Source organism: Esox lucius, chromosome 20, assembly GCF_011004845.1.
Source record: "Esox lucius isolate fEsoLuc1 chromosome 20, fEsoLuc1.pri, whole genome shotgun sequence".
In the NCBI taxonomy this organism is placed as follows: Eukaryota; Metazoa; Chordata; class Actinopteri; order Esociformes; family Esocidae; genus Esox; species Esox lucius.
In genome coordinates this window covers 34004938-34065885 of record NC_047588.1, presented here as the reverse complement: position 1 = coordinate 34065885, position 60948 = coordinate 34004938, and the positions used below count along the sequence as shown (strand labels likewise).

General features: G+C 42.1%; 7 protein-coding genes across 16 annotated transcripts; all 7 read left to right on the top strand.

Annotated features, from left to right (window-relative positions):
• Nucleotides 1–1213: 1213 nt before the first annotated feature.
• Nucleotides 1214–9070, top strand: rbm24b (RNA binding motif protein 24b). 3 transcript variants are annotated; one of them, XM_013139206.3, is made up of 4 exons: nucleotides 1214–1289; nucleotides 2805–2994; nucleotides 3273–3327; nucleotides 8661–9070. In XM_013139206.3, the coding sequence occupies exons 2-4, from the start codon at nucleotides 2811–2813 to the stop codon at nucleotides 9013–9015; spliced, it is 594 nt and encodes a 197-aa protein (XP_012994660.1). In that variant the 5' UTR covers nucleotides 1214–1289; nucleotides 2805–2810; the 3' UTR covers nucleotides 9016–9070. The 3 variants fall into 3 exon arrangements, with proteins under 3 accessions (XP_012994660.1, XP_012994659.1, XP_010882760.1); XM_013139205.3 differs by lacking the exon at nucleotides 1214–1289 and adding an exon at nucleotides 1468–2304; XM_010884458.5 differs by lacking the exon at nucleotides 1214–1289 and adding an exon at nucleotides 1478–2304 and having other exon boundaries at nucleotides 2805–2928.
• A 3017-nt stretch (nucleotides 9071–12087) lies between these two features.
• On the top strand, nucleotides 12088–20649 carry grinab (glutamate receptor, ionotropic, N-methyl D-aspartate-associated protein 1b (glutamate binding)). Of its 4 annotated transcripts, none has more exons than XM_010884463.5 (7): nucleotides 12088–12379; nucleotides 16858–17160; nucleotides 17331–17440; nucleotides 17669–17869; nucleotides 18123–18251; nucleotides 18520–18663; nucleotides 20002–20649. In XM_010884463.5, exons 2-7 carry the CDS (start codon nucleotides 16866–16868, stop codon nucleotides 20149–20151), a joined length of 1029 nt encoding a protein of 342 aa, XP_010882765.1. In that variant the 5' UTR covers nucleotides 12088–12379; nucleotides 16858–16865; the 3' UTR covers nucleotides 20152–20649. The 4 variants fall into 4 exon arrangements, with proteins under 4 accessions (XP_010882765.1, XP_010882763.1, XP_010882762.1 ...); XM_010884461.5 differs by having other exon boundaries at nucleotides 16854–17160; XM_010884460.5 differs by having other exon boundaries at nucleotides 12089–12383.
• Nucleotides 20650–27461: 6812 nt separating this feature from the next.
• On the top strand, nucleotides 27462–31620 carry LOC105018779 (speriolin-like protein). The gene is made up of 4 exons (XM_034289120.1): nucleotides 27462–27561; nucleotides 27813–27937; nucleotides 30903–31108; nucleotides 31356–31620. Exons 1-4 carry the CDS (start codon nucleotides 27543–27545, stop codon nucleotides 31480–31482), a joined length of 477 nt encoding a protein of 158 aa, XP_034145011.1. The 5' UTR covers nucleotides 27462–27542; the 3' UTR covers nucleotides 31483–31620.
• A 1470-nt stretch (nucleotides 31621–33090) lies between these two features.
• Nucleotides 33091–38844, top strand: smpd5 (sphingomyelin phosphodiesterase 5). Of its 3 annotated transcripts, none has more exons than XM_010884465.4 (8): nucleotides 33091–33389; nucleotides 34398–35687; nucleotides 36030–36105; nucleotides 36505–36645; nucleotides 36790–36879; nucleotides 37245–37308; nucleotides 37420–37579; nucleotides 38092–38844. In XM_010884465.4, exons 2-8 carry the CDS (start codon nucleotides 34506–34508, stop codon nucleotides 38203–38205), a joined length of 1827 nt encoding a protein of 608 aa, XP_010882767.1. In that variant the 5' UTR covers nucleotides 33091–33389; nucleotides 34398–34505; the 3' UTR covers nucleotides 38206–38844. The 3 variants fall into 3 exon arrangements, with proteins under 3 accessions (XP_010882767.1, XP_010882766.1, XP_034144554.1); XM_010884464.4 differs by having other exon boundaries at nucleotides 34395–35687; XM_034288663.1 differs by lacking the exon at nucleotides 33091–33389 and adding an exon at nucleotides 33488–33754 and having other exon boundaries at nucleotides 34395–35687.
• A 298-nt stretch (nucleotides 38845–39142) lies between these two features.
• On the top strand, nucleotides 39143–42431 carry malsu1 (mitochondrial assembly of ribosomal large subunit 1). The gene is given in 4 exon segments (NM_001303993.1): nucleotides 39143–39509; nucleotides 39857–40035; nucleotides 40577–40658; nucleotides 42095–42431. Coding segments are annotated over 4 exon segments (735 nt in total). The 5' UTR covers nucleotides 39143–39196; the 3' UTR covers nucleotides 42256–42431.
• A 693-nt stretch (nucleotides 42432–43124) lies between these two features.
• LOC105018772 (serine/threonine-protein kinase 31) lies at nucleotides 43125–55967 on the top strand. Of its 3 annotated transcripts, XM_010884469.3 has the most exons (25): nucleotides 43125–43142; nucleotides 44067–44153; nucleotides 44239–44285; nucleotides 44411–44509; nucleotides 44800–44871; nucleotides 45028–45186; nucleotides 46357–46640; nucleotides 47232–47394; nucleotides 47951–48076; nucleotides 49171–49271; nucleotides 49537–49693; nucleotides 50189–50314; nucleotides 50498–50680; nucleotides 50979–51101; nucleotides 51395–51514; nucleotides 51738–51869; nucleotides 52152–52253; nucleotides 52360–52440; nucleotides 52783–52908; nucleotides 53401–53532; nucleotides 53670–53756; nucleotides 54372–54521; nucleotides 54678–54809; nucleotides 55078–55149; nucleotides 55329–55967. In XM_010884469.3, the coding sequence occupies exons 2-25, from the start codon at nucleotides 44123–44125 to the stop codon at nucleotides 55428–55430; spliced, it is 2907 nt and encodes a 968-aa protein (XP_010882771.2). In that variant the 5' UTR covers nucleotides 43125–43142; nucleotides 44067–44122; the 3' UTR covers nucleotides 55431–55967. The 3 variants fall into 3 exon arrangements, with proteins under 3 accessions (XP_010882771.2, XP_019896359.2, XP_019896360.2); XM_020040800.2 differs by lacking the exon at nucleotides 43125–43142 and having other exon boundaries at nucleotides 43555–44153; nucleotides 55333–55967; XM_020040801.2 differs by lacking the exon at nucleotides 43125–43142 and having other exon boundaries at nucleotides 43556–44153; nucleotides 47232–47319.
• A 3375-nt stretch (nucleotides 55968–59342) lies between these two features.
• Nucleotides 59343–60707, top strand: LOC105018774 (pro-neuropeptide Y). The gene is made up of 4 exons (XM_010884471.4): nucleotides 59343–59390; nucleotides 59664–59845; nucleotides 60082–60171; nucleotides 60403–60707. Exons 2-4 carry the CDS (start codon nucleotides 59682–59684, stop codon nucleotides 60428–60430), a joined length of 282 nt encoding a protein of 93 aa, XP_010882773.1. The 5' UTR covers nucleotides 59343–59390; nucleotides 59664–59681; the 3' UTR covers nucleotides 60431–60707.
• Nucleotides 60708–60948: the final 241 nt, after the last annotated feature.

The window sequence follows — 60948 nt, the reverse complement described above, 5'->3', positions numbered from 1 at the left end:
TTCTTATTGTGAGGGTGTTAGGAAATCTAACAGCTTTAATCTAACAGCTTTTGTACAAAAAGGGAATTGTAATAATTTCCATAATATCATTATGTTATTTATAACTTGAGTGTGACAATATCTAGAAAACCGGCCCTGGGCCTTTAAACAGGACAATAAAACAAACCAAAAAGGTAAAGGAACAAGTACATCAAACCTCTTTCCATGATTACTTTTGTCACCAAAACAAAGCTTGAACAAGTTGGCCTGTTATTTATAGAATAATAAACATCATATTTGAAGTTCCTATGACAATCATTGAAAAATATATTGAAGAAATACCAAATTAAATCTGTTTCCCTTGATTTATTGATTATTAATAAATCCATAATTACTTTGTTCACCAAAACAAAGCTTGAATCAGTAGGCCATCTATTTCGAGAATAATTTGGCTTACGTTTGAAGAAATGCAGAATTAAACATGCTTCCATTGATTTATTGATTAGAGATAAATCAATAAAGATCTTTTTGACAATATGAAATGCGGTATAGTATTTAGCATGTGGATTGATGTTGATGAGATTCCATAATGATACTATATTCGTCTTCTGACATTTTGGCAATTACCTGGTTTAGTCTTTTACTATAGCCCCTAAATGCGGGAGCCTGAAGGGAGGAAGGAATGTGAATATCTGTTGAATCTCGAATATAAAACTGAGTGCACCTCGGTAGCATTACGTCCAAGTGAAAACACTACACTTAGGTAAAGATTCTCGTGACTTCCAATGCCATATTTTCTTCCTCATGTGTATAATAAACAATAAAGAAGATACTTCTTACTTACTGGACATGTTTCACCTAGTTACCTCATATGGACTTCTCCAAATACTCATCTCCAATATAGCCTGTCGTTTGACAAAAAACACTGATACACTGACAGTGCTTTACATTTCCTTCTTCCAATCTCACACTTAAGTCGTTCAGCAGACACTTCCAAACAGACGTTTAAGAGCTCACAGATAGTGATAGCATGCCATATTTATATTAATCTTGCAACGTAATCTGTAGGTTGCTGATCTGAATCGCAGAGATAACAGTGAGGAGATGAATTTGCAAGAAATACATTTCCATTACCAGCCCCAAATTATTAATTGGTTAAGTTATTAAAAGAGTGAATTTAGATGTAATATAACAGTTGTCCATCCCAAACCTCGATCACTGTTCCACGTGATTAAAATTGTCAAAGGCCTGCTGATTAGTTGACAGTCATTGAGGTGTGCCGGTTTAAAATCGTGACATGAAACTTCAAGGTAGGAACACCCGAGGAGAGATCTGTTCAAACTCTGCCTTATAACATACCAATAATTTCAGCAATATTACAGAGTCGGTAGGGAGCAGAGGCTGACGTTGATTTATAGTGGTGAGAGACTAGGACCTTGTTATTATGGAAGTCGGTCAGCTGTCCATGTTGACCCCATAACGTGGTGTGACGCAACAGGTGTGTTTTGGATGTCACGGTCAGGCCAAGCGGTGTCTGTTTCACACCGGCACCGCCATGTACATCTGCAATGGGCAAATGTCTGACACGGAAAAAATAGAGGACGGCATGTTCGAATTTCTTAGATAGCATTAGTGTAGCGTGGGCTATACGCTGGCAACTTGCGGCGGTGTGCACAGTGGTAGCGATACGCGCAAATTGTAATTTCCAATTGCATCATTCACGTCACAAATATAGTGTCACGAAATTGAAATAATTAAACCGTATCCACTCAAGAAGTCACTTTATGGGTATCGTGATAATGCGTCGCCATATGGAGGTCAACTGTTGGCTTGAGATTAATATGAAGACATAAAACGCGCAGAAAGTGAAGTAATCATTGAGGGTTTGTATCACCACATGGCCAGTGGGAGGAAACTGAAATGTTCACCGCTTGGCAAATTGGGTGGAGCTAAAATAGACAGCGATATACATCTCCAAAGTTCAGCTGAAGAGGGTTTAGTAGCCGTGTCAAACTGAAGTTGGGAACGATTGGAAAGCCGCGGCTATCAAACAAGTGTCATTTCAGTTACAACGAAATAACCAGTACTGTACTAAGGTCTGTGACATTGTACGTTCTACACAAAAGTTGTTGCCTACCGCCTATAGAAAGAATGATGATGCATTCGTCTCAGAAGGATACCACCTACACAAAGATTTTTGTAGGCGGTCTTCCTTATCACACCACTGACTCCAGTCTCAGGAAATACTTTGAAGTGTTCGGTGATATAGATGAGGCTGTTGTTATAACGGACCGACAAACGGGCAAATCCAGAGGTTATGGATTCGTAAGTATTTTGTATGTACTTTTGCATGACATCGTGATTGTTTGGTTGTATTTTGTTATATTAATGCATATATAGGTATTGTTTGCTTTGTAAATGTTTCCAGCACCAACATCCCTTAGATGTTGTTGTCTGCCTGTGCGTCTGAAGTGTAGCATGTTCAGTCAGACCATTTTGATGGCATTCTGGTAAAGCTCAGCTTATGTTGCTCAGAGAAGGTAGACTGTAATGAACCCCAAATCAGGGTCATTTAGCACTCCAACTCTAAGTTTCTTCATACACATGGCTCATGCAGATGTGTAAAGCTTTAGAATCAAGTTTGTCAGCAAGTTACTAGATTTTAGCAGCCCTAACCTGAGACTGCAGCTCCAGGCCAGGTGATCGTACTCGTCCCAGCTCAAGAGTAAAAACTGATCCTAGATCAGCACTCCGACTGAGAGACTCTTTAAAGAAGAACACGTCGGGTCCTGAAAACTGAGACTTGTCTCCCCCGATCCCTACAGGTCACGATGGCGGACCGGGCATCCGCGGACCGAGCCTGCAAGGACCCTAACCCTATCATTGACGGCAGGAAAGCCAATGTGAACCTGGCCTATCTGGGGGCCAAGCCCAGGGTCATGCAGCCAGGTGAGGGGCTGTACGCGCTGGCGGAGGGCTGCGCCACCCGTTTATTTCACAGCTTGGACGACCAAGGTGGTGTACAAATCAGTGACCGGCAGCTAAAACCAGAAAACTAAGCGCCTGTTTAGCGTGTGCTCACTATGTGGAAAGGTTGACGTGTAGTATGTAATTGTGTCTAGCATTTGTTTTCACTCCTGACGAGTTACGTAATTGTTAGGTTGTTTAGTTTCAATGGAAGCACTGATCAGTGTTTCTATGATGTATTTATGATGTGTAGGATTCAAGCTGCACATGAGGAAATAACTGTTGGCTTTGTTAGTTTTTTTTAAAACGTCTTGTTCTTATTGCAGGTTTCTCGTTTGGTGTTCCTCAAATCCACCCGGCGTTCATCCAAAGGCCCTATGGGTATGTCGTAGTAATGAGTCTACATGTTATGTTGGAAGTATATTCAAATGGTTTAGCAACCTCTTTTACAGGGTTAAGAATATTAAACCAGGGTGTCAAACTTTTGCAAAATCTTCAGATTTTCTGTGCACCCTGGTACAGATATTTCCAGATTTAAGAAATTATGGAAGTCACAGATGTTACTTCCATAGTGCAAGAATATCATACTGGAATAAAACAATTTTTTTCTTTGTAGCTGCTCATTTTGAATGATATATCGATGTACCTTTCATTCTAAGCCACGCAACATTATTTAAAAAAACAAAACCAGTGATGGCTGTAAAACGTTAAATGTTTTTCTTCTCCAGAGTTGGAATCCCAGTGATTTATTCACTATTGACGGTGGAGGTGTGACTGTGTCCTGTTTGGTGTGCATCTCTGCTTGGCATTATTCGAATCTAAAGCGTGATTCTGATTCTAAACGTGATGTCACCAGTTGTCAATGTTGTCTATTTCTCTCTGATCTGACAGGCTGGCTTACGCTTAAGATACAGTATCTGATGAAGGGACATGATGGTTTGAGGAAGGAATAGCTGAGTCTGCATTGGGCAGATCACTAAAGTCTTACCTGATAAACTCTGACACACACAAACAAGCTGAAATGGTGATTAGATGCATGGAAGTTGGTTTTCTTTTTTGATTTTCCGGTTTTCAATAGTCTATAGATTGGTGTGTGTACGCCTTTGTTTCAGTATGAAATGATTTTCAGCTTAACTGTGTGCTTCTCTTCATTTGCCGTGGGGATGTTGGGGAGTTTAAGGAGGTTTTGTGCAGATTGTGGGCATTTGGATAGGGAGTTGTAACACTTTGTCATGGGGTGTTTATTCTGATCTGTTTTGGTTTTTATTTTAAACCATTGATTGTGCTGTAGCCTGTGTTTTCTTTATTTTCCTGTTTCACGTTAACAACATTTTTCATGTTTTGTTGTTGATGGGGTTTATCACCAATGTTGGTGTGTGACTTTTCGTTGTCATTCCAAACCCTTCCCCGCAACAAAAAAACTCTTGGCTTGCATGTTGGAGTTTCTTTCCTACCTTTTGTTTTCCATACTCATGGCGTTGTTGTTGATTCTTTGTTTTTTCAAACTAACCCAACCTTTGCTCAAATCTTTAGACATAAGTCAATCTTTTTTTTCTAATTTCTCAGCGAAAGGGTAGAACTCTGAACCCCTGAACCACTCTAGAGGTGTTCATAGAGCAGAGAAATCTAGATGGCGAGATGGGAAGGGAGGATGAAAACGGAGACTGGACATGGAGAGGGGTGCCACTTCTGTGGTGTACAATACCTGAGACCGTATCGGGTGTTTATTTGTAATGGAGCCCCTGTACAGGGAAGTGAGATGACTGAGACACGCACGCACACACACACACACACACACACAGAATAATATATATTGGGTACTAGCCTAGTCCAAAAACCTTCCCTAAACATTGGTGCCTGGCGAAGTCTTTTATAGAGAAATGAATCAAGAGGAGTGGGAAGATGCTGTAAATCAGTGTTGTCTTCCAGTGTGTCTTAGCAGTCAATAAAACTCGGGCCACGTTTAAACGGTTTGTGTGAAAATGGCCAGGGGATAAAACCTCATCAAAATATGTTGGGTCAACATGACAATTCTGTGGGTAGAGCGCACAAAACTGGGGGGGGTGTTGTAAATTATCCTATGAAGCAACCCTCTGCAAAATGTGTCTGACCCCGAAACACAGCAAGGACAGGCATGTGGAGAGGGTTCCTGTAAAGGAAGATCCAATAAAAAATGTTTGCCACTGGTGGCCAGAGGTCCCTTCAAACTGTTTTATATGATAACACATTCTCCTGAACTCCCAGAGGAAGCGCTGACAATCGTGCGATTTTGGACATATGGCTACTTGAGTGTAGTGGGGTTTTGGATCAACTTGGTTCAAGTTCACCAATGTCCCTTAACCGACAGTATGTTTGGTTTTGAATGTCAAATGTTTTGTTCCAGTCTTTACTGTCGAGTTAAGATGGCTTTTGTTGTGCCAGTTACTTCTGACTTGTCGTTGGCACGTGGACTGAAGCAGAACAAAGGTTCTAATCCTGACCACGTAGAAAACTGATACATACAGCTACAGTAGTAAACATCAAGTGTTAACCGGGGCCAGGCTGATGGACTACTGGTCAGAGAGCAGCTGTTCAGTGTTCCACACTCCTTCTCAAATTCAGTTGGAAAATGAGTCTCTATGCGGTGCTGTTAATAATGTATGGCGTGTAACCGGGACCCCACGGGCTCGCCTGCCGGCAGACAACAGGTGGGCCGAGACGTGCCAGGAGGCCCAAGGGGCCCTTTGAGCCTCCGTTCTGGGGTGGGGGGGGGGGGATTACCCATGTGTGGACTTTCGGCGTTACACAAAATGGCGTCCCGTCCGCCTCCAACCGGACGGAAAGTTCTGTGTCGTCCGGACCGGTGTCAGAACCGCACCAGGAGAGGAGTAATAGGAGTAGGAGCTGTGTCTGTCCACTCTGATCTACGGCCTCTCCGTTTGGGTCAGACCGTTTGACCCTGTTACAGCCAGACAAAGGCCGCTACCTCACTAGTGAGACTTCTGAATGTTGATTTGTGAGGGGGATTTTAAATTGCGAGATGTGTTAACAGTTTAGCTGATACAGAAGACGTGCTGTGTCTACGATGGGGGGGGGGGTGGTGGATGGAGTGGTGAGTCAGAAGTTGTTCAGACGGGAGTAACACGCCACAGTTGACGAGTGTCATGCCATGTGCTGCTGAAGGAGAGAGAGGAGCTCAACTTGTCCTTTAGGGATGACAAGGGGAGCAATAAATAGCATGCCTCCAGCCTGTGCGTGCGTGCGTGCGTGCGTGCGTGCGTGCGTGCGTGTGTGTGTGTGTGTGTGTGTGAAGGGACTTTTATGGACACTAACAACTGCTGCTCTGCATGTCTGCTGGAGGTGACTGACGCTCAGTTTGTAAATAGGTTGAAATCTGCACAGATACTCAGGCTTGGATCTTCCCATTTATACCCTCTCTCTCTCAGTCTTGCTCTTCCAATAATACACATACTGTACTGGTCTGTTTTAGTGGGTATAAAAATCATCACCCTCTTTTAAAATGTCCACCTTTTGTTATCTTCTAGCCTGAAATGGAAACACACAAAATCTAATGTTTTCCTGCTTTCTTTGCACACAGTAACCCACAATATCCAAGTGATTTAAAAAAAAAAACAATATTAAAACATTAAAATACCCTGATTTGGATGATTGAGCCCCCCCACTTAGAATTGCAATTGTAAACATTCTGAGGTATAACCAACCACCAGATCACAAATCAAGCTAATTGGCATCCATCTGTGATCAGTTGTAGTGACTTTGATTAGTTCAGAAACATTTGTTTTTATATAGGACTCTACTGCTTAGTAGAGCATTTCAAAGCAAATAATCCACAATGGAAGGAAAGGTATATTCAAAAGATCTGAGATAAAGTAGCCTCACACAGCCGCAAGATCCCGCAAGATTACATTAAAACACTACAGTGTTTAACGCTACGGGGTGGGATTCAAACTGTTTGGGCACGGGGGCTTTTCCATTGGTTGTTTAGAAAGGTTAAGCTTGAATGCAATTGGATCAACTAATCAAACCAATAATGCACATAGTATTGGTAGTATCAAAGTGCAACAAACAGTACTTTACACTAAGCAACAGCAAACAAAGAGATTAGTAAGGTTAGCTGATTAATATGTATGAACACAATTATTGCCGTCTTTGTCACGAACGGTTGTGCATTAAAGGCAACTTTATGAGTACCAAGAAAATGTTAGGAAAAACAGCAAATGAAAACAATGTTAACAAAATACTAATAGTATTTTGGGCTGAACGCAAAACGATATGTCTGGCAAAATCCCAATACATATTTTCACCAAAAGAATACCATGTCAATAATAAAGCATGGTGGTGCCCGCATTCTGTTGTGGGAGTGTTTCTCTTCAGCAGGGACTAGAGCACTTGTCAGGATAGAAGGGAAAGTGGACAGTGCAAACTCCCAACATATTCTTGAGGAGAACCTGGAGCCCTCTGCCAGGAAGTTAAAAATGGGAAGATTGTTCACGTTTCAACATGACAATGACCCAAAGCACTCTGCCAAAGCATCTGTACAGTGGCTGAAGGACAAGAAGGTGAATGTCCTTGAGTGGCATAGTCAGAGCCCTGAACTAAATCCTAAATAAATTTGACTGAGCTTGAATAATTCTGCAAGGAAGAATGGGCAAATATTGCACTTTCTAGGTGTCCAAAGTTAGTGGAGAAATTCAAAGTGACTCAGCTGTAATTTAAGCAAAAGATGGTTGTGTGTTGTTGGAGTGACTGTATGTTCACTGGTGTAAGTATTAACTCAGGGGGTGAGTCTTTTTTTTGGGGGGGGGAGGGTGAATTAGATATTGTGGGTTACTTTGTGTAAATATAGCCGATTGTATGTGTTTTAATTTCAGGCTGTAAGGCAATAAAAGGTGAACATTCTAAAAGTGGGTGGGGACTTCTTACCTACTGTAAATACAGGAAATAGATTTGGATTGGCTAGTTTGATTTGTTTGAATGGTACACCATTACTTCTTTGAGTGAAAGTGAAAAACTTTCCTAGCCACAATAATGTTTCTTAAAGCCTTTTTCAGTGTTGTCTTGGGGCATTGTAATGACATCGTGTACAACAACTTTCTATAATATTAGTGAACACAATTGTGTAATTAATACATTTTTCTTCTGTAAAGCTTTTTCATGTTTATTTTCTCTGTGTTTGAGGCATGTGGTCTGTCTGTGTGTGTGTGTGTTGTTGGAGTGATTGTATGTTCACTTGTGTAAGTTGTTACAGTGGTTTCTTAATGTGGTGTTGGGCGATTGCCTGGCATTGTGGGAAAAGATATTCAGGAGGCTGGCTCGGGGCTGACCTGTCTCCTCTAATGCCTTATTAAATAATTACCATTACCATGCTTTTTTTGCCTTTAGGCAGAGCTGCACTTGTTTTTTCTTTGGGTGTTTCTGCTTTTTTCTGTATTTTAAGAGTACCTCCGTTGAGTGGTTTTGCTGTGTTAGTGAAATGAGGACTGGGTTGACCTTATCCTTTGGGTTCCTGAGTGTAGTTTCAGGGTGCATCCCAAATGGTGCCCTGTTTGCCATTTTAGCGTGCTACTTTTGACCACGGCACTTTTCACCAGATCCCCATGTCAAAAGTAGCAAGCCAAACAGGTAAGCGGGGGGGGGGCGCCGTTCGGGACAGAGCCTAGCACGGAGCCAATCTGTATGTCCGCTTGCTGACCTCTGACCTCTGTGTGCTGCAGGATCCCAGCTCACTACGTCTACCCCCAAGCCTTCATGCAGCCCAGCACCATGGTCATCCCCCACAGCATGCAGTCCCCTGCGGCCGCCTCCGCCGCCTCCTCCCCGTACCTCGACTACACCGGAGCGGCCTACGCCCAGTACTCCGCCGCGGCCACTGCCGCTGCGGCCGCCGCGGCCTACGAGCAGTACCCATACGCGGCCTCCCCGGCCCCGGCAGGCTACATGGCAGCGGCGGGGTATGGCTACGCCGTGCAACAGCCCCTAGCCGCGGCGGCTACCCCGGGAGCAGCTGCTGCCGCCGCGGCGTTCGCTCAATACCAGCCTCAGCAGCTCCAGACTGACCGCATGCAGTAACGGACCGACCACTGGGTGCTACTGAGCTTTGGTAACGGGAGAGGGGGAGGGTTAAAGGGGGAAGGGCGGTGGGTGGGTGGGGGGGGTGGGGGTTGCGTTCACCCCAGGACACTGCAAGGGGAGAAGGCTCGTGTGAGGGTGGCGGGGCGGGGGGGTGGGGGGGGGGGGGGTATTGCTTTATAGCCTCCAGTGCTTCTACCAAAAGAGCGTGAAGGGGGTCACAATTAGGGACGATATTTACTGTATTATTCAAATACTTGTGATTGTCATTAGTAATGTATTGTTTTTCTGTTGTCGTTATATCAAAAATATTTAATATTTATTCATCCAGACAAAGCTAGTATTATTATTTAAGGTCTAATTTAGCCAACCATTGCATATAAGTTAATAATTTAAAGACTATTTAATGTGTAGTAAGTTATAATTGTGATTTTGTACAACCTTCACAAGTGCCCTCAAGTCTAATTGAGTACTTTTCCCTCAAATTTCTCAATTATCCAGATGGTCAAACCATAATATGCAAAGTTAACTTCTCACATTGTTTTTGTTTGTTTTGGGATCTGTATGTAATTATGTCAAAAGATGTTATGTAAAATGTCTTCTAAAAAAAACTACTGTACTTAAACTACTATATTACTAATGTTACTTTTGTATGTACCTACTAAAGAGTATGATCAGAGGCATGATGTAACAATGCTGCTCTGCTTAACCATTGGATCAGATCTGATCTGAAGGCCAGAAGACAACAGCCACTGCTTGGGATGAGGTTTGAGTTTGTAAAGCTTTCCCTTTTTTTTTTTTCTATTAAAGCTGCTAATCTCTCTTGACAAGTTTGTTGGAGCACCAGGGGTGTATTCATTTCACCAAATAAAAGGTTTCAGCTGCAAACGTTTTGTCAAAGAGTGGCTGATTTTGACCACTCAAAGAGAAACTGTTTGACAATGTTTTGCAACCAAATTGTAGTTTGTTCAGTTTGATGGAATGAATACACCCCAGCTTTCACAAACAAGAGAAAAAGGAACATGGCAGAATGTGTAGCTTTTAGATTCTGTGGGTTTTTTCTCAATGTGCCTTAAAGTTATGGTATTTACAAAGTATTTATGAAGATTTGTTTAGGAAATACAGTTTTGCACCCATTTCGTATCAGGGAAATAGAATGATACCTCATGGGTGTTAATTTTATGTAATGTAGAATTTTCACTGTAACTATTCAAATTATAATAAATGTTTTTGGTAGCTACCATAATTTGGATTTAATAAGACAACATGTAATGGCATTATAACTATACCTTCCTTTTCTTTACAACCTATTTTTTCTATTTTGTAGAAATAAGGTGTTTGGACAATGGAGAAATGAGTAATACAATCTAATTTATATTCTAAATTATCTAGTTTGGCTCTGAATTTTCATAGCTTATTTTATTAACTTTTTTTAGACTCTTATGTTGGGAACTTTTTATACTTGAACTGTTTCATTTACAGAGTTTTTTTAACTCACACTGTACCTTTTTAAGAGTACTTTTTAATTTCACCAAGAATAAAATATCAACTCTTTCTAAGATGCCAGTACAATATTCTAGTTTACTGGCCTTAATGTATTGTATGGTTCTACAAAATGCAATTATTCATTTACTTAGATGAAATTAAATAAATGTGACCTTGTTTGATTTGTATTGTAGTCATTATATCACTGCACATTAAACAACAGTCAGAAAACTACATGTACTGTAACTCAACCAAGTTTTCCCTTTTGTCTTTCAACTTCAATCAATACATTATTCTCTGTGTAGAAGCAACCTGGTATGGCCTTTCACCACTATAGGTGATATCATGGAGTAGCAGCATATGCAAACTGTGACTTTCAACCGTAATGTGACCTTCATAGGTCCAATGAGTTTGGACACATGGTGAGGACAGGTGGGAAAATATGTTTACTTCCAAAGAATGTAACAGCTGTAGGAGTCTGCTTTTAACCATCAGCCAATCTCTGACTAGGCTACTTCTGTCACCACAGAACAATGGTTGACTGTTGACTTACCAAAATACCTTTCTGTTCCAGAATGTTCTCTCTATGTCTACATATATATATCTCTAAAATGTAATGAAGGTGAAACGTTTTCCTGAATTCACAATTTTAATGTGTTTTTGCTGGTATTATTGTCCGTAGTGTTTTGCCTACATTGCCATGGTGTTTCTGATGCCACTGGTTTCCTGAGATATAAATGAAGAGAGAACCAAACGAATCAGAAACATGGTACAGACAGCTGACCAGTACTAAACATACCACCTGAAAATAACTTGGTTCATCCTTTACACTTTAGCTCTCTGAACAAAATAAGCATTCTGGATCCCGTAGGTTATATTTTCCGCCTCTGTTGTTACATTATGAAATGAAGTGGATCCCCTCGGACACATGGACCTGCTAAGTCCTCAGAATAGTAAGTAGGTGAACTCTATCTCCTAGCTTGTGTCCCAACTGGGCTCAAATTCCTTATGTAGAGCCCCATGGATCCTGCTCAAAAAGTAGTGTACTACCTCTCAGGAAATATGGTGCCATTTTGGATACAGGCTGATTTCTCAACACTTCTCAAAAGAGTCCTTGGTCTTCCATCTTAAAGCCAGAAGTCCTGACAGCTTAAGGTCTCAATGCAACGGAGTATTTAATCAAAACATATCAGCTTTCCAATGTTAAAAATGGCTACAATGCTAATTTCAGGATGATAAAGATCAAGCTTCAGGTTGAATTTACACATCTACATAGTTATAAAGAATGTACAGAATGTAATGTATATTCAGAGTCCTGTAAGTGTGTGTTCCAGGTCTGTGTAGCCTAAATGTTCCCGAAAATATAAAATACAGTGTTAGAAATTGGGTTTTATGTTTGGGCATTACCAGTTAGTTCATGTTAAGGCATTAAGAGCTAGGGTAAGTTTAGTCATACAGGTTTGGTTATCAAGGGTGAGGATAGGGTTAGTTTAGAGCTAGGGAAAAAAGAAAACAAACGTGTGTGTTCAGATGCTGGCATCTAGTGGACATTTGGCCTAAGTACACATTTTGAACAGTAACTGATTCGGGGACGCTTATTATATGCTATAACAGCTTGTGAACGACGTCTTTATTCTAATTAATATTGAACTTAATTAAAATAGATCTTATGTATCGGTAATTTGTGGAATTTGTATTTAACCAAATGGCATGCAGACAGTTCGTAAAGAAATGCCACGGGTTTTTGGGTGTGCTCAGCCGCGCAGGACTACTTGAACTTTTTTTCCTGAACGGAGTATTCAAGTCCAGCAGTGTCGTCGGACTGTACCGTAGTTTTCAACGGCTTTTGTAAACCCTGGGCACACTTTTTATTCACGGAGTGGGTGAGTTTTTTTTAATGTAAAATGTTATAGTTCCGAGGTAGACTATGTAGCTAATTGAGGTAGATGGTCAAATCTTATTTCAAAACAACCTGTTATTTACAACATCAAAACAAAATGGCGTAGTTTATTGGCGTCTACAGAGTTCTTAGCTGATCAATAGTCTACAGACGTAATTTCATAGCCATTTGACTTATTGAAAGACCGGTATAGTGTTGTCGGAGATATTGTAAGATATTTTATTCCCAGTGTGAATTGTCGTTTACATTTTAAGTAATAGCAAAATGTAACTTAAATTACTCAAAAGAACTTCCCTCTTCCCTCCAGTTTCAATTTAACCTACGATCACGTAGGTTTGGGATCTGTATGTAATTATGTCAAAAGATGTTATGTAAAATGTCTTCTAAAAAACTATTTTCTATTTATTTCGAAGTCATCTTATACACAAGGGCAGATTTTTCTATCAAATATTAAGTGACCATGGATCAAGTCCATTCGTTGCTGGGCTAGTCCCTGGGATTTCTCATGCGAAAATACACATGACTATACTCACTGAAAGCCGGCTATTCGGCGAAGTAGCCCATCGAACAAGTAATTAGGACAAGGAGAAAAGTTATTACTCTTTTTACCAATCTTTCTTTTTTACAATTTTACAATTCATTCATTTAGCAGAATCCCCAGCGATATTCCGTCATTATTTTATATTGTCAGCAATTTGATAACGATTCAGAGATCAATCGGTTAGGGCCATTATTTGATGAGAGACTTGGAGATTGCTTATTGTTGTCTTGTATATGGATCCGTGGCTAAAGCTATTAACATCAGAAATAATATGAATTTAGTAAAAAAGAGTTGAAAACTACAAAAGAAGAGAAGCAGGTAGATACAGATAAATGAACACTTTCACATAGAAGAGCGGTTGCCACTTGCATAAAGAATGAAAGGTTTTAAAACAGAGCATCCTACTCTGACAGCCAAAGATTATGTTGGGCGTAAGAAAGACATCAACTGAGGCATTATCTTTTAGAAATAAAGAGGAAAGTAGCTACATATGTACTCAAAGATCTTGTGTTTGTAGGAAAAATAACACATGTTTTAAACAAGACCATATCTTGATCTAAATCTCATTGGGGGAAAGAATAGAGCAGTGGAAAAGATAAAAAATAAAAGTGGACCAGTACATTTTATGCCAAACGGAATCCAGAGAAGAAGAGGTGGTAGCAGGGTTTAGGATGCACGTTAACCCACTCGTTTTGATAGCCAACTATAATCAAGGATATGTGTATTTCAGTATGCTAGTGGATGTTTTGAAAACTGCCACATCCTTTTAATCAGCTTTGGTTTTTGTCTGAACAGAATATGTATTATATATAAAAAATACAATTCAAAACATTAGCCTTTTTAATTCATAAAATGTCTAAAGATGCCAGTAATTTTGACAAACAATTGGCCCATCTCTTAAGCATGCTAATCTTGACCAGCAGAGATTGTAGGATCATGCTCTTCACATTTGGTGCCAGTTTCGCAGACACAGATTAAGTGGACGGTTCGACCTAAGACACACCAGGCGAAGCTTGCGAGGACGGGTGGAAGCGATATTTGCAGCTACGTGACACACTCCGATGAGCCAAAACATTATTACCACTCACAGGTGAAGCGAATGACGTCATCTCCTAACAAGGGCACATGTCAAGATCTGGGTAGATTATATGGTTAAGCGAACAGTTCTTATAGTCAACCTGTTGGATGCAGGAGAAATGGGCAGGAGTAAAGATCTACATGACTTTGACAAGGGCCAAATAGTTATTGCCAGACAACTGGGTCAGGGCATCTCTGAAATGGCAAGGCTTGTGCGGTGTACTCACCACTCCTGGTCAGCAGTGGTGAGTACATACCAACATTGGTCCGAAGAGGGAAAAACCAGTCACAGCAGGGCTTAACGTAATTTTTTTGGGGGTTTGAAACTTACTGGCACCAACCATTTTTTAACTGTCCCTCCTTACAAGTTGTAATTAATCAGTGTTACAATATATATCCAAATACTTTTTATAACTTAACATGTTTAATTCTTTATGAAATGCATGCTGGATATACAAAACATAAAAAGAAAAAAACACATTCCTAATTATAAAATGTATAATAAGATAAGTCACCAAAACATTCGATTTTCAACCAAACATCTACCTTATTCATCCCTGGGGAACAAGGCGATGGCTGGTCAGTCTTGGTGACTATGTGTGCGGTAGTGAGAAGTCGTGCGATCACAGAAAAGGTTAATGCTGGTTACGGGAGGAATGGGTCACAACACAGTGCATGGCACCCTGCTGTGTAATGGGGCCGCGTAGCCGTAGACCGGTCAGGGTGCCCATGGTGACTCCACCGTCGAAAGCACCGACAATGGGCACACTGGCGTCGGAACCGGACCTTGGAGCCGTGGATGAAGGTCACCTGGTCCTATGAGTCCCGTTTCCTTTAACATCACGTGGACCGTGTACTTGTCCGCCTTTTACCTGGGTGAAGCGATGGCACCAGGATGCACTCGGACGGAGTGTGATGCCCTGGGCCATGTTCTTCTGGGAAACCCTGGGTCTGGGCATTCATATGGACGTGCCACCTACCTTAATATTGTTGATGTCAATTTTACACCACCTCATGGAGCTTTTCAATTTTATACCCCTTTCTGAGCTTGAATTGGCCCCCTGTAACCACTGCCCCCATGTGCCCCCGGTAACCACAGTCTATTTTGGTAAACAGTCAGAATTTGTTTTCATCTGTAGAGTTTTAATCTCTCTCATTGCGACAAGTAGGACAAAGCCTGCTTGTGGTTTCCACTGCTCTTTCCCAGTCCCCTCTGATATGCAGCTTATCTTACATTTTACATTTGTTTTAAATTAGTAATGTAGCACAAGCTCACATCCAGTAACTTAGGTCGTAATGTAAAACGGCCAGGTGGAGCAACCACACAAATCAGTAGTAGTATATTGTACTCAGTAAAGTTTCTATAAGCAAAATAAAGGGGGGAAATAACAGTAGAGTTTGGAAGCATTAGCAAAAGGGAGGGCATTCCAGATGGATAGCTCAAATCTACTGCAGGGCGTTAGCCAAAATACTGTTAGCTTTGCAGACTGAATTATGGACGAGAACAGCTATTTTGTTCAAGCGTGGCTATACTCAAGGGTAGTGTTGTCGGAATACCAGGATTTTTACTTCAGTACTAGGTTTAGTATCACAATACTTGGTACCATCATGGAATGCAATACCTAAACTGTACCAAAGTGATTCCACAATACAAGGTGTGTTGGCCAACGACACAGAGAGACCAGATCTGTTCTGTTCCGAAATTGGAGTTCAATTTCATCACGTTTGAACACTGCACAAAAAACATATCAATTATAAATCATACAATCAATTAGACTTTTTTTTTGTAGAGAATGTATATAAATATACCATCATAACAACATAATGAAACCACCCCCACTAGATCACATGCATCTAACCCAAAATCCAGATCTCCCTGGTACTCACCCAGTACCCTCCCAGATCCTGTTATACACACACATTACCCTCCCAACTAAGGAAGAAAATCATGACGTTCAACAGTAAACAGTAATAAAAATTATACTGAAAAGATATGTCAAATGTAAGTCACCAAACATACTAGTCGTTTATGAATAGCCCCGTAACGTCACGAGAGAAGTCACAAATGTATTATAAGATAAAAGACAAAAAACAATGGGACCTTGTTTTTACCAAAAACCTTGTTTTTACCAATACATTCTATGGCACAAAACAAAACACTCAAAATAAACCAAACAGAACTAAATCTCTGTGAAGGTTGTTTTGATACTAACAATTTGTTATCCATTTATAGGTCAGATGGCGAAGCACGTCTTCCCTCAAACAAACAAGCAAGATCATACTGTATAACCTCTTCAAGAGAATAAACTTTTTTTTTGGGCAGTTTAAAAAAATAAACTTGACTAGTAGATTTTGTTAAGGAACATGGTAACATATTCCAGTGAATGCATGTCATGCATGCCCTCCACACACACACTGGCTGAACAGTACACTAGGCATGCAACTCCGTTCTGCCCAAGTCTAGTTTACGCCTGCTTTGTTTTCAGCTTTAGCTGATTTTATGGTCCTAACAGATGATAATCATTTAAATTTGGGCTTTATATTTCAAGGCTACTGCAAGAACAGTTTTTTTTATTGTAGCGATCAACATTTCTACAAATGCCGCATTGCACTTTCAAAGTGTAGCTTCCGTGCAGCTTTAGCCAGCAGCCTTAGACAACCCTACCGGCTAAAGAGTAGCCTCCCAATGACAGAACTACAGCAGTGACACACACCCCATGGCTGTCACGCGTTGTAACGCTTTGAAATGTCTTGACTGTGATTGTATTGGGCTGTGGATCCACCGTGCAAACTAATGTCTTTCTGTCTCCGGTCCCGTTTCCACTGTCCTGTCAGCCAGACTTCAAGATGTCTCAACCAAACAGGAATAACTATTCGCCTTTGGAGGAGCCCAACCCCACAGCTCCCATTGTATATGGGCAGCCGAACCCTCCAGCGTATGGAATGAATATACCGAACACGCAGGAGATGCCTAACCCGTTTGGGGGTCCAGGCCCCGCTCCTGGGGGCCTCCCATTCCCTCCGCCTGGGGCCTTCGGCCAGCCCATGTACTCACAGGGTATGGGGAGCCCAGGATACGGCTTTGCGCCCAACGCTCCCATGCCGGATGCCTACGGTCAAGGCTATGTCAACCCAAATCACGGTGAGTAGCCGTCTCAGGACGCATTCGTCTCAGAGTAGGAGTGCCCCTTTTTAGGTTAGAATGAGTCCACTGATCACGAGACACTTCCGGAATGAACGTCGTCACGACGATAGTTTATTAACTGACTGTAAGGGGATGTAGAGTCATGGGCACTGTCTCTTTTCGCCCAGACCCAAGCACTGCTTACCACAGCGATGACCCGCCACCAGCCTTCTATGACAACGCTGATTTCGGCTCTGGGTTGGACAACAAGAGCATAAGACGAGCCTTCATCCGCAAGGTAACGTTAAACCGACCAACTGACAAACCACTCGACACGTATCTAGTTGTTCACAGGGACTATCCAAATGATAATACACCCGTCACAGCTTGACCGATGGACTGGGAGTTGAAATGAGGGCGGTAGCGGAAAAGGTCTGTCTCGTGTCGTCACATTGCTCACAGTAACAAAGCCTGGCTAACAGTCCTGAATCCTATCGCTCTGAACTGAACTTTCCTCTCAATACAGGTGTTCTTGGTGTTGACTGTCCAGCTGTTGGTGACATTCTCCTTTGTGACTGTATTCACCTTTGTGGAGTCCATCAAAGTCTTTGTCAAGGCACACACATGGACCTACTTTGTGTCCTATGCGGTCTTCTTTGTCTCACTCATCTCCATTTCCTGCTGTGGAGAGTTTCGCCGAAAACATCCATGGAACCTAATTGCACTAGTAAGACTTTTCTCATTCAGACAGACTTTCTTTTTATTATATTATTTACGGACTGGTTTCCCAAACCATTCCTGGATTTCGACAGTGGAGAATACGTAGATGTTCTTCATGAGCAGGTCCTAGAAATAGATTTTAATGAAATAATTAGTATTTGCTATGTCAGGCTGCCGTTTCTGTCGGCTTTCACATGAAACGCGTTGTGTGCCATGGCCTCGGTGAGAACCCTAACCTGTTGCGTCACCGTTCTTTGTAGTCGATCCTGACCCTCGCTATGTCCTACATGGTTGGGATGATAGCAAGCTTCTACGACACAGACTCTGTCATCATGGCTGTGGGAATCACTGCTCTGGTCTGCTTCACCGTCGTCATCTTCTCTCTCCAGGTCTGTGGTCATCTTTAAGAAACGTCCCTCCTCTTAACTTACCTGTCTCGTAATGTCATAGGATTGGGGTCTAATCCATTTTGATTCTGTCCGATTTCAGGAATTTGAAATAAAACGGATGTGAATTAAAGTGGAATTGACCCGGTGCATCACGTAATAGAAACTGTCCACACGTCTCCTAGAGGCTGATGTATGGCTTGACCCCAGTTAACTAATGCTTCCTGTGTCCTTTTGATCTCTTCCCGACCCCACCTCTGACCCCATACAGACCAAATACGACTTTACATCCTGCCACGGTGTGCTGTTTGTGTGTCTTATTGTCCTGATCGTCTTCAGCATTCTCTGCATTTTCATCCGCAACAAGATACTGGACCTGGTCTACGCCTCATTGGGTGCCTTACTTTTCACCTGCGTAAGTCCTTGTCTTCGCCAATCATACCCGTTTCAGACATGACCGTGATTGTCTACAGGTGGTACAGCTACTGTGTCTAGTAGGGATGGGACGAAATACCGTAGCACAAAAGTTAGCGGTTCAAAAGTTCACAGAAACAAACCGTGAAATATAGATCTTAAAAAAGCTCTCGCACAACCATCTCCTTTAAACGCTACGTGGATGTCTGGTTGTGCTTGGACGCAAACTGTTTGAGCATGGGGGTGTTTCCAACGGGTTTGGAGAAAAGAGAAAAACTTGAATGCGATTGGATCGACTAATCAAACCAACAACGCGCATGACTTAGCCCTAAAACTACAGACCGTACTGTACATTGAGCCACAGCAATCAAACGAGCAGCTAGATCAGTAAGTACAATTGGTTAACATCTCCTGACTGAATACTGTTATGGGAGTCTTTTTTTTTTTTCAGTAGCACCTTAGCGAGTACATATCATTTTGTTTTTGTTAACACAATTAGTCTTTTGTTATGAAAAGCAATGTTAACAAAAGACTAATTGCATTAGGTTTAAAATAGCTAAAATGAATTAGTCATCATCTAGAACACACCCGTAATTCATTAAAGTGCGGTGTCTGGCGGTAGTGGGCTCCCAACTTAAACCCACTCTGCCGGACCGGTGACCGGCAGTTTGATGGCATGGCGACATTGGAATTGAAGTTGAAGATACACTGCCCTGATTTAAATGTGTGGCAATACTTAGGTTTTTCAGTAAAGATGGAAAGAAAATGATGAAAGGGTTGTCAACAAGACTAAGACCGTTTGCAAGTTATGTAAATGAACAGTTCCCTACGAAATGGCCACCACAGCAAACATGGGCCAACATATTTTTGGTCAGTGTTCTCCTTTTTATTATATTTTAAGAGAACATTATACTTTTTACTGTTAAGTTAAATATAATGCATTTGTTTTCATTACTACAATGTTAAGGGTATCCAAGAGTTGGTTAAAAGTAACACATCCTTATTTAGTCAACTACTGTTCTTTTTATCAACTTACTAACTTTTTTATACCGAACCGAGGCTGAACTGTACCATGAGCTCTGAACCGTGAAACTAACCAAACCATGAGATGAACAAATCGTCCCATCCCTAGTATTTAGGTATTCAAACAATTTTTTTGATTAATAAGCCTTGCTCAAAAGCAGCACAATACATTCATATGTTAAACAGGACAGCATAGAGTTTTTTTTATTTTGTATGTGGTCATCTGTAAAGCAAGTCAAAACCACATCTTACTTCACTTCTCCTGTATAACCTCTGCTATAGAATGACTCCGTAATTCTGTTGAATGTAATTTCAGTTCTTGGCTGTGGACACTCAAATGCTGCTTGGCAACAAGGAGATGGCCCTAAGTCCAGAGGACTATGTGTTTGCCTCGCTCAGCCTTTACACCGACATCATCAACATCTTCCTCTATATCCTGGCTATTGTTGTGAGATCACGTAACTGAAAGCCTGTTCAATAGAAGCACTTAAAGGATGGAGTATTTTGCAGGTTTACACTTATCTATTGATTGTCATCTAGAACAGCACAGCTTGGCTACTGTTTTATTTTTTATATATATATATCATTTTTATATATATATATATCTCTATCCCAAATGTAAACTTTTTACTTGACCAGACAGGTAATTGAAGAATAAAGGACTGGCAAATGCCTCCTTGGGGGCGGGGATTCAAAGGCAGGCCTTTTCAAATGACGAGGTATTTCCCAATATGTGAATTCTTGAGGCGCTGGACTATTTTGTAGCGTAAATAAAAATAGATCTCACTGTCGAGCGGTTGCTTTACAAGGTAGTGCACATGTTTCTCACAAGGAGACCAACCCTTCTAGTTACTCCAGTGTGAGAAAATTTGGTTACTTTGTTTTTTAACTGCAATCGTTTTATTGTAGATGAATGAGACTTGATGCAGGTTTGCATTTGAGTAAAAAAAAAAAAGAAAATGTAGTAAATAGGTAAAAATTTCAATTAAATGTCACCTTTTGAGGTAACATGGGACAGAGTCTGTTTCTGCAAGTCCTTTCACCTCCATATATAGAAATATAAAAATGTATAAAAAATTCTGCAGAAACTGGTCCGTTTAGTAAAGGATGTACCATATTTTAACAGGAAATTCTAATTCACCGTAAGTGCCTGATTATTCAGATATTGCAACAATTTAGGGCAAACCAGCAACTTTCGCTGATACTTCTGTCTGGTCACCTTCAACAGAAGATATGGCTTCAGTTGATGATTCCCATGGTCGCTAAACAAAATACATTGTGGTTCTCTCCATACCTGGGACAGGAGTGATGTGTTAGCACAGTGCAGTGCAGTGGGCAGTAATGGTGTTTGGAAAGTGCAGTGGACAGTAATGGTGTTTGGACAGTGCAGTGGACAGTAATGCCAGTGAAGTTGCTGCACATACATCCCTTGACAATAGCCTCTCTGCTTTTGTTGTATGTGAAAGTACATGAAAATGTAAAATAAGGCAATATTTCCTGTTTGTAAAAAAGGCCCTTAGTGTAAAAAAGGCCCTTGTGAAAAAACCGCTGAGATGGAAGTTTGCAAAATGCAGGTTTATTTACCTTTTTGTTTAATTAACATTCATATTTTTAAGAAACTTAGCCAAAATCGCAGCACACAGTCAAGTGATCATAGGCAATAGTTGTCGTTTGTACATCAGCAGACGTAACCGATTCATCAGCAGACATAACTGATTCATCAGATCACATAACCAATACATCAGCTGACATAACAAACATGACAGATACATCAACATTCCAACAGTGAAGAAATACATGACTTAGCTAAATGGAAGGAGACCTGTGACCAAACCATTAGAAAATGCAATAAAAAGAGAAGGCAGAAGTAGAAGGAGAAAAGTAGGCACAGACAAAACACTTCACATGCTTGACTGTATTTCCTGTTGATACTGTGCTGTCATGTGGTTCCCCTGCTGCATGCTTTAGAAGAGATTAAAGATGAGAGGTCTGTTTGTCTACTGTATGTGTTTGAAGATACAGAGAGCTTAGTTATTCTCACAACGCTTATCACAGTACAGTGTTTAATCTGTTTTACAATGTTGCTTAGGTTTTTCATTGTATGTAATTGGCAATGGAATTGTATTGGCTATGGAGCTGTATTTGTTTATAGTTATTAAATAAAAACAATTACTGGATTAAAAAAAATGTCAACCTGTGCTGGTTATTTACGAGGCCATACTGAATGCCATTTAGTGGTTTCTAATAGTGTCTAAAAGTGAGTGATTGTGCAATTTGAGGTATAACTCTGTTTCCTAAATTGGGATGCTGTGTAAAATGTAAATAAACAGAATACAATGATGTGCAAATAATTCAAACCCTATATTCAATAGAAAGTGGTACAAAGACAACATATCAAATGTTGAAACTGAGACATTTTATTGTTTCTAGAATAATACATGCCTAGTTTGAATTTGATCCCAGCAACACATTTCAAAAAAGTTGGGACAGGGCCAACAAAAAGTAGTGTAATGCTAAAACATAAACCTGTATGAACATCTCACAACTAATTAGGTTAATTGGCAACAAATCAGTAACATGATTGGGTATAAATAAAGCATCCCAGAGAGGATGAGTCTTTCTGAAATGATGATTGGGAGGGGTTCACCATTCTGAAAAACTGCACAGGCAAATGGTGCAACAATTTTAGAATAATGTTTCTCAATGTAAAATTGCAAACAGTTTGGGGATTTATGTTTTGTCTAGAAACATAATGTCTTTAAAATATTCTGAGAATCTGGAGAAGTCACTATATGCAAAGGACAAGGCCGAAAACCAATATTAGATGATTCTGTAGTGGAAATCACAGGCTCAGAATCATTTCCAAAAACCACAGTACGTCGCTGCATCCACAAATGCAAGTTCAACTCCACCATGCAAAGACGAAACTAGATATGACCAAGATCCAGAAACACTGGGCCTGAGCTCATTTAAGATGGACTGAGGCGAAGTGCAAAACTGTCCTGTGGTCTTACGAAACAAATTCTGAAAATATTTTTTGGGAATCATGGACGCCGCATCCTCTGGGCTAAAGAGGAGAGGGACCATCAGTTTACAGTTTAAAAGCCAGCATCCGTAATGGTATGGGGATATCTTAGTACACATGGCATGGGTGACTTGCACATGAAAAGGCCACATTAATGCTGAACAATATATAGAGGTTTTGGAGCAACATAGTCTGCCATCCAGGCGATGTCTTTTCTAGGGAAGGCCTTGCTCATTTCATCAAGACAATGCCAAACCAGATCCTGCATGTATTACAACAGTATGGCTCCGTAGTAAGAGTCCGGGAGACAGGTCTGGCCTGCCTGCCTGCAGTCCAGACCTGTCGTCCACTGAAAACATTTGCTGTATTATGAAATGAAAAATATGACAAAGGAGACCCTGACATTTAGAGCAGCTGAAATGCTATATCATGCAAGAATGGGAAAACATTTGACTTTCAAAACTACAGCAATTGCTCTCCTCAGTTCCTAAACGCTGACTGAGTATTGTTACTGTTCGTATTATGTTCAATTAAATACAGGGATAAATTATTTGCACATCATTGCATTCTGGTTTTATTTGCATTTTACACAGCATCCCAATTTGTTTGGAAACCGGGTTGTAATATACATTATTTTCTGTTTCAAGGCGCAAAGGTAGGTGTTTACTGTATGAGTATATACACTCACCTAAAGGATTATTAGGAACACCTGTTCAATTTCTCATTAATGCAATTATCTAATCAACCAATCACATGGCAGTTGCTTCAATGCATTTAGGGGTGTGGTCCTGGTCAAGACAATCTCCTGAACTCCAAACTGAATGTCAGAATGGGAAAGAAAGGTGATTTAAGCCATTTTGAGCGTGGCATGGTTGTTGGTGCCAGACGGGCCGGTCTGAGTATTTCACAATCTGCTCAGTTACTGGGATTTTCACGCACAACCATTTCTAGGGTTTACAAAGAATGGTGTGAAAAGGGAAAAACATCCAGTATGCGGCAGTCCTGTGGACGAAAATGCCTTGTTGATGCTAGAGGTCAGAGGAGAATGGGCCGACTGATTCAAGCTGATAGAAGAGCAACTTTGACTGAAATAACCACTCGTTACAACCGAGGTATGCAGCAAAGCATTTGTGAAGCCTCAACACGCACATCCTTGAGGCGGATGGGCTACAACAGCACAAGACCCCACTGGGTACCACTATCTCCACTACAAATAGGAAAAAGAGGCTACAATTTACACAAGCTCACCAAAATTGGACAGTTGAAGACTGGAAGAATGTTGCGTGGTCTGATGAGTCTCGATTTCTGTTGAGACATTCAGATGGTAGAGTCAGAATTTGGCGTAAACAGAATGAGAACATGGATCCATCATGCCTTGTTACCACTGTGCAGGCTGGTGGTGGTGGTGTAATGGTGTGGGGGATGTTTTCTTGGCACACTTTAGGACCCTTAGTGCCAATTGGGCATCGTTTAAATGCCACGGCCTACCTGAGCATTGTTTCTGACCATGTCCATCCCTTTATGACCACCATGTACCCATCCTCTGATGGCTACTTTCAGCAGGATAATGCACCATGTCACAAAGCTCGAATCATTTCAAATTGGTTTCTTGAACATGACAATGAGTTCACTGTACTGAAATGGCCCCCACAGTCACCAGATCTCAACCTAATAGAGCATCTTTGGGATGTGGTGGAACGGGAGCTTCGTGCCCTGGATGTGCATCCCACAAATCTCCATCAACTGCAAGATGCTATCCTATCAATATGGGCCAACATTTCTAAAGAATGCTTTCAGCACCTTGTTGAATCAATGCCACATAGAATTAAGGCAGTTCTGAAGGCGAAAGGGGGTCAAACACAGTATTAGTATGGTGTTCCTACTCACTTAGGTGAGTGTATATATATATGTAATAATTCAGACCCCAAAATTTCTCCAAATGTTTCTGAGTTATAGAATATATATTGTTTGCTATGACATGTTGGTCCAGCACATCCTACAGATGCTCCATCAGATTGATATCTGGGGAACTTGGAGGCCAGGGCAACACCTTGAACTCTTCATCATGTTCAAACCATTCCCGAACAATGTGTGCAGTGCGGCAGGGCGCAATATCCTGCTGAAAAAGTTCACTGCCATCGGGGAATACCGTTGCCATGAAGTGGCGTACCTGGTCTGCAACAATGTTTAGGTAGGTGGTACATGTCAAATTGACATCCACGTGAATGCCCGGACCCAGGGTTTCCCAGCAGAACATGACCCAGACCATCACACTCCCTCCACCAGCTCATTTTCCCACAGTGCATCCTGGTGCCAAGACTTCCCCAGGTAAACAGTGCACGCCTACACGGGCCGTCCACGTGATGTAAAAGAAAACGGGACTCATCAGGCCAGGCAAACTTCCACTGCTCCAAGGTCCAGTTCCGGCACTCACATGCCCATTGTAGGTGCTTTTGGGGGAGGACGGGTCATCATGGACAATCTGACCAGTCTGTGGCTACGCAGCCCCATACAGAGCAGGGTGCGATGCACTGTGTTATGACACATTAATCCCATAACCATCACTAAAAATGTCTGTAACTTGTGACTTTATTGCCCTCGCACATTGATGAGACTTGGGTGCCCAACACCTTCTCGCCAGTTTGTGGTTTGTCTTTATTCTGACCACTGTTTCAGAGATGCTCTGGCCCAGTCGTCAGGCCATAAAAATGTGGCCCTTGTCAAAGTTGCTCAGGTATTTACTCCTCCCCGTTTCTCCTGCATCCAACATGTTGACTATGAGAACTGACTGTTCGCTCACCATCTAATCAACCCAGACCTGATCATCCTTTCAAAATAGCCTAATGTTTTCCTCTTTCACAACATACACAATTTACATTGCTGGCCTTTAAAGCGTATTGTCTAATTAAGCAAAACAGTAGCAAAAGTATATGATTGAGTGCATTTCATCTTACCAGGAAATGTGTCACAGCTGGGCATATTATTTATTATTATATTTCTTTAGGTTTTACTTAATTAACAGAGGAACGGTCTGTGGGAGAGATGCGGGAGTAACAGGTTGTGGGAGTCTGTGGGAGAGATGCAGGAGTAACAGGTTGTGGGAGTCTGTGGGAGAGATGCAGGAGTAACAGGTTGTGGGAGTCTGGTAGAGATGCAGGAGTAACAGGTTGTGGGAGTCTGGTAGAGATGCAGGACTAACAGGTTGTGGGAGTCTTGTAGAGATGCAGGAGTAACAGGTTGTGGGAGTCTGGTAGAGATGCAGGACTAACAGGTTGTGGGAGAGATGCAGGAGTAAGTCTGTGGGAGGCTGTAGGAGAGATGCCGGAGTAACAGTCTAAGACAGCAGGGTCAGTTGGGACCTAGCCACATGTCTCAGAGTGATTTTCCTGAAGGTCCAGAGTCCCTTGAGAAAATGTGTGATAACAGTACAGCCAACGTAGCTTTATGTAATCATTGTTTTTTCCTCCCATTTCCCGCAACACATTTTTTCCACAGGTATTTTATTATATCTATTTGATTTTAACATGTATTGAACAGTATGATACTCTCTGTATATGACCAGGTATTGAACATCTGTCCAGGGCAATATCCCAATTTTTTTTTGAGCGTTCAAAACTGGAGATTGAACGAAGTCATGTAAGTGATGTTTTGGTTGGAAAGTAGGCATATCTTTTTTGATCAATTAATTTTACAATGGGTTAGTACAAGCTCCGTAATAGTATATTTCAGTGGCCAGCACACGCGGTCATGATTAGTAATGAGTTGCCGTAAATGCTTAAGTTCATTAACTGAGAAAAAAACTTTTGAAGTCAGCCACGGTGGACGAGTTGAGTTGTCTTTGGTCATTACATTTTTTGCTGGAGCTGGCAACCCTGCCTGAGATTCCGACTTGAAATGTCTGTTATTTTTACCAAGTCTGTAGGCCTACTTTTCGCCATGGATTTCCAGGCGTCATGTAATTTGTTGACGTCATAGTTCGGAGCCTTTTAGAATTCCCAGGTGATCGTGTAATTGTGTTCCATATTTAGCTATGACTTCACAAAGGTGTAAATGAAAAATGTAACACACTGACACTGTATGAACGAGAGGTTCAACTCAGCGTCGGAGGAGAAAGATCTGCGTAGAAATGGATACAGAGGACAGTGCATCATTGCGCTTGGAGAATGAGAAATTGCGGAATGAGAATGATAACCTGAAAATTATGCTTGGGTTGTGGAAGGAAAACTTAGATCTGAGGTCAAAACTGCAAAACTCCATCCTAACCAGCGATACTCTGAGGGAATCAACAGGTAGAGTTGTTTCAGTATCATTTACGCGCAAGTATGTTAGGGTGCAGGGCAATTATCGTGCCCTGCTATTTGCCACTAGAGGGCACCCAAGACGCGTCACACAGATCAGCACCCTTTCAGTTCTTTCTACATTTTAGAAGCCATTACTATGTATGTCACTGACTTACATTGTATTGGTCCCACCAACAAAACCATTAAAACAGTTGTTTTTCTGCAAAGACTGTCTATTTTCTAAAAGGTGATATACAGATAGGGCTTAAGAATTGATGTAGAGTGGAATTTATCAGTTCCTAGCACACCACTAAAACTAGCAGCCTACAATGTATAGAAACAAGTACAACTTTTTAACTGTGCCTCCTCACCCCAGACAGGAAAACAGCTATTCAGTGGCAAGACACCTTGGATGAGAACAGATTCAAACATGACTTGCATCAAACATCCAAACATCCCCACAGAACCTCGTCCCCAGTAAACCTGGAGTCATACACCAAGAGCTTCAAGCACTCAGACCTCCAACAGCATGACACTGCAAGTTACTCCTATATGTCTCAAAAAGTCAAAGGTGCGTGTAAGATGGTCACTTGCTCGTCGAAATATTGGTGCACAATTTGTTGAAATGAATGCGGATTGAAAATGGAATCTGCACTGATTACAACAAACAAGTTTGCGTTTAAAACATTGGTACGTTGCTTCCTCGTAAGGATTAGGTATATGTTGTATTATTACTGTTTGGTCCAAAGTCATGCATTAACGGGAACGGGGTTGCCATGGCATTGGATGAATACTTTTTTCTGTTGTCATCTTATTGTGCAGATCCAGAGCGATTGCTGGGGGAGATATCCTTTCAGTTGGATCGTCGGATCCTGTCCTATATTTTCCAGGGCCAGGCCAGACTCTATGGGTTCACTGTGCTTAATCTACGGGACAAGATTGTGCAGGTGAGAACCACCAGTTGTGTCTTTGTGTGTGTGTGTGGGAGAGCGAGGTGGATGTCCAGACCCTGACAGATATTTTATGAATCAAATCTCTTGAATTGAACACTGCTGTCAGGCAGACCTGTTCTCGTCAACACCAGGGTACAGTTATAGCTTGTTTAATGGCCATCCAGTTAATTGTGCCGGTTCACCATCTAGTGGCTGAAGTTGTTCTGCTCCAAAGTTAAGATGGGTCTGTTCATAGTAAATGACCTGTGCAGGTTTGTATCCGGCACACATGTACTGCTGTAGCGTGGGTTTGTATCCGGCACATATGTATTCCTGTAGCGTGGGTTTGTATCCGGCACACATGTATTCCTGTAGCGTGGGTTTGTATCCGGCACACATGTATTCCTGTAGCGTGGGTTTGTATCTGGCACACATGTATTCCTGTAGCGTGGGTTTGTATCTGGCACACATGTATTCCTGTAGCGTGGGTTTGTATCCGGCACACATGTATTCCTGTAGCGTGGGTTTGTATCTGGCACACATGTATTCCTGTAGCGTGGGTTTATATCCGGCACACATGTATTCCTGTAGCGTGGGTTTGTATCTGGCACACATGTATTCCTGTAGCGTGGGTTTGTATCTGGCACACATGTATTCCTGTAGCGTGGGTTTGTATCTGGCACACATGTAATCCTGTAGCGTGGGTTTGTATCTGGCACACATGTATTCCTGTAGCGTGGGTTTGTATCCGGCACACATGTATTCCTGTAGCGTGGGTTTGTATCCAGCACACATGTATTCCTGTAGCGTGGGTTTGTATCTGGCACACATGTATTCCTGTAGCGTGGGTTTGTATCCAGCACACATGTATTCCTGTAGCGTGGGTTTGTATCCGGCACACATGTATTCCTGTAGTGTGGGTTTGTATCCAGCACACATGTATTCCTGTAGGGTGGGTTTGTATCCGGCACACATGTATTCCTGTAGCGTGGGTTTGTATCCGGCACACATGTATTCCTGTAGCGTGGGTTTGTATCCGACACACATGTATTCCTGTAGCGTGGGTTTGTATCCGACACACATGTATTCCTGTAGGGTGGGTTTGTATCTGGCCCACTGCTCTTTCAGCAGAAACTTTCCTCTCTAGCTTTTCATACTGTCCTGTCAAATAAAGCATACAAAGCCCAGACAAAAATATTTAAAAAGAAGAAAATGTCCTGTATCTGTCTTTGACAGCTGGCTGTGATCTGGGTCTCTAATTTAGAACATTTAGCTAAAAGCGCGATTACGTTGTAGGCAGCTTGAGGCTGTCTGCAGAATAGAACGTCTGTCACGTTTTACCCATGATACATTGTGGTCCTGTTGAACAGAGATGCAATCTTAATCATAACCCTGGATGTGTGTGTGTGTCTTTTATTGTCCACAAAAAGGCTGGTATTCTAGTTTGACTAATAAGGACGTTCAAAACCCTGTTCATCCAATCAAGTGTGTTTTATAAAGCTGTTTTTACATAAACAGTTGTCATAACTTGTTTATAAAGATACACAGCCTTTAAATCCGAAACAGCTTCTGGCTTTGCTGGGGGAGATTATAAGAGTACATTACCTTTTAAATCGGAGGTCAGCAGCCAAAACATTAACAAAGTGTCTTCCCCGCCCCTGATTCTCTAAAAGGTTGAAGGATGGTGCTTCACAAACCAATCTGAAACTCATAGAAAGCAATGGATGCAAGGACTGACATTTATATTGATAATGATCAAGAGGGTAGTTTGAACCACGTTTTGAGGCTGCAAATGTTTTTGTTGACACATTGTGGTAAAACAAGCTGCTCTTTGGGGTTCTGATTGGGCAACACAGTTAAATTAAACTCATGCATACGCAGAGTTGGGGAGTAACGGATTACAAAAAAAACAGTAACTGTAATCCTTTACATTACCAACTGAAATGTTGTAATGAGATTACAGATACTTTTGGAAAGAAATATTGTTATGTTAACGATTGCAAACATGCGTTCGCACGACTGAATGTCTGACAGGCCTTTAGCGTGTAATGTAGAGATGTAGCCCAATCATATTGAAGTAGACAGCAATGGTTTAGAAACCCATTTCCAAAGGCACTGTACAAAACCCATATGCTAAATGCAAATTCAGTTTTTGGCCAGCTATGTAAACTCTAACATTGATTGATCCCGCAAAGGGTGTTCAAATGGTTATAGGCTATTCCTATTTGTTTTCTAATGCCTCTTAATATGAAAGTAATCTAAAATTAATTCAAAGTAATCAGATTACGTTACTGACTTTGAGTAATCTCAAAGTTAAATTACAGATTACAAATGTGGACAGGTAACTTGTAACTGTAACGGATTACATTTAACCTACCCAACCCTGTGCATACGTTATAATATTACAGAATCATACATACATACATACATACATACATCTTCTTCCGCTTATCCGGGGCCGGGTCGCGGGGGCAGCAGTCTAAGCAGGGATGCCCAGACTTCCCTCTCCCCAGACACTTCCTCCAGCTCTTCCGGGGGGACACCGAGGCGTTCCCAGGCAAGCCGGGAGACATAGTCCCTCCAGCGTGTCCTAGGTCTTCCCCGGGGTCTCCTCCCGATATTACAGAATCAATGGATAAATATAACATTTTATAGGTCAAACAAATAGATTAAGTAACTCCGGAAGGCAAAATAGCTTATCCGGATATTATGGCCTTGTGTCATCGCAACTACTCAACAGGAAGCATGGGAGGTTAGAGACATGTGCCCTCCAATTCACTCCAGTCTTTCCAGGCCGTTCCCTTTTCATCGCACTGCTTGCTCAACCTGGAGGTATTTGTCTGTCAATAAATGACGCCATAAATGACGCCATTTCCCATGCCAACAACCATGATTTAGCTTGCCATGGCCAACCCACTTTGTGTACTCTTGACATTACAGCCATGTGTTTTACTCAGACCAAAGTTTCTCTTCTCGACAGGTTTCCACACACCCTCTGACAGGGAAGGTGGACGAGGGCTACCGACTCCAGCTGTCCCAGCGGCACATCGAGCTGATGGACAGGCTGAACCAGCTGGGCTACAGTACCATTCTCCATCCACCCTTCACAGAGTTCATCATCAACACCTATGGCATATTGAAGCAGAGGCCTGACTCCTATAGCACCCAGGAGTTGGGCTACAACAGGTGACAGTGTGACTTGATTGAAGGCAATGTTATGTCCAAATGCCCCGCAGTTCTCTCATGAGCTCAGAATCATTGGATGATGACCAACTTCTCTTTGACCAGTATGAACAACTTGTTCTCACACCCTTTTACATAGGCAGGTGTAAGGCAGGTGTTTTTGGGACTGTTTGGTGTGTTTTCATCCTACCACGTTCCTGGGTCATTCACGTGTCTATATTAGATTTTTCCTCTCATCTAATCTAAACAGCCCAGACTTCCTGAGGAGAGTAGTGATCAACGCGAGCCCTTCCAAGCTACTGAAGGACATGCTGCTGCTGCTCAATTGCCTCTGCTATATGTCCAGGCTGGACGGCAAGCCCCTCTTCCTCTGGTAGATAAGCTGGGTCCACTTCCGGTCCAGGGTGTTATGGCTGGCTGATGATAAGCTTTTTGCAAACCACTAGAACCGGAGCAGAGAAGTCCGATGTCATTTGGCTTTTTACGCAATAAACAAATGAGTCAAACTTGCTCTTGACATGTCTAAGCGTGTATTGCTTTGGGGAGAGTGCTCTCTCACATACCCTTCACACTCACTGTCCGGTGACTCACTCTGAACTAGTGAAAGTATAAAGCAACCCAACCACTGTCATTTACTGTATTTTTTGTTTACTCTGCATGATCCCAAAATATATTGCTATATAATGAGACAGGGACTCTTTTTCATGCATTCACTATGAAATGCTAATTAGTTCATTCTTGCAAGAAGCGGAGTACTGGAGAGTACTGTACTGACCTTTTGCTTGGATTACTGCAGTATGTCTGTTTGGATAGGTCTCTGTTAAAACAGCGCACCTGGATTTTGCTTTTTTTTTTATCTTACTCTTCTTTGCAGGAGAGTTGAATCTCAGTCAGATTGTGAGGGGACCTCCAGCTCTGTTTAGGTCAGTTCACAGATTTTCTATAGGGGATTGATGTCTAGACTCTGGCCATTCCAGGACATTGATCTTCCTTTTTAGCAAGCCATTTCTTTGTTGAAGAGTGCTTCTGATCGTTGTATTGTTTAATGGTGATTTTTGTACTTCAGGTTTTCTGGCAGAGGGCAGCAGGGTTCACCACAAAATATCTTGATATTTGAAGCTATTCTTCTCTATTCCAACCAAAGCCCAATAAACCTGCTGAAGAAAAGCAGAACCATAGTATGATGCTTCCGCTAACATACTTGACAGCAATTACTATGTATTTAGCGTCATGAGTCTTGTTGGCTTTGCACCAAACATCTTTTGGAATTGAGGCCAAAAGTTTTAATGTTGGTTTCATTAGGCGAAAACACATTTTCTGAAATGGTTTTGCTAGTAGGATTTATTATTTTTTTTGGGGGGGGTGGGGCTTCCATCTTGTCACCCTACCCCACAGGAGAGGTGCTTGAAAAGTGTGTACTATGTCTTGTTTGTGCAGATTTGTGCACCATGTCATCCAAACTGCTTCATTTCAAACTTGGAATTTCATTACACATTTAAGTATAGCAGACATTCTGGTTAGATTTTAGGCACATATATACTACAAATTACACATCCAGCTTGAAGTGGGAGGTTTCGAAAAAATATTTTGTCCCAGTCTGTATCTTTAAAGGTTAAAAAGGTTCGAAATAATTTGTGTTGATTTCAGTTTTTACATAAACAAAAGCTGCATTTTCAGTAAGGGTGTATAGACTTTTGATACACACTGTATGTGGCTACAATTTGCAGTAAGATTTATATACATTTGTAAATAAAATATGTTATTACTAATATAAAAAAGCCATCATGTCAATCACAGACAAAACGAGTTAAGACAGTAATCAGTCTTTGCCTCATTTGACTCTTAAAACCAGGGTTGTTGCGTTCAGTTGGTTTTAACGTTCTGGAACGTTTATTGAACAGTAACAGTGCTGAAAATACAGTTAATGAATGACAAGGGGTTGGGTTGTGGAACGCTGTCGGTATTAAGTCACTTATGCTTCAAAACCACACCTCTCCATTACCACATAATCAAAAGCATACAAAGCATGTTGAAGAACGTTTTACGTTGTATAAAGGTTTTGACCGTTCAGCAATGATACGAACGTTCAAGACAGCTGAATGCTCTTAGAGTCCACCCACGTAGGACGAGCCGTCAACCGGTCCCTGGGAATTATTTTATATTTCAAACAGAAATATTTTAACTAAGCCACGGCATGAACATGGAAACGTAGTAGCAGCCACTGTTAAAAGGTTTTTATACGGATGAATGTACATTTCATTAAGAAGGTGGACTATGCAGACAGGTAAGACTGAGAGCAGGTGCCTATAGTATGTTGTAAGCTAACCTGGTTAGCTACAGTACTAGCTAAGCTGCTACCGGCTCGTAGCTTACTGCTTGCCAAATAACCTAGTTTCGGTAGCTACTGCGGCTAACATTAACAAACGTGTGTAAAATCCTTAGTTTGCAACTGGCTTGTTCGTGAATGATACATCCTGTATATGAGCATCTGCCAACTAGTTAGGTAATATGCTTACTCAGGCTGGTGAAACAATTTGAACTGGGTTAAATTACTGTAGCTAGCAAGTTGCTAGTAATACTCCATCAAGCTTGTCGATTCCAGCCAGCTAAACGCGTCCCTGACTGCAGTTGAGAGAACAGCAGTTGGGGGTGAGTTGATCATTTCGAAATTACGCGCAAACAAACCCGACGCCAGTTCGACTACTGTAGCAGTCGTTGACACTTTAAGGGATTGTCAGCCGTTATCATGACTGTCTTGGATGATGTTGGTTGGGCAGTGTCAGCGGAATACGCGCAGGACAGGTTACAGCCTTTAGGAATGGCGAGGACGCAAACGAACAATGTTCTGTTCCTTACGTTCCACCAACCCTTACAGTAAGTAGTGCACTGTACACATCTGTCACTATCGCGTTTCGGATTAGCGAAAGCTTGCAGATGGTGACGTCTGGATTAACTGGTTTGTCTGAGATACCCGTATATTCGTTTCATCTTTCCCTCTTTACCAAAAATGATCTGTGCATTCACCATGCCCTTTTTTGCGCAGTAAGTCAATGTAATATTTATTTCTACTCTACTGATCCCGTGCGACATGACGTGGAGCAGCTGTTGGTCTCCCTTCTAAGGATGATGGTATCTTAAACCCCAGTCATCTCCCTGACAACAAAGCACTGCCATGTGTCATTGATTGATTTACCTCAATAGTGGTGTCAGGAAAGGCCTCAACACACCAGTAATGTTCTTTCGCCTGTTCATGTTCAGTCTGTGTGTTGTGTTCTGGATTTGCTTCCAGTAGATTCCACTGGACCTAGTCAGACGGTGAATGGCCAGAGTGAAGTGAGCAGCAGGAGGTCCTGATGCCTGCTCTGCCTGTCTGTGTCCAGAGGTGACTGAGGAAGGCGTCATGGCTCTGCGAGAGTCCCCGTTCCCCAACTGCTTTGCGGAGGGTCTCCACGCTGTGGGCTGGGGTCTCATCCTGCCCTGCTTCTGGTCCCTCGACCGCCTCATCGCACTCAGCATGTCCACCAGCCTGGAACGCTCCCAGCGGGCAGAGCAGGAGTGCTACCTCCACCCACTCAAGGTCTTTTTTGGCTCCGTCCTTTTTCTCACCCTCTTCCTTGCCACGGCCCCCTTGGCCTTCCTTGGGTTCCTGCTCTGGGCTCCTCTCCAGGTCACCCGCCGGCCCTTCTCGTACCACCAGGAGCCCCCATCGAGGCTAGCGTCGGAACCGGCGGGGGACGGAAACCGGGGGTTTGGGTTAGGCGGCGCAAAGGCCACGTTCGGCTTTGTTACTGCCAACCTGTGCCTGTTGCCGGATGGCATCGCGCGCTTCAACAACCTGGGGCACACGCAGCGCCGCGCCACAGCCATCGGTCGGAGCATCGTCCAGGGCGTGAACCGGCCTCACATTCGCATCTTCGTGGACTCGCCCAGCAGCTGTGGTACCCTGAGTCCCTCCAGCAGCCTGCTCCCTGGCCCCGCCACCGCCACCAGCCCGGCGTCCTACGGTGCCACTGCGGCAAAAGACCGCGAACCCCAGCATCCTCCTCCCGTGACGGACCACTCGGACCGGGCCGCCGGTGAGGCCCCCGCAGAACCCGCCGAGCCCAATGGTCCGGACCACGTGGTGCACGTGACCTGTGACGACACGGAGGAGTGTCGCCAATCCACGCCCGCCCCCCCAGTCGTCCACGCCAACCAGAACTCCAACGAGCGCGGCCACACGAGCCACAGAAACCCTCCGCGGGCCCTGCATACCCAGGGAGTCCTGGCCACGACGGGTGACATCCCGTGGGAGGTGTCCTCTCTCTTCCCGGCCAACGTGGACATCCTGTGCCTGGAGGAGGTGTTCGACAAGAGGGCTGCGTGGAAGCTGACCGACGCCCTGCGGCCTCTGTTCCCCCACATACTGTACGACGTGGGGGTGTACGCCTGCCAGCCGCCCGGCAGCTGCTCCTCCTTCAAGTTCTTCAACAGCGGGCTCTTCCTGGCCAGCCGACACCCGGTGCTGGAGGCTCAGTACCGCTGCTTTCCCAACGGACGGGGGGAGGACGCCCTGGCTGCCAAAGGCCTGCTCTCTGCCAAGGTAGGTACCTCCGCCTGTTGCAGGACCTCATCTGTACAGCGTGCTTTCCGGTCATTGCCTTTCTTTCGATCTTGCGACGGGTTTCTGTTATTACGGCAGGATGCTTTTACTGCCGCCAAGCGGGGGGGGGAACTGTACTTTGGCTCACTTACTCTGCTAGATGATTCAACTGGGAGACCGTTACATGCATTTTAGTCAAGTTGTAGTTCTCGTCTCGTATTTTCACTTGTGTTGAATATTAGGCTACGTGGTAGTTGTGCTCATGTTTTCTCCGTTGATGGATGCTAGTTAAGATGTGACACACAGAAATAACTGACGCTGTGGTTTGTGGGGCGTTCTCAGGTGCTAGTTGGCCAGAGTCACAGGCAGAAGAATGTGGTTGGCTATATTAACTGCACACACCTCCACGCACCCAAAGGCAAGTTCTCTTCATACATTTTATTTGTCCTCTAAATATCACTCTGTTCCCTATTTAGTACATTCTTTTCCTCTGTGTTTTTTAAGGTGCATATATATTATGTATATTTAAGCTTTATTAGACGAGAGACTGTGGACAAAGTACAACAGGATGGATTCAAAGCCATGCCACAGTGGTACATGTGCAGTGGAGTCAGCAGCTTAGACGGCTGGACCAACCTCCTTAACAGGGCACTACTTCTGACCAGGGCTCATTAAGCTTTGGTCAAATGTAGTGCATTATGTAGGGGATAGGGTGTCATTAGGGACGTAGGCTCTCTTCTGTGTAGTGTTGTTGTCATTGATTCACTGACGTGAACTCTGTGTGTCCTGTTTCCTCCTCTGCGTCTCTCCTGTGCAGGTGAAGGGGAGATCCGGTGTGAGCAGCTCAACATGGTCACCAAGTGGATCCAGGAGTTCCAGGAGGTTAATGGAAAGCCTGACGAGGTGGTTGCGTTTGATGTGCTCTGTGGGGATTTCAACTTTGACAACTGCTCACCTGGTACTACTGCGTCTTTTGGTTATAGACCTATGTAATACAGACAAGGAAGTGTGATTGCTTACAGAAAAAAACAATTCTGTGTCCTGAATTGGGTTTCTAACATTGACTGTATCTTGTTTTTCCTTTGTGCTTGTTGTTGATTAGATGATGTTCTAGAGCAGAAGCACAGCCTGTTTGAGGAGTATACAGACCCCTGCAGAGCTGGGCCGGGACAGGAGCATCCCTGGGTTATCGGTGAGGACCGCCAGGACTGTCTTTAGGCTATGGTTGCAATCTCAATTTATAATTTAGTCAGCTTAAAAAAAAAAAAAATGCGCTAATAATAAACTAGCTACTGTAGGTAACAGAGTAGCTCTGCACTTTTTTGTTCAAACCAAAAAAAAAAAAAAATGTACAAAGTGTACAGGAACTCTTTGCTTAGGTTGCGTCACGCCTCCATGGAAACTGTCGAACAGCTCCACATAGCGTACTTCTTCAGACCAAGACACGCAGTTTTAGACTATATGTATTTGTTAATGTTGCTGTCTCAGGGCCACTCCGTTGCACTTCTGTAGTCCTCTGACAATACTTTTGTGTATTAACTGTGATATGTCATTCAGGCACTTTACTGGAACAGCCTACTCTGTATCGTGAGGACGTTAAAACCCCAGAGAATCTTCAAAGGTATGCGTCAGACTGCATTTACCGGGCCCTGGGCAACTGCACTACAAGGGAAACAAGGTGTCATTTGTGAGGTATCCTGATAGTTCCCTGATCACAGCCTTGTCTTCGTAGGACTCTGGAGACAGAGGAGCTGAGGATGAAGTACATCTCCCCTCCGGTGGCCCTGGAAGGCTGTCCCATGGTCTACCCTGAGTTGGGCCAGTCCTGGGTGGGGCGTCGGATTGACTACATCCTCTTCAGAGAGAGCACTGTCGCCAAGCACTGCCGAACTGTGCGTGCCGCCCACAGTTAACTATTAGATACTTGCACCCTCATGGTCTCCCCAAAATTGTAATTTGAAGCTGCCTTTATGCATGGATGCATATACGTAGCTTGAAACACCACAATCACGTCATAGTCATACTGTTTAACGGTCATTCACGTCATATTCATACTGTGTAACGGTCATTCACGTCATAGTCATACTGTGTAACGGTCATTCACGTCATAGTCATACTGTGTAACGGTCATTCACGTCATAGTCATACTGTTTAACGGTCATTCACGTCATATTCATACTGTGTAACGGTCATTCACGTCATAGTCATACTGTGTAACGGTCATTCACGTCATAGTCATACTGTGTAACGGTCATTCACGTCATAGTCATACTATGTCAGCCATTCATTAAAATTCAAATGGATCTGGAAAATGTCTGGCTGCAAAATGTGCATATAAAAATGAATACAGTACATGTTTTTGTTGTAACATTTTCCTCCTGTCCGCGTTGGTGCTTTCCTGTAGGAAATCGAGGAGTACACATTTGTGACCCAGCTGGCTGGCCTCACCGACCACATCCCAGTGGGCCTGAGACTGAATGTGACCCTGGAGCCAGAGACTGCCCAGTCTAATGAGTGACAACCCAAACATTAAAACCATTACTGTAACACCTTTTGGGAGATGTGGGGACACATAGGCTTCACCTCAAATGGCAATCCATTCCTGACATAGTGCATTTGGGATGGAGCCATTCACTATGCATATCACACATCACACGGGTACAACAAAACCTTTACTTTGTATTTGTTGCTTTAAAAATGAAAGGACCAGTAAAAGAAAAAATGCATAGGGAATTAGGGGTGGTGGTGAGAAATGAATGCTACATGTAAAAAGATGGGAATTGCATGCCAAATGGAACCCTATTCCTTATATAGTCCACTACTTGTGATCAGAGACCTGTGGACGGGGGTCTGATTTGGGCTACCATGGTCTGGTAGTTGCTAGATTTGAACCAGTATTGATTTCTTGATGATTATGCTCCATGCAGAGACCTAATCTAGGATGATTTATTGCATAACTCAGTGATATCCATGTAGGGCTTTTTTAGGCCCGGGGCAATGGTGAGGAGCAGTGAAATTGATTTTATACAGTGACAATCTCACTTTTTGGTAAATTGTTTAAAATATTTATGTATCTTTTTTTACTCTGATTTCATGAAGACGCTTTTATGATGATGCTTTGATGCCTGTGCGTAATAAATGAACTCACTGAAGTGTACAAGTTGTTTGAGGTTCTGTTTAAAACCAGTGGTTGAGACATTTTAAACAAAATGTGTTGGAGTTTGGGGCTAATATGACAAAGTTCAGTGAGACGATTTTAGAGATGGCGTTCACAATTTGTCTGGTGAACACTTCACAGGTGACAGATTTTCTTCTTCAAAAGCCCCACTCCTGTACACCAGGAGGCGGTGAGGCACTCAGAGGCGGGTGTATGGATCGGGGAATGCGTAAGCAGCAACGAAACCACTTATGGCTGAACCAATCCGAGTTCTAGGATTAAATACGCTTCCTGTTTCAATATGGTCCTTGAAAAACAAACAGAGCTTTGCCAATGACAAGATCGCTAAATCATGTGCTTTCTAAACTTTTCAAGGCAATTTTTGTCTCAAATACTTCAACATAATATTATTCAAGGGTACACTGGTGTTGTTAGAGGTGCATGTTTAATTTCAAAAGCGCGGCGGAGCACACAGTTCTTGTGTCGGGGTTACACATGCCTTTCCTCTCAACAGTCCTTTTTACACCTTTCTACATTTCAAAACTGTATGGGGAGATATTTCTTCTCAGAGTTACATCGTAAAGACACCATTTCACAGTGGAACAGCACTGAAAAGTCTCGGACACAACAGGATGGTTATGAAATTGAGAGTGACTCAAGCCACAGTAAGTAGAGTTAGATTATTTCATCAAATGAATGTAGCTAGCTAGCAGGCTAGGCATTCTAAGAGCGCATACCATTCACCTAAGGAATATTACACAAACGTTTTCGTGATGTGGCTAGACACGTTACTTGCCTCTTCATGATAATATATGGAGCTTTTTTTGGGACGTGTTGCTGTTATGACCTTTTTGTCGACCAAGTCGAATTGGGTATGTCTGGGTATTCTCATGCCATATCAACTCTAGTCACTAGTCATCGGTCACTAACAGGGAGTTGGTATGATAGCATAAACAGGCTGCCAACGAGTACTAAAGTAATATCTAATATCACCTTCTCTCTTTCGCTATAGGAAAACTGCAGGAGAAATTTAACATCGACGTGTTAGTGTCTCTGCTCCGTCAGGAGAATGCAGCAGACATCTGTGTCATCAAGGTGCCAGAAGATATCCAGTACGCTGACTACTTTATCGTTGTCAGCGGTTCATCGACCAGGCACCTCCGTGCTATGGCCCTCTATGCAATTAAAGTGGTAATTCATTAATTGAATCAATTGTTGGGCTGCAAAATAATAACTTATACAATATACCCAGGTATTCCAGATGTAATATATAGTTTTTAGTTTTTCTTGTACATTTTATTTTTAATTGTTTTCTGCTTTGCCCAAGTCCATACTGCTCTTCAGACCAGGAAGTCACATGGGTCTACTGAGAGTACACTCCATCACCTGATGGCCTGTTAGATTTGTGGCTTCCCAGCGTTAAACCTAGACTGTGGTGATCAGCTTGGGGCTGTGAAAGAGTGCCATAAACATTGTTCTGTTTGTCTTTTTTATTTTTACACTTTGTATTCTATATCTGTCAAGTTGATTCATAATACAACTATTTAAATAAGGGAACAAGCAGGAATCCTGTTCATACTTTAGTAAAGCTTTCTGTGAAACCTGGTTAAGTTAGGGACATTATGCAACTGTAAAATTTGAACATTTGGGTAATGGTGCTGCTGCAATTGGTGCAGGAAATGCGGTGTAAATTTGTAACCATTTTAATACTGTCTGTTTCGTATTTTGACAGTACAAATACATGAAAAAGGACTGTGAGCCTAATGCAAAGATCGAAGGACAGGATGCAGAAGACTGGATGTGCATTGACTTTGGTGAGTAATATCTGTTTCTGGATGGATTCCTTTTGCTGCCTTTACAGCCATGAGTCAATTTGGAAAAGTCTACAAGCCTTGCACATCTAGACAGCAAATTTTGCCTATTCGTTTTGGAGAAAGTTGTTGGATGGGGGGACCTTTGGGGAACAGCAATTTTCAGGCCTTTTTATATATTCTCAATTGGATTGTGGTCCGGGCTTTGACTGGGGCTTTCCAGGACATTAACCTTTTTTGTTTTTAAGCCACTCTATTGTGACTTTATATTTGGTAGAAGATTAATCTTTTCGCTTCACTTGTTTTAGCAATATGACCTGGAAGGGAGTCCCATTCAACCATAGCTCTATATAGAACTGTAAAAATACGTTTCCTATACAAACAGTCTGGGGGTTTTAATACATTTTAATTTTTTTTACGAAACACAGAAGTGATACATTTGACCTCTCCACAACCTTCAAACCAGAAGAGTTGGTCATGCATTTTGTTTTAATTAGTTCTTAGTGTGCATCGATCTGCTCTATTCTGAACCCGTTGTATCGAAGTTCATCGTTGTAGTTCCCGGGCCAGACCACCGAGCAATAATCAAAATGTGATAGTACCAGGGTCTGCAGCACTTGTTTGGTCAGATGTGGTGTTAAATAAAAAGAGCATCGCATATGTGTTCTCAGGACGTGCAGTGTTAGGATTGGATCATTGGCCTGATGACTCTTCCATGTCCCTGTTCAAAGTCTTCCTGGTTGGGTTGGAGATCTAGTTTCTGCCTGATGATTCCTACTGTCCACCTGGTTGTGCAGCTGATCTAGGATTCTCCCTAGAGAGTCTGGACACAGCCCACCAGCATTTATTGACCTGCTGGTCATCTGAAAATGCAAAAATATTGACGTGACGCAAAGTGGTCATGTACTATTATTTTCACCTCACACAGCCACCCTTTAGAGTCTGGCTACTCTTTAGGTTTATTCTTTGGTTCAGACCCTACGAGGGAGGATTTCCTCGCCACTGTGCTTCGACTCTTATTACCCTTTCTTTGGGGTTTCAGCCAGGGTATCTGTAAAACCAGTTTGTTTCATCTGCTGATGGGAAAATAATTTCATAAAATATATTTCACTGATTTGATTCAGGTGTGTCACAGCAAAGGGGTTGAAGACATGCGATCAAAAACCTATTGTTTTGTGTTTGGAATTTAGAACAATTTGAAGATTTGTACTTTTTTGTGTTGGTCCTTTGCAAAAACTTAATTCCATTTTGATTTCATGTAATAACATATGGAAAAGTCCAAGGGGTGAATACATTTCAGAGGCACTGTAGATTTGAATATTTTACTGAAATGTCACAGTTAAGACTTTATAACTATCTACTATTTTGTGATGCATTTAAGTGAAAATTACATTTTCTTGTTATTCCTGTCTGACCCTTCTTTCACTCTGTACTGTTAGGAAGCATGGTAGTCCACTTCATGCTGCCAGAGACTAGAGGGGTCTATGAACTGGAGAAGCTGTGGACCCTACGTTCCTTTGATGAAAAGCTGAGCAACATCCCAGTAGAGACTCTCCCAGAGGACTTCATTTATGCAGCCGATTTCAATGTCACTAAGTGACTCAATCATTAAAGAACTCTGTTGGGACTGTTTTGTTGTTCATAGAATATATGCAACGGTCAAGTGTATATCTGAAATTGCACCCCCTATGTTGGTCAAAAGTAGGGCCCTTTGAAGGGGATATGGTGTAATTTAGGAATTATACTGTAAAAAAAATAAAATACTTTTGTAAATAGAAGTTGTTTGAAAATCAGAGCTTTGTATCTTTGATTAAAAAAATCCACCTGAATATTAGATTAATTAGATACTTATCTTGAGTGAGTTTCAGTGACACATTTTATATACAGGGTTGGACCTGAAAACCAATCAGTATCTGTTGAGACCACCATTCGCCTCACGCAGTGCAACACATCTCCTTCGCATAGAGTTGATCAGGTTGTTGATTGTAGCCTGTGGGATGTTGGTCCACTCCTCTTCAATGGCTGTGCAAAGTTGCTGGATATTGACAGGCCCTGGAACACGCTGTCATATACGCCGATCCAGAGCATCCCAAACATGCTCAGTGTGTGACATGTCCGGTGAGTATGCTGGCCATACAAGAACTGGGATGTTTTCAGCTTCCAGGAATTGTGTACAGATCCTTGCAACATGGGACCGTGCATTATCATGCTGTAACATGAGGTCATGGTAGTGGATGAATGGCACAACAATGGGCCTCAGGATCTCGTCAACGGTATCTCTGTGCATTCAAAAGGTCATCAATAAAATGCACCTGTGTTCGTTGTCCATAACATACGCCTGCCATACCATAACCCCCCCGCCACCATGGGCCACTCGATCCACAACGTTGACAAACCGCTCACCCACACGCCGCCTGCCCTGTACAGTGAAAACCGGGATTCATCCGTGAAGAGAACACCTCTCCAAAGTGCCAGACGCCATTAAATGTGAGTATTTGCCCACTCAAGTCGGTTACGATGACGAGCTGCAGTCAGGTCCAGACCCCGATGAGGACAACAAGCATGCAGATAAGCTCCCTTGAGACGGTTTCTGACAGTTTGAGCAGAAATGTTTTGGTTATGCAAACCGATTGTTGCAGCAGCTGTCCGGGTGGCTGGTCTCAGACGATCTTGGAGGTGAAGATGCTGGATGTGGACGTCCTGGGCAGGTGTTGTTACACGTGGTCTTCGGTTTTGAGGCCGGTTGGATGTACTACCAAGTCCTCTGAGACGGCTTATGGTAGAGAAATTAACATTCAATTCACGGGCAACAGCTCTGGTGGGGGGGGGGGGAACAAAAGTGTTGCGTTTATAATTTTGTTCAGTGTATATGCTACTTTCAAAAAAGTTTTCCAACTGAACGTGGCCCTGGGTTCAGGGGTCAAATTAGGTGATTGTGTATGAAGTAACGATAGTTAGACATGCATATTGTTGACTGAAATTAAGATTTAATCGAATTTTGTCTGAGCTGTTGTACCGTGTTATAAACAAAAGAAATATTGTTTGTTTGTTTTATCCTCCCATAGGCACTTCGAAAATGTTATGCAACACGTTTGTAGTTAGCCTACCTGTTTTTAGTTGTTTCCACGAGACCAGATGCCGCAAACCTATTTGTAAGGAGACCGTTGGGAAAATACGGTTAGGCTAAAACGCTGTAAATTTAATTTGGACTTTTGATAACTCAAGCAAATAAGAGTTGTTAATTGTATTTGGATAATTTACTTAATACAGATAAAATATACATTTCGCTGACATGTTTAGACAGGCAGTCCAATTTTGATATTTATTTTATAACGTGAAGATCTGATTGGTCAAAAGGCCTATTGATATTTTTATGAAACATGTCTTTCTAAAAAACCATTTGTGGCCTAGCCACGTTTTAGCTAGCCTTTCGTATTGTGTTAAGAACGTCACAGCAAATCAACATAATGGATCCGTTCGTGATGGACCGTGAGAACAGTGAGTGTTTTCGCTCGGCTTTCTATATTTTCCGACTTATGACAAAAACACATCCCGTGTTAACTGTTATTCACTTTCCTTTTAGTGGAACTTGTTGGAGTTACCGTGGATGCCATCACGTTTTGGGCACAGGTGCGCGTGGTGCACGTTTGTAATCTGGACGTTGGTTGGAAATGTTGCCTCCATTTGGTTCCTTCATGAACACCCAAACGTGCGTTTCCACAGTGAACTCACATTGTTGTTATATATTGTTGTAGGTTGTCAATCAAGACCAACAAATTAAAAACATAAATAATGTCTTGGCGGAGAGATGCCCTGCAGCCCCAGTGTTACATGGAACACCCAATCCTAAAAAGGTAAAGAATATCGTCAAAACGCTGGAGAGATGAAGAGACAGTATTTCAAGTTATATTGGATTAAAGAAAAAATGTATTTAGGTAATTTATCTTGAGACTAAATAAGCCTGATTTTTGTTTGGTTTTTGCCATAATGCCAATTTCTTATTTGCCTTTGCCAGGAATGGCGGTGCGTTTGGCAAGTGAACAGATCTGGGATAAGACTAAATCACTAAAACTAAACTGCTTGCAGGTATGTGAGGTCACTCCGTGTTCTTGACATTTACGTTGCCTCTCTTGTTTTCACCTAGATTTATGGGGCAGTCTTCTCTGGGGACAGTTGCTGGTACAGGTGCAAGGTGCTGCAGCAGAATGACGATAAGGTGAGTCTGTGTCTGTCTGGAGTCATTCAAATGATCACCCTGGTTCATGATGTGATGCTTCAAACGTGATCAGGGCTAGTCTTCATAAATCTTTTCAGTGGGCAGTCTTCATAAAGCTCATTATTAGTGCTGATCAAGACTTGATCTTGTGTCCAGTTCCAAGTGTCCTTCATTGACTATGGGAACACTGAGCTTGTCAGTCGGTTAGCTCTGGTGGAGCTGCCAGAGGATCTACAGTCACAGTGTTTCACCAATAACTACAAGTTGTGGGGTTTCCATGTGTCCACTGACGAAGATGCAACGCATTTCCAGCAGGTGAGACTTTCCTTACTCTGTTTCGCTCCATGCTTTACCATCATCTGTCTGTATACAACCTTGTTTCCCAAAAAGTTGAGACGCTGCGTAAAATGCAAATAAAAACTGAATGCAATAATGTGCCAATCATTTATCCCTATATTTAATTGAAAGTAGAATAAAGACAACATATCAAATGTTGAAACTGAGAAATGTTATTGTTTTTGGCAAAATAAATGCCCCTTTTTAATTTGTCAGCAACACGTTTCAAAAATGTTGGGACAGGTGCGTGTTTACCACTGTGTCGCATCTCTTCTTTTAATAATACTCTGTAAGGAACTGAGAGACCAGTTGCTGTAGTTTTGAATGTGAAATGTTTTTTATAGGATTTCAGCTGCCCGTCTGAGGGCCTGAAAATCACAGCCATCCAATATTGGTTTTCGGCCTTCTCCCTTGCATGCAGAGATTTTTCTGGATTCTCTGAATCTTTTAATGATATTATATACCATAGATGAGATCCCCAAACTTTTTGCAATTTTACATTGAGAAACGTTATTCTTAGATTGTTGCACTATTTGCCTACAGTCTTTCACAGAGTGGTGAACCCCTCCTGATTCTCACTTGTGACAGACTCATCCTCACTGGAATTATCTTTTAATACCCAATCATGTTCCAGACCTTTTGCCAATTGACCTACTTAGTTGTGTGATATTCCACCAGTTTTAGTGTTTTAGCATTTCACACATTTTCCAGTCTTTTGTTGCCTCTGCCCCAACTTTTTTTTTTTTGAAAAGTGTTGCTGGCATCAAATTCAATGTGGGAACAATAAAATGTATCAATTTCAACATTTGATATATTGTCTTTGTGCTATTTTCTATTGATTATAGGGTTTAAATTCTTTGCACATCATTGCATTGTGTTTTTGTTTACATTTTACAAAATACCTTTTTGAAAACGCGGTGGTAACAGGTGTTAATAGGCCTGCCACCTGTGTGTTTTATCTTTACCCATGTATTTACACAATGTGTTTCACTGCCTTGTGAGGTCAATAAACTAATAAACGTGAATGCTATGTTTCTGTGGTAGTGTTTGTATTTCACTGTATGCAGTAGTATTAGTAGGCTGAACTCTTCTCTTTTTTTTAATGAATCTTTCTGAAATCTGCATTGTTTTTTTTCCCCCGGCCTTCAGGGAAAGGCCTACCTTCAGAATCTGATTTACGGGAAAAAGGTGCGCATCCAGAAGAAGTCTGTGTGTTTCAACGGGACCATCCTCGTCCAGGCATTTCTGGGCAACCTAGACATCGGAGTAGAAGTTCTGAAGATGAAGTTTGCCACGCTCAACCTCCCTGGGGGTAACTGTGAGAGCCCCATGTCGGTGCAGGCCCTTTACGGTTACGGTGACATGCTGGCCGTCCCGGTCAGCATGCCAAAATTACGTCCGGCTTTTGACGACCAGAGACCCCTGTCACTGAAGTAAGACCCTTGTTTGTCTAGGAAACACGGTTTCCCTATCTGTTTCTCTGACAATGTCTCATTGGGAAATACTCGTTCCAGCACTAGAATAGCTGATAACAAGTAGCTTCTGGTGTAGGGATAGGTTTAACAGAGAAACGCATGCTGCAAAACCATCAGGGTGGCTAAGCAACAGTATTCATGTGGCTCCTTTAAAAAAACAAACATTATGAAGACATTTCAGGGGATGTAGGTGTAACATTTATGAGGTCTAACAGTTGAGGAAGCAATACTGTTAACACGGGCAGGGTTTGTGGGTTTGACCAGGTCATGGTCAGTCTTTGTTAGTTGTTTTAATGTGTGGGATTTTTGTGTGTGTGTGATTAATAGCAGGTTTTTTTTTTTTTTTATTCCTGTAATTGCCTACATCCAAAATAGCGCTCTATTCCCTATAATGTGCCGTACCTTTGACCAAGCCGTTTTAAAAAAGGTCTACATGAATAAGAAATGGTGCGCCATCTAGTCCTCATATTGGCACTGGTTAACAGGAGTGCGAAATATTGGTGGTGGGTTGGTGTCGCCTCAGTTCTAACCTGTGTTTTAATGACTCAGGAAAAAGAGCTCAGGCACAGCCCAGTGTGCTGCCAACCTGGGGAAGACGCCACACCAGGAGCTGGTGGAAGAGAACCAGAGGCTCGAGGTAGAAAGAGATGCCCAGCAGTGGAGCTCACAGCACAAGGAACACATGCTAAGAGAGAGTGTCTCCGAGCTCCAGGTTGAATGGAGTAGTGATGGATATATGTACACCTACACACACAATTACATGCCTGGACACTTTTTGTAGTGACAAGGGATAGTAATCATTATGAGTGATTTGCTGATATCGACTTGTTTTTGAGCTGGTCTGTATTGAAAGCAGACCTGCCTGAGGCTTTTGAAAATATAACAATGGCCAGATTGCGTTTTGCAGTACATTCCCAAGGCATTCTTTGACCACAAGTTTCTCAGTGACACATGGTAGAAATGCTTTCATCCAGTGTAGCTGAAAAGCAGTGCACCACTCTCAATCCTGTAACGAAATGGGAAGTTTAGGGTGTTGTCACAAAATGTGGCAAAACCTATGGTTTTCCTGGGGGTGTTTTCAAGTAAATTAATCTCTTTTATGAAATAATGTCAATGAAGGAAAATGGTAAAAACAACAAAGATCCTCCAGACTTGCTACCAGATTGTGACCTTTATTTTATTTAGTTGTCAAGCTCCTGCTCCCTATCTTACACAAACACACACCAACCTTTCCAAAACAAGTGTGTCGTCTTGTGTCATTATCTCAGACATTGCTGGAACAGACGGTTAATGATGCAAAAGAGGGTGACCGATGTAAGGCAGAGCAGAAGACACTGCAGTGCATATCAGAGCAGCTGGAGAAACACCTGCAAGATGCCAAAGAGGATGAGCCGGTAAGGCTGTGTGGTAACGTAGGTAGCTGAGAATTCAACCTAAGAAAGCGGTCACTCAGACTCTAATTCAGTAGTGGCTGAAAGGGGCTTGTTAAATACAACTATACTCCAATTGATAAACGGAGCAATAGATGCAATTGATGACCATCAGTTAAGAAAAGGTAATAAGGTTCTTAGTTATGACAAACTAAGTTTATCAGTTACAGGTTGTGTCTTTAAAACAATGTTCCTCATTGCAATGTCTCAGGGTTGCTGGTGGCTTTCAGTGCGGCCCCCAGATATGGACCCATATTGCATTAAGAAGTGCATTATATAGTCTTGTACCAGCCCTCGCGCTAATGTATTGTCATAGAGTGGCTCCCAATGGAGAATGTTTTCAGCAGAGTAAAAGTCACTTAAAGGGTCTACATGTAGAATGTTTTGCATTGTAATATCAGAATGTCCATGATATATCTGCAGTAATAGTGGAATGATAGTGTTTGACAACATTTACTCACCCAGATGTGGTTGCATACAAAAGTGTAGCCTAAAATGCCAAGTTTCTATTGGCCGCCTGAATGCACACTGGCTTCTGTTGCAAATGGAAACGGGGCACCCTCCCTGTTCTCCATCAGCTTTACAAAGCTGTGATTATCTCCCCTCAAACAGCAGTGGCAAACAGCAGAAAGCAAAATGCAGTTCTCATTGCAAAGATTCTACACAGTTCACTCAATTTCTGTTCAAGTGAGAAAACAAGCAGTGAATAGTGTAATTACTGTGCCATCTAAATCGTTTATATATTGAAAATACATTTTTAACAGCTTTTGTAAGCTAGACAAAAGTGAAAGAATGTTTTTCCACAAGGTGGAAACAAATTAGGGATGTAGCTTTTAACCATTTTAATGTCAGTTACTGACTCATATTTAACATTAAATTCATTACATTCATAACATTAGTTCTTAGATTAACTATATACTCTGAAATAATGTCATAATTCACTTTGATTCCTCTGCTTATTGATGTATTTTGATATTTAATCATAATAAGGATTTGGAAAATGGCCACTGCATTCTTCTACTTAGGTGTTTTTCTAATCTCTTGTTTTGGCTATGAAGGGAGAGTTACAGCAGAAGCAGGTGGATAGGTTCTTGGGCTCTCTGGTCGCAGAGCAGTTCTCCAGGCTTGCTGAGAAAGTCAATTCCCTGAGAGGATTAAGGTACTGAGAGCTGTTTGCCAGGCGGGCCCATTTGATCCCTTTATAGGTTACTACTTTAGGATGGAATAGGGTACCATTTGGGACTCATTAAAGTCAGTCAGTTGTCTGGAATGAGGACATTCCCTCCCAAATAGCAATTCATAATGATGAAATGACAATTACAAAGTTAGAGGAAAAAAACACCCTTTGATTATCTGATTCAGCTTTCCACATTCAGCTTGTCTTCTTTCCGTTGCATTATTCTGGTTTCTATTCCACTGAACAGAGAGAGAACCCTGGGTAACACTGAAAGTGACAGCCTAATGGAGTCTATCAGTGTTGTTATAAACAACCGCATCTCTGCGCCCGTTACCATGGGGAAGATGGATTCGGCTTGGAGTGACTACAAAGTAGCTCAGGACAAGGTCAAGGCCTGCCAGACGGTGAGTTGACACCCTGCTGTTCATTACTGATGTCCTACTAGGGCCTATTGACTGCAGTAGTTTGACCAGTGCCTGAGGATATGGGTTTGGTCTCCGTAAAAGGGAGGCATCTAGGACGCAGGCAATAACATCACATCGGATCAGAAAACGGTTCCTCTGGGAGACTAGGGCCTGCAGCATTAACACTGGGGTTCAATTGGCCAGCACCGCCAAAGTTTGGGGGCTTAATTGTGAATTTGGATTCCTTTACTCGTATGCATTCTGTATGGCGCGTAACGTTTCTGGTGTAGACTTCCTGGTTGAGCGAGTAGTGTAATAACCTGAACGGCATCGGATGAGCGTCGCAAGACACTTTTCAACATTGAGTCTGTTGAGAGTTTAATTTCAAACTGGATATCACCAAATGTGCGAGGGGGGGAAAAACTGGTAGAAATGTAACAAGAAAAAACGTCTAATTCAAGTAACGGCCATAATGTTCTGTGGTCCACTTTGCAGAAGGAGCAGCTTGGGGAACTGATGGGCAACAGGGATAAGGTGAGAGCTGTGCTGGCTGGCATGGTGGAAGCCTTCATACAGGAGGCTAAGTGTTTGCCACTCAGGCAACGCATGGACAAACTTGAGGTACCAAAATCCAAAAGTTCCCTTTTTTTTAGGTTAAGACTAAATTGTGGAATCTGAATATCAGTAGTGTACGTAGTTGGGGATCCACGCTCCCAATAACGTTGTCTACAAGGCAAAGCCTCCTTTCTGCCCTCCAGCGCTCTCATTTATGGTTGAAACCCCTGAAAGTGTTTCTCATTGCAGGAAGTGAGCGCTTCCCTGACTGAGGTGTTTGGCCCAGCCGACCTGGAGGAGGACGCCGGAGAGCAGGCTTTTGAGCAGTTCTTCCAGTGGAGAACTCTGAGGAGCCGGCGTACTAAGTCTGTCAGAGACGAGACCGACAAGGCACTCAAGGCCCTGTGTACCTGGTCAGAGAACGTTGGCAAGGTAAGGAATGACCCAGAAACCCGTTACTTTGACTAGGTCAGTACTACAGCCTTTATTCCGAATGTTTTGCCATCACAACAAAGCCCTTTATTTGTGCACTGATTAGCCTAGTTTAATGGCTTTTCAATCAGTTGACAAGTGCAATCAGGTGTGCTAAATTTGGATTTGATTGGATACGAAACGGTTAGAGAGGTTTAGAACCACTGGTTTAGATGGCTGGGCAGATGGGAAATGTTCTTCCTCGGTGTGCGTGTAAATTCAGAATGCTTGTTCTGAATCTGCCGTGTTTCCCCTTCAGTTTTTCTGTCTATCGGCTAAGACAACAGTAAGTGTGAAGGACGTTGTGGATGGAGTGAACGAGTGGATAAAACGGGCAGGGATTAAAGTTGCAGAGGAGCTGGACTTTTCCCAGTCAGTTGGGGTGAGTTCAGGTGCAGATAAATGACACCTCATCACTTTGATAGTGAACTACCTCTGACCAGGGCCCATAAATCCCTCCAGGGCCACATTTTGTAGATGTACGGATGGACAGGTGACAGAGAAACGAGACAAATACTTGTTCCAAATGGCATCCCTTAAAATTTCTATAACACTGTATTTTATATTCAACTATGAATAGTTTGCCGTTTGGGGGGGATGCTTTTACTTTTTGTCTTGAGTGATTAATCTACCGTTGACCTCGGTTGTGTACATGTTATGTGTTGTACTAAACAGGATCAGGACGGTCGCCAGAGCAAGGCCGTGTCCAATGCCTTCCACACAGCCATGCAGCATATCCACAAGGAGCTGGGTCTCCTGAGTGACATAATGGAGAAATGTCTGCACAACACTAAAGTGAGACATGTTTTAGCGTGTTTATGTCACAGCTTATGCAAACTGCCAAAATCGAAAGGGTATAGGCAGGAATTCCGAAGACATCCAGGATTTCTCTAAAACCTCTGAATTTAGTTTTTATTATCCAAACTTAATAGTAGGCCTCCGTCGTCTTTGTGCTCTCTTACACACCAACACAAATGTTTCCTCTTCGTCAAGAATGTTGTATTCCATTTGTGTTCAGTTTCAGGGTGACATGCTGCATTGGCAGAGCGCCAGCCCGACTCCAGATGCTCTGTTTTCTGTGAAGAAACACATCCGCAGTTTGAGGTCTCAGTTGAAGTGGAGACAGGTGGAGGAGGGCAGCCTGGAGGAGGTGAGCAGCAAGTCACAGAGCAGGTTACTCCCAAATGTCACCCTATTCCCTGTATAGTGTTGTACTATATTACCAACAGCCACATGCGGCAAAGGTAAGAGACACCATATAGGAAGCAAGGTACCATTTGGGAGAATCGCACAACAGCTGGGTTGCTCAATTTGTCTTGTTATAATGCCTGAATGATTTCCTGTAATTGCTGTCGGCTTTAATGGATAAGGTAGAAGATCTAAAGGGAATGGAGGGTGTTAATGAGGCGGTTCATGGTTTCTCCTCTCACAGGCGGAGGATATTGACTTAACAAAGATTCTGAAGAAAAAAGAAGAGATCGCTGAAACCAGAAATGCTCTCTTCCAGGAAATTGGACAAGAAAGACAGGAATACGTGTGTTACCTACTGTGTTACTTCCTACCACCTGATACTTTCACAATTGAGTCACTATATCAGCGTCACACTCCATTTCACAATGTCTGTCATTTGTGTCCTGTAGATGAAGCTAAGTGCTCTGGCTGAAGGGGGCTTTCCAGAGCTTCCCCTGCTCTACCCTGAGGCAGATATACAGAGCTACATGGTAAACTCCCACTACCTCTGAACTACAAAATATGGACTAAAGGACATTGGTACCATCTTGTGAAACTGTGTTGGTGGTCTAGTTCCACTGCGTCTCCTTAATTGGCATCCTGTTCCCTGTTATGTTGCACTATATATAGAGCTCTGGTGGACATTGTTCACTGTGAAGGAAATACTTTGCCCCTCCATACTGAGCAGGGCACATGCAATGCCTGGGATTGGGTTCTGTCCCCAGTGGGGGCCCGTATGGAAATGTCTGCACTCGCTTCTGTAAGTTGATCATGATAGGAGAGTCTAAATGACTGGTGTGTGTCCGTGTGTGTGTGTCCATCTGTCTGTCCAGAGATCTGGTGGTCTGCTGATGAAGAGTCTGGACAGGGACATGTTTGACGCAGAGCCCATGAGGGAACTGAGTGGACGCAGGCCTCTGGTCTGTACTGAGTTCCAAGGTCAAAGGGTCATACTCAAGGTGAGTCCCACAATGCATCCTATACAGTGCAGTGTGTTTACCTATGGTCAAAATGAGTTCAGTAAATGTGTGGGAATCTGGCATCCCCACACATTTCACATTTTTATTTTAACCCTGAGCTGGCCTACCTGATTCATTGAGTCAACTTGATCAACTGGCCTTTGTCTAGTTTTGGAGGGAAAACAAATGTATGTTTTAGTGGTTTGGGAAATACTGCTGTGTAGATGGTAGGCTTGGTTACATTTCATTAAGATCCCAATGAGCTGTAGCCAATATAAATCTATTGTCCGCAGGCCTTTGAAGGAGACTTTCCAAGTTTAGAAAAGCGTGTGTATATGTGACGCTGCGTGCCATATGAGCAATCCTTAAGATACAAAATGAATGTTCTTAATCATGTTCTCAAACACGGCTCACAGATGTTTGCTCATCTGAAAGGGACTGTGGCCGTCACAGCGGATTGCTGTTGTCCATAAGTGTGGCTTGTGTTACCAGGGTTACACTGTGACTGAGGAGACAGAGGCCAGGATGTTGCAGAGAACCGCCCAGTTTCACCGATCCAGGAAGGAGAGTGGTAGTCAAACAGACTGCGGAATACTCCCCCTTCTGGCACTGTTCTTTGGCAAGGTACTGGTCACTCAGTCTTCATCTCCTGACCGACTCCCTGAACTTCAAAAAAACTAAATTTTTCATCACCTGAGTGACCTGACCTCGTTCTGTTCTCCGCGTGCTGTTGGTTTTACTGTCAACCTTTTGTCTTTCAGTCGGACCCTCTTGCATATGTGATGGTGCCATACTTCCCCAATGCAAGCCTTGGCGCTGTCCAGGCTGCCAATCCCCTTACTACCACAGTGAGTTTCCTGATCCCTGCCTCCTATCTTTATTTTACTTTGGGAAATGTTTCTAAACGGTGGGCTGTTACTATATTTTCCTTCTGATCCTTAGACCAGAATAATTTTAAAAATAAAAAGGGGGTGGGGATTTTGTGGGTTTACCAACATTTAACCCTTGTTTTGTGATGTAGCACATTGACCTGGGGTGTGAAATATCTCATCAAAGTTACTTCATTTGACCAACTGCTGTCAGATAACTGTATAATCCGTATTAATAAAGAGCCTGTGATCTCCATGGGCCTAGGATTTAATCATGTATTACCTAGTGTAGAATAAAAGGACTGGTTGTGATTCACAATCTTTCTAGCATCCAATCAAGATAATACAAAACATTTAATTTAAAAAAAGTTGAATGACATTTGACAATTGTACATCACTTGTAGCATGAATATATGCCTCTACTGCCTTATACATCCATGTCTCTGAAACTTTGTCCAAAGCTGGTAAAATGTTTTACCAGGAGAGCGTGTCCCTCAACTTATTGTTTGTGAATTTAAACCCAGACTGTACTTTACCTTTTCCTCCAATAACATCGCTTATGTGTTCGATGTGCTCGATTAAACGCTGAATCAGGAAACGGTGAACGTGATGAGAGGAGTGGCAGAGGGACTCAAAGTCCTCGACGCTACAGGCATCACCCATGCCTCCCTCAACCCCAACAACGTGTTCCTCCTCCACCGACGCCAAGGCATGGTGGGAGACTTCGACTTCACCAAGAGTCCTGTGAGTGTCCCGTTTCTTGGCGGGTACCGCACCACGTCTTCCCTGCTTTGCCCCAGTGGCCCAACCACCCGCGCCACAGTTTACATCCGAATGTCTGTTTCTCATGGGAATTGGTTTGTTTGCACCCGTCCTAAGTGGCACGTGTGGTTGTTCCAGGTGCAGAGGGCTGTGGACAGTGGGATGGTGGCTGGCTCGATCAGCCTAGTGGCCCCGGAGCTCCGCCAGGCTCCAGGCACACCACCTAGTCCAGCCTCTGACATGTACTCCTACGGCTGCCTGCTGCTATGGGTAGGACTCCTTCACGCGCCCCTTGCCTCTGTATGAAGCAAGACAGATACGGCAGATCCATAACCTTTTGATCGAGCTGGTTTGGAAAGGAGGTGTATTTTAGGGGTTATGGGGGGACACTGACTCATGTCATGGAAAATTGCGGTCTAAATTTAATCTCCAAGTGTCAAAATAGTACTGAAGTCAAAATGACGTTAGTGTTGGGATTAATCCCCATGCCTTTCGGTCCATGCCATTAATTTTGTGGTGTCAACAACTCTGCCTACAGTTGCATGCCCCTGGTTTCCATGGTTATCTGGATAGCGGAGAACTGAACCTGGATACTAGTGGAGTGAAACTGGTCAGTAATCCTGAAAGCCTTCAGTTGTATTTCTTCACCTAAACTGTACAGTGTGTCATTATAATAATACAAAATAAAGGGGACTGGTATAGCGCTTCCTATTAAAGGATCCGTAGTTGCTTAATTATAAGAATGTCACTTCATTTTGTAAGTGCTAAAATATTGTTTTCCTTTGCCAGGAAGCCAGGCTCCAAGCCCTGCTTTCTAAGCTTTTGGTTAATGCTGGCAGGTTGACTGCCGCCGAGGCTCTGACTGAGGACTACTTCCTTTCTGACCCGTAACCAGGCAACCAGAAGCTAGGAGAGCAACTGTTACATACTATCAATGTTTGATTGCCAGTTTAACTTTTAATTCTACTGTTTAGAACTGTTGTCAATTTGCCAATGTAAAAGCACTATTTGATTTGCTCAAATGCGTATTATTTCCTGTTTATAATGTTCTGTTCGGTTATCAGGTGTTGTTGCAGATTTATAACTTTATCACCCCAGATCCGTGTGTGTGTATATTGATGTCAATCCAGGTGCGGAAAAACACCCATACCTGAAAACTGCAATTTCTGTGCTGACACTAACATATTTTGTTGTTTTTGTTTTAAGTTGTAGTTAGTCTTTTCCAAACCTTAACCATTTGGTATTAATACCTAACACTAACCTTCATACCGAACCCAAATGTTTTTTTAATTTTACATTGTGTATAGATGTTTATTTCCCTCTGGAGAAATGTCAAATATTGACTTGAACAGTAAGATTACATGTTGAAGTAACCAGTCAGTCTTACAGTTAAGTTTAAAAAAATAAATAAACTTCATGTTCTTTGAAGATCCGTATAGGGCCCAATTCTTTTTTTTTTATTACTAAAAAAGAAACACCAAATTCAAAAATGTTAGTTTGCGCTGCCTTACACATACTTTGTAACACAAGTTCTGTATTGTGTTGCTAAGAGATTCCTGACCTAAGAGATGTCAGCACCAATCTCCTGTCAAACCGCCTGTCTGAATCCTCAGAGAAAATTCATATCTCCCCCTTCAAGTTTGAGAGCTGTAGTTACATTTCTGGGCCCATTATATTCAAAACTACGAGTTGAGTTTGTCATCAACAAATGCCTTTGATTTGGAGAGTAATTCAGACCCATCTTCCTTACAATTTATGCAATTATTTTTTTGTCAAACAGATGTATTTTTGCCTTACACATAGGCTATTGTTGGATGTTGAGGTCAGACATACATTTTCCTTTGATATCTAACTATATTTAGACCTCTACTTTATACAAGATGTTGCATTAGCTTTTGTCCCTAGTTGCTGATAATGGGGTCTGATGGTGAATGATGGTTCATTTTAATACCCTTTAATAATGTTATTAATAAAGAATAGCAGACTGGTTATTGACAATTTGTTTTACAGTTTGTTTGCATTCATAAACATTGAATGCAAAATTTAAGAAATAAGACTGTCCAAGTAAAGCATCAGAGGAAAAACTGCCCGTCCAACAAACTCATTGTTATCTCAAAGTGGCCAATTTTAAAGAAGAAAATTAAGCTTTAAAACTAAATCCACTTAAAGTGTGCCCGTCTACACTCAAGCAATTGTGCAGCAATTTTGTTCATGACAAGATCAATTGAGTTGACGGCTGGATAACCGAATATCCGTAGAACAGGCTGTCAGTAGTGATCAGTGTGGACTGCAGTGCCGTCTCTATAACCCATGTAGCGCACCAAGGAATAGTGCCTGTTTGTTTTTGTGTAAATGAGAATCGCTTAACAATTGAATTAACACTGTTAAAGTTGGGGGCAAACTAAGACAGGTGATGGTATTGGAAACCCAATTCCTGGCAGATTTTGTGGTAACAATGCTCCATCACATTTCATTCAACAATGACCAAGACCAGTCTGGGACACATTAATAAACATGCATCATCAAGCAAATGTGTGTGTCCAAAGAGACTTCTGTGAATGACTGCAGTTTCTCCAGTTAATGGATGCATGATCATTATCTTCCATTAATGGCATGACTGGAGGAAGTGACTCTGCTGTGCTCCTCTCTGTTTTAAGCTGCTATGGTCCTGAAGGACACTGGGCAAAATACGTTCACAACCTAAGAAATGAGGTGCCATTCGATTCTAATTACTGAAGAACACAAGGGCTAAGCAGCTAACCTCTCTTGACAGAGTAAATGCATTAAATTGTCAAAGGTGTGCTCAGGAAACACTGTTCCCCACAGGATATTATTGTTCACAAAATAAATCTGAAGGACTTCAACTTGTCTAACTTCCAAAGAATTTAAACTCAAGCTATATATTTGGAAGGTATGACCACTTCCATAGGCATAAACCCTCCTCAGCTTATAGCGCCTGCGGTGATCGTCCAAACCCACCAGGAAGTTGGTGCGATGTGATAAGAACCTCAACGGGTTTGTCAGGAAGAATCAACCAATGTATTATACATAAACGGACTACTTCAAAATAGAGATGGCTTAATTGGAGCTACCTACATTATGCTGGCACAGGCGCACAGTGGCACAGATAGGCTACACAGAAAAGACCTCGCTGGCTGCTTTGGACTACAATTTAACAGCCTGCCACAAAGAGTCCGTCTCCAATGCAGACGGGTCTGAACCAATTTGCAAATTGGTTCACTGCCTGGCCATGCTCAGTATGCCACAACCAGGGTATAAACTTTGGTCGGGATGACACAGCTTACACTGAGCACTTAGTAGGGAACCTGGGGATGGTTGTAACACAAGTTGGTTGTAACACATCTAATTTCTCTAATCAGGAACAAGTTATGAATCACCTGAAGCACATGCTCAATTTAATCCCTATTTCACGTGAAGAAGTACCACCCTGTGGCAGACAACCATTTTTAAAAGGAAAAAACTAATTTTGAGGTAAGAATATTTTTTTTCTTCATCTCGTACTTTTTGTGATTGTATTGCCAGCTATGAAATGAAATTAATCAAACTTGAATCATGTTTATAGTATGTCAATCTAGATATCACTAACATAAAACATTATGTTAGTGATAATGTTTTAACTGTTAGCTGTAAGGTAACCTAGTTCATGCCTATAGGACTCTGGGTTAGTTGTAACAACAATTAAAATGTTACAATGTGCTATATGATTTTTTTTTTGTTGTAGGCATATATATATATGTTTTCTTTGAATTTCAGTATGCCTAGACTGACAGTAACGAACAAGCACAAACACATAAACTAATATTCAGTAATGCAAATTTTGTTCAAATGTTTCATGTTAAAATCTCACTACTATGACTGAAAATAACTTACATACCTCACACACCACCAATTATGTTAAAAAAGTAATTTAAGTTTTGAAATAAAAAGCTTTCAATAAAAAAAATTTAACTCACACCTTTCAATATAATGTACAAACTCACCCCATGGAATATTATAATTTTACATTTCACCCCAGGGTATGTTACAACTGACCCAGGCTATGGGGTGAATTGTAACATTTCACTCCTTGTGTTTGAGACTAAACCACACATTTTTTGTTTGTGTTACAGATATAACAGCTACGCCATCTAATAGCAGACACATGTAACTAGTTTGTATACAGTTTGGAATGCACTGGATTAAAAGAGCTTCAAGATACAGAAATGTCCAAAATGTTACAACTCTCCCCGGTCTCCCCTATAATGATAGTTGACACAATAGTGAACAGTTAGAGAATACACAAGAAATAGTCATGTCAATGTTATGACTTTAATGTCAGCTCCCAGATTGAATTTTATTTTTTTTTTATCAGAGAATAACCAACAAGCTGAAATAACGTTAGCTTGGAGGGCACGACAACTTCCAGATTTCCCGAACAATTAATGGGTTATGGTTAGGGAAAACTTTGTTTTGTAGTGGTTTTGGCTTGGTGTATTATATTGGTGAAAATCATGCAGGCCGTAGGCCAAATTTTAACATACTGAAAATGTGTACATTGGAAAAAAAGAACTTTATATATGACCTCTAAAACATTTGTTTTATTGAATGAATAAACATAAACGTATTTAGTAACAGTAAGTAGACTAACGTATGTAGGCTACACGTGGTTTTGCACCGTACAATCGCAATAACGCATTTCCCTGCAGTCAGAAGGGAAAATACGACTGGGTTATTTGGGCACCCTCCCTCTCCTTCTCAAAATGCACCCCATGCGCAATATAAAACTCACAAGTGTCTGAAAAATACAGATTTGCCATTACAAAACGAAAGCGTCTCCAGTCTTTAGCAAAAGTGAGTAGCCTAATATTTATTTCCTTCCGTTGATTTTTCAACGGAAGGGTTTTCATATACTCTTCAGGTAAGATAATATTTACCTTTATATAAATTATTTTTTAGTTTGCTTAGGCCTACTACATAAGTGATTTTGTTTGGGTTGGTTTATTCTGAATAAAAAAGTATTGTCAATGGCTATATGAGGAGGATGTTACAGGTCATATGATTACACATTTTATAGTAAATATTTATAGTACATTTCTTATTGTGTGATATGACTGATTGTTTCAGGTGTGCCATAACGCCGCAATGTATCTGGGTGTACTGATGGTGTGCTCGCTGGTATGCATGTCTTCTCTGGTGGATGCATATCCATCCAAACCCGCGAGTCCGGGGGAAGCTGCGTCCGCGGAGGACTTCGCCAAGTACTTCAACGCGCTTAGACACTACATCAACCTTATCACTCGACAGCGGTGAGTTTTATTTTCTCCACTCATATGGACATGTACAGAATACAAAATGATGATGTTAATAGCATTTACATTTCATTTACGGTAGGAAATTAAGCATAAAAGACTTTCATGCCAGAGGATAGCACTTAAACGAACTCTGGAATTCGTTTTTAATTTAACGGTTGCAGAGAGCGTGGAGACGCAAACAAATAGGCAATTTTTCTCCATGTCGTTGAGTCTTTACCTCTACCTTTTAGGTACGGCAAAAGATCCAGCCCTGATACAGTGTTCTCAGATCTGCTATTGACGGAGAGCACAGAGAACATTCCACGAGCAAGCTATGGAAGGTGGGCTTAAAACATACAGTGCATAGTCAAATATTATGTCTGTTCTAAAAAGCCTAGCTAGTGGTTCGCTCATTAATATTTTTTTATATATATTTTACATTCCCCCTCCCTCTCATTCTTGAAATAATTACATTGTCTCTATTGCAATGATGATTTTGTAAAATTGAGCCAAGTGTTTGCAGTATTTAATTGAACAATGATAAGCAACACTTTGTTTGTCCCTTCTCACAGATTTGAGGACATACCAGTGTGGTGGTGATGCCAGTGTATTACTGGATTCCATGCCTATGCCCATCAACAACCAAAACTGTCTATTTGTCACAGCAACACATCAAAATCACTGCCTGGTGGTAACTTGACTAGTCTATAACTTGTGTCACCCTGCATGTAATTGTCTGTCCGTTATTAAACTGTTGTAGCCCACATACAGTATATTCCCTGTGGATCATTTCAGTGTACTAGCAAATGAAGTGTTAACTGGTGGCATTAAATCAATTATTTCAAGTACCGTTAAACATGTGCCTCTGATTTTTGTAACTCTATACACTCCCTTTCAAAGGTTTGGGACCACTTAATTTAAAGTTAATCATTTTAAAAAGCTATGTGATCATTATAAAACTCTTTTGCAATTATGTTACTACAGCTGGCAATTATGTTAGCAGAGTCGCCTCTTCACAATATCTTCAGCTGTGCTAACATAATTGCAAAAGGGTTTTCTAATGATCACATAGCATTTTAAAATCATTAACTTGGATTAGCAAACACAATGTGCCATTG

What these genes read in the sequence shown, in the direction of transcription:
- smpd5 (XM_010884465.4), top strand. Translation starts at nt 34,506, where the DNA reads ATGGCTCTGCGAGAGTCCCCGTTCCCCAACTGCTTTGCGGAGGGTCTC. An exon ending in AAGGCCTGCTCTCTGCCAAG is followed by an intron (nt 35,688 to 36,029) that starts GTAGGTACCTCC and finishes GGGCGTTCTCAG; the next exon opens with GTGCTAGTTGGCCAGAGTCA. An exon ending in ACACCTCCACGCACCCAAAG is followed by an intron (nt 36,106 to 36,504) that starts GCAAGTTCTCTT and finishes TCTCCTGTGCAG; the next exon opens with GTGAAGGGGAGATCCGGTGT.
- LOC105018779 (XM_034289120.1), top strand. An exon ending in TACGGGACAAGATTGTGCAG is followed by an intron (nt 27,938 to 30,902) that starts GTGAGAACCACC and finishes TCTTCTCGACAG; the next exon opens with GTTTCCACACACCCTCTGAC. An exon ending in CAGGAGTTGGGCTACAACAG is followed by an intron (nt 31,109 to 31,355) that starts GTGACAGTGTGA and finishes TAATCTAAACAG; the next exon opens with CCCAGACTTCCTGAGGAGAG.
- LOC105018774 (XM_010884471.4), top strand. Translation starts at nt 59,682, where the DNA reads ATGTATCTGGGTGTACTGATGGTGTGCTCGCTGGTATGCATGTCTTCT. An exon ending in AACCTTATCACTCGACAGCG is followed by an intron (nt 59,846 to 60,081) that starts GTGAGTTTTATT and finishes TCTACCTTTTAG; the next exon opens with GTACGGCAAAAGATCCAGCC. An exon ending in CCACGAGCAAGCTATGGAAG is followed by an intron (nt 60,172 to 60,402) that starts GTGGGCTTAAAA and finishes CCCTTCTCACAG; the next exon opens with ATTTGAGGACATACCAGTGT.
- grinab (XM_010884463.5), top strand. Translation starts at nt 16,866, where the DNA reads ATGTCTCAACCAAACAGGAATAACTATTCGCCTTTGGAGGAGCCCAAC. An exon ending in CTATGTCAACCCAAATCACG is followed by an intron (nt 17,161 to 17,330) that starts GTGAGTAGCCGT and finishes CTTTTCGCCCAG; the next exon opens with ACCCAAGCACTGCTTACCAC. An exon ending in CATGGAACCTAATTGCACTA is followed by an intron (nt 17,870 to 18,122) that starts GTAAGACTTTTC and finishes CGTTCTTTGTAG; the next exon opens with TCGATCCTGACCCTCGCTAT.
- rbm24b (XM_013139205.3), top strand. Translation starts at nt 2,131, where the DNA reads ATGATGATGCATTCGTCTCAGAAGGATACCACCTACACAAAGATTTTT. An exon ending in AATCCAGAGGTTATGGATTC is followed by an intron (nt 2,305 to 2,804) that starts GTAAGTATTTTG and finishes CGATCCCTACAG; the next exon opens with GTCACGATGGCGGACCGGGC. An exon ending in TTCATCCAAAGGCCCTATGG is followed by an intron (nt 3,328 to 8,660) that starts GTATGTCGTAGT and finishes TGTGTGCTGCAG; the next exon opens with GATCCCAGCTCACTACGTCT.
- LOC105018772 (XM_010884469.3), top strand. Translation starts at nt 44,123, where the DNA reads ATGGATCCGTTCGTGATGGACCGTGAGAACA. An exon ending in AGGTCAAGGCCTGCCAGACG is followed by an intron (nt 49,694 to 50,188) that starts GTGAGTTGACAC and finishes TCCACTTTGCAG; the next exon opens with AAGGAGCAGCTTGGGGAACT. An exon ending in GACAAGAAAGACAGGAATAC is followed by an intron (nt 52,254 to 52,359) that starts GTGTGTTACCTA and finishes TGTGTCCTGTAG; the next exon opens with ATGAAGCTAAGTGCTCTGGC.